The sequence below is a fragment of the Caretta caretta genome, chromosome 25 (genome assembly GCF_965140235.1).
Source record: "Caretta caretta isolate rCarCar2 chromosome 25, rCarCar1.hap1, whole genome shotgun sequence".
Classification (NCBI taxonomy): domain Eukaryota; kingdom Metazoa; phylum Chordata; order Testudines; family Cheloniidae; genus Caretta; species Caretta caretta.
Genome location: NC_134230.1, coordinates 8,575,976 through 8,646,240, shown reverse-complemented (window position 1 = coordinate 8,646,240; position 70,265 = coordinate 8,575,976). Strand labels below are relative to the sequence as shown.

Sequence of the window (70,265 nt, the reverse complement as noted above, 5' to 3'; positions counted from 1 at the left end):
ACATAGCCTGGAGCCGGTGTTGGGGCACTCACCTGACGCGGTGGAGGGATTTGAACGTGGGTCATTCTTAGCGGCAATTCATAGGACTGCAGAATGACCCTGACTGGTCACTGGGCCTGGCTGCCTGAGTGAGAATGACTCTATGGATGGGTGGCTCGGGCACTTGCCTCGGAGGGGGGAAGCCCCAGGCTGACGTCCCTGCTCCAGTGCCGGCTTAATTAGCTATAAACAGGGGCACAGCTTCACCAGGAAGTGCCCCGTAGCCCAGCCATTGGGGCTCACGCCTGCCTTTATAGGAGACCCATGTTCAAATGTCTTCTCCCTCTTGCAATGGTGTAACTTTTCCTGGAATAACCAATCGATCAAAATTTCTCCAGGCTTGGGTCTCGTCCGAACTGGAGCTAGAAAGCGGGTCCCCTTTTGATGGTGTCACGGCTGGAACTAGACAGTTGGGTGGTGCCTGAGAATTCCTAGGTGAATTCCCTCCCATCTGAGGAGTTCAGATTGCCAGTCCTGGCTGTTTGGGTTTGGACCTTTATTTCCACCTGGTAAAAGGCCCCATTCTATCGTGGGCAGGGGAGGCAGATGGGGCAGGAGAGGGAAGGAGAGAGAACGGGTCCAGATGTGCTTGAGAAGCACAGCGCACATTGATTAATGACCTTAAAGGGCAGGCAAGGAGCGTGCTTCGATCTGGCCTTTGGAAGGGTGACTCCGTGGGGAGGAGTGGGTCCTGTCGATACCTTGGAGGGTTTAGGAGTTGCAGCTCCTAGCTTGAGAGCTTTTCTTGCCTTTTAATGCTCCTCCCTAGCTAGTCTCCATCCTTTCTTGGTCCCTGCCATGCCTGTGAGGTTCCAACCAGCTGGGCTGGGCAAGCAGAGAGACATTTGCTGTGATGTTCCTTTCATGCATGGCTGTGCAGTGATTGCCTCACCAGGCATTTTCTTTCCAGGGCTCGGTTAATTACATCCCCGGGTTTCTTTGGTTAATTGCAGGGAGTAATTGCTTGGCAGAAGTTTCATCTCATTGGCCCAGGCCCAGGGTTGGCAGGACGACCTCAGAGGTTTTCCACAACATTATTGGTTCGTAAACTCGCCTGTCAGAATTGCTTGCCATTATTTCCCCCCTCAGGCTATTTAACAAAAAAGAGCAAGGGGGAGGAAAGGGGATAGCAAGTGATTTTGGTTTCCTCTGCATCCTACCCTGTGCTGCTCCCAAAGGCTAAGGAGTGGGGAGAATGGCTTGGATAGTGAGGAGAAATGGGGTGAGAGGAAAGGTCCGTACGGGGCTGCCTGTTCGTGGGTATCTGGCAACTTCCCACCATCTGGTGCCTGATCATCTTTTGCATTGACTTGTTTTTTTCCGTCACGGGATGCTGCCTATGGACTTGTGCAGCTACTGGGCTGCCATGTCTTCATTGCCGTTGGTCCCCAAGCAAGCTAGATGGGAGCTAGCTTGGGTACGTCTACACATGCTGCGCCTTCCGATTGCAGTGTAGACGTATCCTAAGTGATGTCGACTCCCAACAATCACGTGACTTCAGGAGCTGGGGCTTTAAGAAGAACACCAGAGATCATGAGCCCTATGGGTCTCCGCACCTCCTCTTCCCCTGAAGCCCCGCTCCCACCCCTCTTTTCCCCACCAAGACCCTGCCCCCTGTTTGCTCCTCTCCATCCTCTTGCCCCCCCCGCCGTTGCTCACCATTATAGCTGGTAAAAAGTGGGAGGGCCATGGCCCCCTGGCCGCCCTGTTCCGGGACCCCTAATTGTAGACCATGTGGCTCAGTGGGAGTAACTCATACATCCAAGGCTGTTAGAAACTTGTCCTCTTGCTAATCCCACCTTCTCTGCAACAATCACATGCTGCCAATTTTTGAACACCCAGATCCCAGAGCTGTGATGCTCCTGGTGAGTTAGGGAGCAGACCATTGTATGCGCTGATTCATTTGTTTTCCTATTGAACCCACAAGATTTCCACATCACGGCCATGACTCAGGCAGCCCCGCTGAGCAAATAAAGTGGCATGAAGCTGCACTTCCCTGGCTCTGTTTCTATTCCAATTCACAAGAAACCACTTGTGAATTTGCATAGATGTGCATGGATTTGCATAGAGACAGGCACAAAGGAGACCTTTTGCAAGTATGTGAAAGATTGTCTTGTAATTCAGGCATTCTCTTAGTTCAGGCGGTCACAGGAGCTGACTGCATGGGTGCTCTGAGGCTGGAGCACCCACGGGGAAAAAAATAGCAGATGCTCAGCACCCACCAACCACAGCTGATATGCTCCGCCAAACAGCTGATCAGGGGCGTCCCTGCCAAACAGCTGCTTGGCGGCTTGGGGAGGGGCTTGGGGGAGGGCAGAGAGCAGTGAGTGTCAGGCAGGTGGGGGCCTTGGGGAAGGGGCAGAGTGGGGGCAGGAAGAAGTGGAGCGAGAATGGGGCCTTGAGCTAGGGAATTGGAGTGAGGGCGGGGCCTCAGGGGAAAGGGGTGGAGCAGGGGCAGGAAGCGGTAGAGTGAGGCGGGGCCTTGGGGAAGGGGTGGGGCCTTGGAGCAGAGGGAGGGTGGAGCTAAAACTTAAGGGAAACTAAAACTAGGGAAAACTAAAAGTCCGACCTATGCAGGCAGTGTCTTCCATCCCAAGCACTGAAAAACCACGAGTCAGACCTACTCCCCCTCCTCCAAAATCGTGAGATCAGTTTAAAAGTCATGAGATTTTACAATTCGCGTGCAGGAGCTCTGGGATCAATACTTCCTGTCTGACCGTAGCATATCACCTCGCCTCTGTTTCCCCTCCCACCCTTTGTCTACATTGAGTGGAAGCTCTCTGGGGCATCATGTAAGCCTGGTCCGTCCACCATCTCTCTTTGATTTCACAGGCTGCTGTGGAGTGAGAGCGGGCTGGCTGTCTCGGCTCCTACACCTGAAAGCCACGAAGCACCCGGCTTGCCGGGCTGTCTCGGCAGGGTGACTGGGGATGTCTCGGCAGTTTCATTGTAGGGGGGTCTGTATAGTTCCTAAATCATTTGATTGATCATAAAGGGACCTGGGATGACACTTTCCCGTGGAAGAAGAGCTCTGTGGAGCTGGTAAGCTGGCCTCTCTCACCAACAGAAGTTGGTCCAATAAAAGATAATACCTCGCCCACCTTGACTTGCCCCCGGATACGTTTTGCTTTCCACCTGTCTATCCGACATCCATTACCAGCGTGTCTGAGCTCTGCACAGCCCATCTGTTTATCCACCCTCCCCTCCGGGAGGCTGGGCGGTGCTGTTACCCCCCCATGTGTAGAGAGCGGACTGAGGAGACAGACTGGGCCAGGTGACACAGGGGAGTTTGCGGCAGAGGAGGGAACTGAGCGCAGGTCTCCTCAGTCATAGGCCAGTGTAACCCCTGGACCATCCTCCCTTGTGGGTGGTGCTATGGTCTCTCCTGCCCCCCCCCCCCCCCCATACATGCAGCATTGCCAGACTCTCCCCAAGAACGGGATTCTGGCTCTTGCTGGAGCCTGTCTACCCAGGTGCCGGAAGCTCCAGCCTTTGCTGATTTTCAGACTGCCCCAGGGAAAACCCCTCTGGTTGGCTGCCGTCCCCACTTCCCAGCCCCCTCGGGAAGAACAGCCAATTGCAGCTGCTGTGGCAGGCAAGGCAGGGCTCCGCCCTCCCCAGAGGAGCTGAAAGATGTTTTTGTGTCGGGGAGAGGGAGCAGCCAATGTTGTTTTCAGAGGGAGGGCGGTGCACTGGGCAGCTCCGCCCCCTTCTCGCCCCTCCTGTCTGATGCTGCAGCACCAGGGCCTGGCGAGGGGGAGAGGAGATTCCCCTTTGGAACTGCTCCGCCCCCCAGGTCCCCCAGGTGCAGGAGGAGCATCGGTGCTGGGAGGCAGGGGGCAGAGGTGGGGCAGAGGGGTGTGTGTGAAGAATTGTTGCGAGGCTGGATGGATGCTGTTGATGTGGGGCTGGGGCAGATGTAAAAAGCTGGGCGGGGCCCCCAAAACTTATTTGGTTGGGGGTCCAGGGTTGATGTGGGAGCTGGTGCAGAAACTCAATTGATGGGGGGTGAGTGCAGCACCCAAAATTGTATTTCTCATTATCATTTGCCACCACTAATTGCAGTACACACACGGGGGAGTTTTTTTTCAAAAATCTGGGGACAACTGAAAAAAATACGAATTAAAAACATTCTCCCGATTTTCGGGCCAACCCCGGGATCTGTCAGGTCTGAGCCGGTATTTGGGAGCCTTTGGGCTTGGCAAAAATAAACTTGCAGCTTCTAAGGCTAGAAGGGACCACGGGGATGATCTAGTCTGACCTCCTGGCCAGCCTGGGCCATAGCCCTTCCCTGAATGACCTTCCTGCTTGCACCGAACACAGTGCCATGCATGGAGCTCCCCATAACATTCCATCCTCCTCTCTCCAGCCGCGCCTGAAAACTCCCCTGCCACAACCTGGCTGCCTTAACCGCTTTGCTGCAAAGCGCTCGGCAGTGGTTAAGGCAGCCGGTGAACAGTGAACAGGCGGATTGCGATTGTCTTGCTCTCACCTTGTGCTTCTCCCCAGCCCATCTGCTATATCCAATTGCTGTCTCTTGCCTATGCTTAGACCAGAAGCTCTTTGGGAGCAGGGAGAGTCATTCCGTGATTGTACAGCGCCTAGCCTGACCCCTGATTGCAGTGTCTTGATGCTCACTTAGATAAAGCCTGGGTGAGGCGGAGGGGCTAGATCCAAACAGTCGGGTGGCCTTTGGTTGCAGGGGGGTGCCTGGCTGTGGGGCAGGGGCTGGGTGGTGATGGTGCTCCAAAGGCGTGGCACTGAGCCATGGATCCCCTGTTACGCAGAGCATCCCGATGGGCCGGCAAGCTCATTGCCAGACCCCGTGGCTGCTGGCCTCAGGCAGCTGAACACAGCTGGGGAAAGTCTATTGTGTAAAGAAAAATCAACACCCATGTCCCAGCGGACGTTGGCTAGGGAGGGCGGGGGGTGGTTCTTACTGCATTTGTGGAGTGCCACCACAAACCCCCTGGCTCCCTCTGCTCTGGCAGGAGCTCCAGCCCTGGCCTGGAATGAAGGAGGTTTTGTTTGGGGGCAGGTGAGCCGTGCAGGTTCGACAGCTGCCTCTGCTTTTGTACAGATTCTGGGAGGAGCCCGACACGCCCCGCTCTCTGCCTCCCTCTGACTCGCCGTTGCATTGAAAAGCTCTGGGTGCCAGCGGGTATCTTTTCAGTTCTCCTCTTCCACCCAGTTCCAGGTAGCTTCAGAACACGGGAGGCAGAAGGGCTGCGACCCAGAACGGGACCCACAGAGACCCAGGATCCGGTAAGAGCTGTGGGCCCGGTTGCTAGAGAGTCGTTCGTGGCTCTGTTGTGATTTGCGTGTCTACTCGATGACATCCAGCAGCCGCCGAACAAGGCCTGTGGGGAATGGAGCGGGGAGGTAGGGGCTGGGCCACCTGGCTGGTTTTCTACTACTATAGCAATCGTCTCAATTGTGTTGGTAAGAGGGAATGTTTGGGGCCGTCTCTGCAGGAGCCTGGGGGATGTCACTCAGGGCGGGACACCCTGAAATCAGTGGAGTGAAATCAGAATTGCAGCTATGCCTGTGAGGCTGCAGGGGAAAGGGAAGGCAGCTACCGAAGAGCCAGAGACTGGCATTCACTGGGTGGTCATGTCAGCTTAGCCAGGGAGAGGGCAGAGAAGTCAAGGAACTCTGGTAAAGGACAGCTGTGTGAGAGGGTCTCACCATCTAATCCAGTGAATGAAGAGGTAACCATGAGCTGTCTATCATCAGACACATTATCTATCTATCTATCTATCTATCTATCTATCTATCTATCTATCTACACTCCTTTCTGTCTATCTGTCTATCTAATCATCACCCACTCTCCTCTGACTGTACATTCGCCATTACGCGTTCCTCTATATCTGTCTGTCCATCCATCTACACCATCTGCGATGAGGATCCTTGTGGTGGTATCAGAACACCTGAACTGACAAGTTTTCCGTCAAAATTTTCACTGACGGGTGGGGGGCTTTTAACAGCCACTGTCACCACCTGCCCCTGGCACAGGACAAATCGGGACGCATGAGAGGGTAGAGGCTGGCTGAACGGTCTGACCATCAGCTGTGAATCGCCCGGACTCCCTGGCTACTACGGGTTAAGATCGCTGTCGAGTTCAGTCGTCCTTTCCCATGATGCTGCAGATCAGCCAAGTTCCGTGACTTTTGTCTTTTGGACAAGGCCATAAAAACCCAGGTGCTCTCTGTTCCTTGTGGGTGTTAAAGAGCCCCTGGCACTTTTAATAAGAGTAGGTGTTTTGTCCTATTGCTTTGGCCTTCCCACCTGCAGTGCGACGCAGGCCGCTGTGCACCGCTTGTCTGCCGAGCTTGTGTTCAGGGTGCTTTAAATCCTATATCTGAGGTAGGAGTCACAGGGCATCCCTTCTGGAGCCGCAGTGCAGCTCACAGTAAAGGGTGAGCCATGTGGGGATAGGAGGGCTGGGTGAATGCCCTCCTCAGAGGTGTGGGTAGCGCAATACACTGGGACTCAGGAGAGCCGGCTTCCATTCCTAACTCTGCGACTAGCCTGCCGGGTGACCTTGGGCAAGTCACTTTGTGCCTCAGTTCCCCCATCTGTAAGATGGAGTGATGATACTGACGGCCTTTGTGAAGCCCTTTGAAGTCGACTGATGAGAAGCGCTAGATGAGAGTGACGTTTTATTCTTATTTGTATTTTCTGGTCCTGTTATTCTGATAATGTGCAGGAACTCTGGAAATAATGGGGCTGAATTGTAAGGGAAAGGGAGTTGAGGGGAAGTTGGGGGAGAACTGCAGCTCAGTGGGGGGCACTGTGATTGCATTCATTTATTCCGAGCAGGAGAATCCCAGGTGTCTCTCTGGTGCTCTGCGTCAGTCAAGCTAGCCGTAGCAGAGATCCTGCCTGCAGTCCATCAGGTACCTGCATCTGCAGTTCCTTCCTCACAGGAGGCCTTAGTCATGCGAGCAGGAGCAGTCACCCTGAAGTTAACATACCTCCTCCCCGGAGCACCAGATTGGACCCTAAGAGATCCCAGCTCTGATGCAGAGGGCTTGGCGGCTGCCTGGGGACAGCCTGCTGCCCTGTGTCCCTGCCCTGGTGCTGCTGCCAGGATTACACTGGTTCCATCTGTTTTAAGAGCTAAGCCCAGATCTGTGTTGTTGATGCACCAGGATGTCAGTGTGACCGGTTTTCTCAGAAGCTTGGTCCCTCGGGCTGTGCCATGCGGCACACAGGAAGGTTCTGCGGGCTCATTCTACATTCCTCATTCTACATGTGACCCCCATGCAGTGGGTTAAATGCCCCCTTACTGGGATCCCTGGACCGCAGGCCATAGCATTTGATGGAGAGCGGCCCGGGACTCCCTCACCCCTTTTGCAGCTGGCTGGGGAGGGCCAGAGCATGGGTGGAGCTTTGGCTGCTGAGACAAGACCTAAGGGTAAAACGCAATCTGTCCCAGGTACCGCATTGTGCAAGGTTCAGAGATGACGTGTTCAATTGAAAGGTTCTGGTGACAGGCCGTGGGGTCCAGGGCAGGGCTTATAAACACCTGGTGTCGCCTCTGCCTAGGTTCACTAGGCTGCACCGTCCTTGCTCTGGTCCCGGCCTTTCAGAGGGCAGGGGGCAAACCTAGCCCGAAATATGTGTGTCTGTGTTTGATACACTTGATAACATCAGAGGAGCCGTGCTATGCTTAGGCACCAGGGCCGTGTTTGCACCCACCATGAGCACCATTGAACGGAGTCCGATAAGAGACTGAAAAACTCACTGTCTTACTTCTGCCGTGAGCAGGGAAGGGGTAGGACGGGACCGGGGTTACAGCAATGAAATCCCATGGTTGCACCAGGCATCTATAAGGTTTGATTTAAAGTATATCAGTTTAAACTCCTTTGAGTCTACCTAGCCCTCATTACTGTAGTGCTGGCACATGTCACAGTCCCCACAACAATCCTGTGAGGCAGGGCAGTATTGCGCCCATTTTACAGATGGGAAACTGAGGCATACAGCTGGTGAAGTGACTTCCCCAAAGTCACAAAGAAAGTCAACGGCTAAACCAGGAACTGAACCCGGCTTTCCTAAATTGCCAGCTTGTGTCCTAACTGCCAGGCCACCCCTCCTATCTTTGGGGCAGGCACCACCTTTGTGCTAGGGCCTGTACATAAGCAGATCTTACTCAGGCCCTGACTGGCGTCTCTAGGCCCTGTTGCAATCCAATAAACAATAGCAATGAGAATACAACCTGCTGTTATTACTGACTGGCTTTGCGTGGGCAGCACAGAAGAAGGAAGTGAGTTGTAAGGCTGGATCTGAATGCTGAAGTGTCTTGGCAGGTCTCAGCTGGCTGGGCACTTTGTGCAGAAGAGGGGGCTGGTAAAGGAAAGGGGAGGGTTGTGGGGACAGGGCACCGAGGCTGGCGTCGCTGGTGGAGCAGGACATGCTGCGGTAGGAGACAAGGGATAAAATTTTTCAAAAGCACCCAAGTGACTTAGGAGCCTAAGTCCCAGAGTCACTTTTGCCATCAAAGGAAAGGGAGTGGGGTGTAGTGGGTAGAGAACTAGACTGGCATTCCGGAGACGTGGGTTTAATTTTGGCTCTGTCACTGGCCTGCTGAGTGACTTGGGCATGTCACTTCCCTCCCTCCCTTCCCTCAGTTTCCCCAGTTGTAGAATAGTGACAGTGATGCTCACCTCCTTTGTAAAGTACTTTGAGATCTACTGAGGAAAAGCTCCATATAAGAGCTAGTATTATTATAGTTCATTTAGATGCTTTGAAAATTTTACCGAGGTGGCTAATGCAGATAGTTGGGTCCCCTACCTATTCGTCATTGTCCTATGACCCCTTTGTGCCAGCTGGGATGATGCAAAGGGGCCACAGAGTAGGTGCAACCCCCTATTAAGGAACAGCCCCTGGCCCCACGAGCCTTGGTAGCCTCTGAATAGTGGGGTTCCAGCTTCCTCCCCTCTGTCCCTGCGCTGGTGTGAAGTGAATTCCCTCTCCCATCCCCTTTGTGGAGGGATGTGATCTGGCTTGGTAGATGGGCCACTAGACGGGGTTCAGGAGATGTGGGTTCTCTGCCATTGACTTCCTGGGTGAGGTTGGGTAAGCCTGCATTTTTCCTCCTGACTTTGGCCTGTCATGTCTGTGTTGTCTGTAAACTCTTTGTATATGTACAGCGCCTAGCACAATGGGGCCTTGGTCTTGGTTGGGGCCTCCGTGCACTGCTCTAAGGATAATGTTGGGTTCTCACACTTTCTACGACACTCCTGCAACAGGTGTTTGCCTGGTGAGATTTTCTTTCCTTCTGTTTATTTTTGACACATTCCTTTCTTCAAGTCTGCGGCATCTCTGTCCTCACTTCGTGAGCCGTTTGGATTTGCTGCTCATTGTTTGATTTTTCCGGCTGACAGGACTAGACTAGAGTATGTTTGAAATGTTCTGCTTGGTGCGATGCCAGGCGGCGAGTGTTGGCCTGGGCCCGTCTATGTCGTCTGTTGCCTTAGCTCTGGTTAGCAACGGGCTTCTTTGGAACTAGTGAGGTGGTATGTTAGCACACAGCTTCTCTGGTCACGTGGGGGGATCCTAGATCCCAGCCATGTGCATCTGTGCAAACACCAACTCTCCCTCCACGGGGGACAGCCTGGAACAAGTACAAAGCTTAACAGGAGAAGGACGTTTGTGTCTAACCCAGCACTCGGTCTGCTGCCCTCCGTCTTGTGCAAAGGAACGTAACATGCTCAGATTGAGGGCAATCTACATGCGCTGGGTGTCAACAGCCCCCAGTGCAACGCGCCTCTCTCCAGTGAGAACATTCGTTAGGAATGAGCGGCTTTATATCTGGGAGAGTGCGCTGGAGCAGATCAGTGTTATTTATACATTAGATCAGCGATTCTCAAATCGTTTTAATGGGGTCACCGGGGCTGGCATTAGACCTGCTGGGGCTCGGGGCTGAAGCCCAAGTCCCAGCCCCACCACCGGGGGCCGAAGCCAAACCCCAAAGGCTTCAGCCCTGGGTGGTGAGGCTCAGGTGACAGGCCCCCCTTGGGCTTTGCCCCCCTGCCCGGGGTGGTGGGGCTCAGGCATTGGCTTTATGCCATCCCGGGCAGGGGGCTTTGGCCAGGCTCAGGTTCGGTCCCCCTCCTGGGGTCATGTAGTAATTTTTGTTGTCAGAAGGGGGTCACCAGCATTGGATCCTAGAGACTCCAGTCAGGTTTGCAGTCCTATTGTGCTAGACACTGTACAAACACGTCGAGACAGAGGGTCCCTGCTCCAGAGAGCTGCTGTCAAACAGACAAAAGTTGGGGGTGGGTGGCGAGAAAGTGACTTGCTCACAACCATTCAGCAGATCAGTGGCAGACCTGGGAACAGAACACAGCTCTCCTGGTTTGAAGTCACATGCCCTAACCACTGGGTGACACTGCCTCCCCAGGTCAGATTGTGACAGATGGACCTTGTGCTGAAAATCCCCACACTTTCATCTTTTTTTTGGTCCCCTTCTCAACTGTCCTGAGAACATCCCCTCTAGATGTCGGACCAGGATTTTGGAACAGTCGAAGAAGAGATGGGCGCCCAGAGAATCCATCCCGGATGGATTTTACCGAGTCAGGACTTTGGCACTGAGACTATACAGTGAGACATTGTGGGGCAGTGAGTAGGGTACTGCCTCGGAGTCAGATGTCTGTTTCGATTGTAAGCTCTTTGGGGCAGGTTCTGTCTCTTACTCTGTATGTACAGTACTTAGCACAGTGGGAAACCATCTCAGTTGGGGCCTCTAGGTGTTACTGTCATATAAGTAACGCAGCGCAGGTCTGAGTGACAAAGCTCAGAGTGATGGTGCCTCGTTGCTGAGGCTCAGTGCCGTTGTTTCACACTTTTCCTCGCCTTTATTTCCTTCTTTCCCTGCATAGGTTCTGTTGTAACAAATCCATTAATTGCAGCCATTACGCTGTAGCTCACACACATGCTTGCTCTGTCGGGAGCCAAGGCTATCCGTCTAGCCAAGGTATTTCATTGCTCCCCCTTCCTCCATTACCATAGGAGCTGAGCATGTCGTAATTTGTAATGTTTTATCCCCATTGTACAGATAGGGAACTGGGGTACAGAGAGCCAAAGGGGCTGGCTCCAGGTCATGCAGGAAGTGTGTGGGAGAGCAGGGAACTGAACCTATGTGGGCACCTAATCATGGGCCATTCTTCCTTACACTGTCTCCAGATAAAAGTCCAGCTCAATGCTCTGTAGCAGCTTGTGGCAGCTGTTGGGTCTGGGGTTTTCAGTAGGGCTGTTGATTAATTGCAGTAAACTCACGCGATTAGCTCAAAAAATGAATCGCGATTAATTGCAGTTTTAATCGCACTGTTAAACAATAGAACCCCAATTGAAATGTATTAAATATTTTGGATGTTTTTCTATATTTTCATATACTTTGTATTCTGTGTTGTAATTGAAATCAAAGTGTATATTATTTTTGATTACAAATACTTGCACTGTAAAAATGATAAACAAAAGAAATAGTATTGTTCAATTCACCTCATACAAGTACTGAAGTGCAATCTCTTTATTCTGAAAGCACAACTTACAAATGTGGATTTTTTTGTTACATAACTGCATTCAAAAACAGAACAATGTAAAACTTCAGAGCCTTCAAGTCCACTCAGTCCTACTTCTTCTTCAGCCAATCACTCAGACAAACAAGTTTTTTTACATTTACAGGAGATAATGCTGCCCTCTTCTTATTTACAATGTCACCAGAAAGTGAGAACAGGTATCTGCATGGCACTTTTGTAGCTCGCATTGCAAGATATTTGTGTGCCAGATATGCTAAACATTCCTTTGCCCCTTCATGCTTTGGCGACCATTCCAGAGGACATGTTTCCATGCTGATGACGCTTGTTAAAAAAAGAACATGTTAATTAAATTTGTGACTGAACTCCTTGGGGAGAATGGTATGTCCCCGCTCCGTTTTCCCCACATTCTGCCTTATACTACAGCAGTCTCGGATGATGACCTAGCACATGTTGTTCATTTGAAGAACACTTCCACAGCAGATTTGACAAAACGCAAAGAAGGTACCAATGTGAGATTTCTAAAGATAGCTACAGCACGCAACCCAAGGTTTAAGAATCTGAAATGCAGTCCAAAATCTGAGAGGGACGAGGTGTGGAGCATGCTTTCAAAAGACTTAAAAGAGTACCACTCCAATGCGGAAACTACAGGACCCGAACCACCAAAAAAGAAAAATGACTCAGATAATGAAAATGAACGTGTCGGTCCGCACTGCTTTGGATTGTTATTGAGCAGAACCTGTCATCAGCATGGACGCATGTCCCCTGGAATGGTGGTTGAAGCATGAAGGGACACATGCATCTTTAGCGCATCTGGCACATAAATATCTTGCAACACCGGCTAAAATAGTGCCATGAGATGCCTGTTCTCAGTTTCAGGTAACATTGTAAACAAGAAGCAGGCAGCATTATCTCCTGCAAAACTTTTTTGTCTGAGCGATTGGCTGAACAAGAAGTAGGACTGAGTGGACTTGCAGGCTCTAAACTTTTACATTGTTTTATTTTTGAATGCAGTTATTTTTTTGTACATAATTCTACATTTGTAAGTTCAGCTTTCATGATAAAGAGATTGCACTACAGTACTTGTATTAGCTGAACTGAAAAATACTATTTCTTTTGGTTTTTTACAGTATAAATAATTGTAATAAAAATAAATATAAAGTGAGCACTGTACACTTTGTATTCTGTGTTGTAATTGAAATCAATACATTTGAAAATGTAGAAAACATCCAAAAATATTTAAATAAATAGTATTCTATTATTGTTTAACAGTGCGATTAATCACGCGATTAATTGCGATTAATTTTTTTAATCACTTGACAGCCCTAGTTTTCAGGTTACACTCGGATAGAAGCCATGAAGGGACAGATCATTACACATGCAATTGGGCTAGTATAGGCCAGTGACCTGTCTGGCCAGTGGTCAGAACCTGATGTTATGAGAGAAGGAAAAACATCTGGCTCTCATCATGACCGACATCTAGGTGAACGCCTGGTATTTATTTCAAATACAATTCAAATTGCACATAAGATTTGTCTGCAGATTGATTTTATGGCATAGGTATCGCCACCCCAGGGTGGTTTTTTGATAACAGAGGGGAAACCCTTTGAATGCAGATCTCCTGTGACCCACAGCAGCTGTCTGTGTCCACCAGCCTCAACACAGAATCCACTTTAGGTTCATTCCAACCTAGGTCAGCCCTGTGGGTCCTTCACCGTGAGCAGTGTTACAGATGGCACCTCATGGGGCTTTTTCAGCTCTACCCTCTGTGCTTCAGTGTCAGGTTCACATTACATCATGGGGACAAATTCAGAGTTGATTCTGTGGATTTTAAACAAAAATGACAAAGGTGGCCGGCCATGCTCAGAGTGCACAGCCCCATCCAAAGGCTAGAGAAATGGACATTGTCCAGCTCTCTGCTTCTTCCCACTCCGGCAAGAAGAGGATGATGGGCCTTTCAGCTAAAACTGATGCAGGAGGGAAAGCGAGCTGTAAGTGGAATAGCTAGAAGACGCTATGCGGATTTGAAAGGCAGCTGCTGTTTCTTCACATAGCCCTGGTGTTGGTGTGGTTTCCTTACTCTGTTATAAATCAAAACTTGACACACAGAAGTACTTTTTGAAGCTCTGCTGTTAGTAAAAGGGTAGGCGGCAAGTCCCTGCTAGAATCCTCAGTCACAAGCAATGGGCATCAGTGTGGAGAAAAGGTCGAAAAATCTCCGAACTGTTATTAGTGGGACAGCACCGGCTAGAGACCCCAAGGCACTGTAAATTGTAAGGGACAGTCCCTGTCCTGAAGAATGTACAATCTAAATAGCCAAGACAGAAGAGGATTACTATCCACCCTTTGCAGACACAATAAGGCAAAATGATTTAGGGGCAGTTCTAGGAATCGAACCTACCTCTCCAGAGTCCACCCAGTGCCTTAACCCCAGGATCAGCCTCCATTTTGGCCTGCATTACTGACACATGGGTGACGAGGCTTGAGAAATGTGAGCTGTTGATGAGAAATAATGACTAATCCATGATGTTTTCTGCAGAAAGATTCCCCTCCTGCAGCCACCCAGGGGTTAACGCAGATCGAACCAGGAAGCTCTCTGCACCAGGAAGCAGCGGTTCCTCCCCTAGTCTGGGGGAGGGTTGTGTAACTGATCCCCCCTGGGAGTGCTGGGGCTCACCTGTCCCTCTCGGTGTCTGGCCGCAGGCTAGGTATGCCATGCACGCTGAGAGTTCCCACAAAATGCTCTGGCTTCCTTTGCTAGGGCGGCTTGAAAATCAAAGGTGCATCTACCTTGGACACGGTTTCAGCAACTATCCACCCAACAGCTCCTAATCCGGCCCCTTAGGGGCAGCCCAGTACAGGGGTATAAGGGTGACAGCACCCTGTGGGTCTCTTCAGGCCTAATGCCAGGGGTACCCCCTGCAATCCACCCCTCTCCCAGAGGCAATACAACTGTAGCTTGCAGATCCCACTGGCCAGAGCTCAGGTCCTTTGTTCATGGTCTTGTCGAGGCATCCTCCTCCTGGTGCCCATGTAACTCCCCCGCCCCCCCGACCCATAGCTACTGGTGCCTCCTGGCTTCCCAAAGGCTGCTGCCCAGCCTGGCTTTTGGCTTTCTGGGCCCAGCGCCGAGGCTGCCCGCTACCTGGCCTCGCCCCCGCAGCTGGCTCCCACCTGGCTGGTCCCAGCCTGGCTCTCAACCTGGCCTGCCCCCCCTTCCCTTTCCTGGGGATTGTGGGATCCTGGTTCCTTTCCCTCCAGCTCCTTTGGGCAGGGGGCAAGTACCCAGCAATGAGCCAGCAGGTGCATGCCATGCGGGGAAACCGTGGGGACTTGCCATGAGTTTTTGCCCTTACTAAAAATGGCTGCAGGCCTCCCCATTGTTCTCAATGGATGGTGAAGCTCACAGGCTGCCCACCATCAAGATGGCCACCATCAGCCCCCTGGCAGGTGGCAGAGAGGCTGCCCTGACTGAAGATGGATGCCATTGCCTGCTGTTTGAAGCCAGGCTGCCCTCAACGAAGATGGCTGCTCCTCCTTCACCATGTGTGTCCCATGCAGGAGACAGGGTGGGGTCCGGCGAGCATGGAAAGGCGGATGTGTGTCTGTGGGGGGAAGTGGGGAGCAGGGGAAGCTGTCGGGGCAGAGCTGTGTGCTGGTAGAGCGGGGAAGTGGGGGCGGTGGGATATGGGGGCAGGGAGGGAGATTGGGGCAGTGGAATGGTGGGGTGTGCAGGGTGGGAGACGGGGGGGCAAATGAATACAGGGAGGCCCGTCCAGGGTCTGGGGAAGGGGGAGGCTGCAGAGGGAGGGGAATGTAGGGGAAAGGGAAGGAGACAGAAGGCTGAGAAATGTGGGGGAGAGAGAGGTGGGGTGGGGGAGGAGAGACTTGGAGATTATGGGGGGCAGGAAGCGAGGTGATTTGAGGAAGAAAGCGAAGGATGAGAGAAGGAGGGGACAGGGAGGGAGGATGTTGGAGACAGGAGCATGCTGGGGGCAGAGACTGCAGGAGATCTGGGGAGGGGGTCCGGAGACTAAGGGAAATGGAAATGTGGACAGAATTTGAAGGGTGGGGTGGGGAGGTTGGGGAGGAAGTAGGTTGATAGGGGAGGGCAATGGGCTGAGTAGGGGAGGGATCTAGAGGAGAGGCCTGATTTTTTGTGGGTTCCTTTAAGCCTGGATTTTCACCCTGAAATAGTCACATGCAAATTGTGGGTGGGCAGCTTCTCTCTACGGCGGGTTGCTCTCACAGCGATGTCTCACTGTTGCAGGAGCGGGGGCTTCCTGTGTGCCCCACTCTGTTCACTGTTGTTTTATCTTGTGTTCCTGCCTGTGTCCTATGCAGTTTCCACTCTGCGACACCGGCGTGTGGGGTTCTGTGTTTATCCATAGCAAAAATGATCCGTTTAGCAGCCGGCCCTGCAAGCCCTGGACTCTGAGGTCTTGTCTGCCCTAGAAAAACTAGTGGATGAATCACGCTCCCCTTGCCACCACTGGGGTTAGTTTTAGGGGTAGAAATGGGATAAGAACTCAGACGTTTTCGCTGCTGTTCTGAATGGGTTTCCTGAGGCGGTGGTAAAGATGTTTGAGCCCTGTCTACATTAATAGCTAAGTATGTGGGCCTCTGCACCACCCCCCTTGCTGCTGTAATATGGGTACTAATTTAATTTACTCTGAAACCTGTCAATTTTTGTAATGTAATCTATCATCATCAGGAGTAAAGACTTTGCTGGCCAAATTCTATTCTCAGTGACCCCTGTACAGCCTCATTGTGGTGTTGCTGACTCTTGTGAGTTTATTGAGAGTCTTGTAATTTTCTGAAAGCCCTGGCTCCTGGAGTCCTGGGAATAAATGAGAATCTTGGTTTTCCTTAAAAAAGAGAATGGTTTCTACAGAGAAAAACTTGGAAATGTGACCCAAGGGTAACCTAAAGCTAAGAAACCAAAATCTCACCATTTTTTAATGATAATCTCCTGATTTGGAGTGGGTGATACTGCCATTGCTGTCAATGGGTTTGCACAGGTGTAGCTGGTCAGAACTTTCAAAACAATCCTGTTAATGCCGCATAAGTTGGCACCATTGTTTGCCTGGATGGCATTGACAGATGCTGGCTCTGCTGATGACAGCTGCAGGGTCAACTGCGAATGAGCAGGCATTCATAAGCAGTCCGCTGCACAAAAGCTGGACCTGAGGAATCAGTGGGATGGGAAGTCTCCTTTCTGGAACCGTGCTTAGCAATAAGACCTGCCGATATAGCCCCGCCAGTTCACACCAGGCCTTACACTCCTAGAGAAAGGAGCTTCGTCTGTCCCAAAGAGCTGTGCCAGGCAGAGGGGGCAGCATGAAAAGAAGCAGAAATGGGAAAAGAAGTGGAAGCAGGAAGGCAAGAGGATTGGGAAGAGCATAGAGGGGAGATGGAGGAAGTTCACAGATTACAAGGCCAGAAGGGACCATTGAGCTGATTTAGTCTGACCTCCTGTGTAACATGGACTGGGGAACTTCCCAAAATAATCCCTAGAGCAGATCTTTTAGAAAAACATCCAGTCTTGATTTCAAAATTGTCAGTGATGGAGAATCCTCCACGACCCTTGGTGAATTGTTCCAGTGGTTAATTAGTCTCACTGTTAAAAATCTATGCCTTATTTCTGGTCTGATTTGTCAAGCTTCAACTTCCAGCTATTGGATTTCTGCTAGATTGAAGAGCCCATTATTTAATATTTGTTCCCCATGTAGGTACTTATAGACTGTGATCAAGTCCTCCATTAACCTTCTCTTTGTTAAACTAAATAGATTGAGCTCTTTGAGTCTGTCACTATAAGGCAGGTTTTCTATTCCTTTAATCATTCTTGTGGCTCTTCTCTGAACCCTCTCCAACATCCTTCTTGAATTGTGGGCATCAGAACTGGACACAGGATTACATCAGCGGTCGTACCAGTGCTAGATACAGCGGTAAAATCACCTCTTTGCTCCTATTTGAAGTTCCCTGATTATACATCCAAGAATTACATTAGCCCTTTTGGCCACAGTGTTGCACTGCGAGTTCATATTCAACTGATTATCTACCACGACCCCCAAATCTTTTTCAAAGTCTGTGCTTTCCAGGATAGAGTCCCCCTGTCAGTATGCCTTGCATTCTTTGTTCCTAGATACACCCATTACACTTAGTCATATTAAAATACATATTGTTGGCTTGTGCCCCGTTTACCAAGCAATCCAGATCACTCTGCATTGTGACCTGTCCTCTTCATTATTTACCACTTCCCCAATTTTTGTGTTATCTGCAAACTTTGTCAGTGAGGATTTTATGTTTTCTTCCAGGTCATTAATAAAAATGTTAAGTAGTATAGGGTCAGAACCAATCCCTGCAGGACCCCACTGGAAACACACCTGTTTAATTATGATTCCCTGTTTACAGTTACATTTTGAGACCTATCAGTAAGACAGATTTTAATCCATTTAATGTGTGCCATGTTAATTTTATATCTTTCTAATTTTTTAATCAAAAGACCATGAGATACTGGGTCAATTGCTTTACAGAAGTCTAAGTCAACAGTATTACCTTTATCATCCAAATTTGTAATTCCATTCAAAATATCAAGTTAATTTGACATGCTTTATTTTCCATAAACCCATGTTGACTGGCATTAATCATAGTACCCTCTTTTTATCCGGTATTAATCAAGTCCCATATTAGCCTCTCCATTATCTGGCCCAGGATCAATGTCAGAGTGACAGGCCAAAAATTACCTGGGACATCCCTTTTACCCTTTGTAAATATTGACACAACTTCAGTCATGTGGAACTTCTTTGGTGTTCTAAGACTTATTGAAAATCAACGTTAATGGTCCAGCAAGCTCCTCAGTCAGCTGTTTTAAAAACTGTTGGATGCAACTTATCCAGACCTACTGATTTAAAAATGTCTGACATCCTCTGGAGTTACTAGTGAAATGGAAAGAGTTTTATCATGTAATATATTCCCATATTCATTGAACACATCTGCTTTTTCTGCCTTTTTTTGGATAATTCTACCATTTCCATCTAATAATGGACCAATACCATTGTTAGGATTCTTTCTGTTCCGAATATACTTAAAAAGATCCTCCTTGTTGTCCTTAAGTCACTGGCCATAGACGTTTCCTTGTGTCCCTTTGCTTCTGTTTATCAGTTTTCTATAATTCCTAGCTTCTGTTTTATATTCATTATTATCTGCTTCCTATTTTTTCTACTTTTTTTTTTATATATTTTTTGTTCTTTATAGTGGCCTTCTCCTTCCCTCTAAATCAGGTTGTTTTTTGAACCAATAAAGCCTTCTTCCTCGATTGTGAGAAGTGAGAGCTGAGTCTCGAGAGGAGCTGGATTATGCAAGTGGTGGCTGGGTTGTAATTTTTATTTGTAATTACCTGGGTGATGAATGATATTTATGGCAGGCTGAGAGTTTTCTTGGAACCAAACTTGCTGTGTATTTTTTTCTGTGGAAATATTTCATGGATCATTTGAACTTTGTTCTTTCTCCCCTGCCCCCACTTTTTTTTGGTTTTTGACTCCGGTTTCTTTTCCCCAGCAGCAAGATTTGTGTTGTGCCCATTCTGGGGGCTGGTAATCCCGATGCATTTACACGCGCAGACACCCAGCTTCCATTTCAATGATGTGCCTCAAATTCTGCCAGCTGCAGGTGCTTAATTAGCTGTGCTGTTTGTTTGGGGTTTTTTGGCAGCAGCTGGGAACATCGGTATTTCTGAGCTGCTGAGCAATCCAAGCAGAAAATAATAACACAAAAATTATTCATTGGTACAATGGGGCTCAGAAATGCCATGTGCATCAGGGAGATGCTATATATTAGAACTTTCTCTGAGCACAAGAGGCCCCTTCTGAAGGGGCCAGTCATGTCCAAAGCAGGAACCACATGGCCCTCCTTATGCATTCCAGCTTGAGTCAGTGAGATGTACGATCAGATCCTCTCTAGGGTTAGTTTATTTCTGGAGAAACCCATTTTTTTTAAAAAAAGAAGTGCTGTCTTTGCAGGTGAGATTTTTGCCATAGCCAGTGTCAGGAGTGGGAGGGGCAGGAGCAATTCTCCCCCTCCTCAGGGGCTCCCAACTGGGGAAGGTGGGCACTGCCGCTGCACCAGCCTTAGCAGGGCAACATGCCTCCTGCCGCACCCACAGCTGACGCTGGGCCACTAGGAGGACCACTGGGACTCGGGTGCAGAAGCTGAGATCTGACAGCTGTAGGGATGAGGCAGGGCTGTATTGTATTCAAAGGGAATTCTTTATTGAGGCTGCTGGACACAGACAAGCCTTGTGGTTCTCTCTGGCTTTGAAGCGCCTAGCCAGTGCTGTCCAGTGTCACTGCACAGGGATCCCCTACACTGGGGTGTTAATTCACACCTTTAGGATTTTGGGGAATGCTTATTGTGGAGTAAAAGTGTCCTATTTTGGTAACAAAAGATATGACCTAAAACAGATTCACTTATTTGGTGCAAGTTTGTATGTACACCAGCCCTTGATCTGGACTCAGCAGCCATGCCCGAATTGGAGCTGCACTACAGAGAACTGATGTCCCCAAAGTTCAGGCGAGTTTGGATCTGGGGTTGTCAGATGTCGCCTTGCCTCAGGGGTGTTGTGAGTGTCTACCTAAAGTGTTTGGTGCTCATGTGTGTCGGGGCAAACAGCATCCAACTAAATTGCACTGTGTTGTAATCAGAGTGATGGGAAGAGGAAAAAAGGAAAAGAGAGAGAAAGAGACACTGCAGGGAAAGAAGAGAGAAAAATAAGGAAAAAAGGGAGGTGATCAAAGGGAAGGCATAAAAAATAATGACAGGGAAGACTTCTGTGTGGGATTATTACCTAATGAGGTAATTAACGCTTCACGCCTCGCTAGTTCCTTTCATCTAAAGATCACAAAGCATTTCACAAACAGTAATTAAACTAAACAACATACCTGTGCAGAAGGTCTTTGGATTACTGGGCATAAAGCCAATCTTGTAATTGACCAAGGCATTTGCTCTCTGGGCATGACAGACACTTGGTTGGGATTGCAGGAGGGGACAGAGTTTCTCCTACATGATGATGGTCCCGAACAATTTCTTGTAACCTCTTGAGGGGGGAAATATCAAGGAGTTGTTCTGAGCATCTGGGGCTGGACTAAGGTGGGGCTAGAAGATAATCCATGCTGATGCTGCTGTGTCAACTGTTAGTGCTGGCTTCATCTTAAATACAGGTTTGGTCACCTCATCCCAGAGAAAACCACATCAATGTTGGGCCGGATCCCGGAGCCCTTCTTTTGGCATTGGCCACTCTGATTTGAGTGGGAGTCCTGTCCCTGCAAAGTCTGAATAGCTGTAATGAATTCATGAGCTGCAAAGCTATGATTAACCACTGGAACGAACTCCCAAGGGCAGTGATGAACTCTGCATCTCTCAATGCCTTCAGATCCAGACTGGCTGCCTTTCTGGAAGAGATGTTTGCTCAGATCTAAATTATTGGGCTCAATGCAGGGGTAACTGGGTGGAATTTTAGGATATCCCAAGGATGTGACTTGGAGCACTGAAAGTCAACTTCTTCCAGAATAATCTGCTCATGCACTTGGGGAATCATTGCTAGATTTTGCTCTAAACATACAGGCCTTTACTACTTAGGCTAAACTAGACTTCCTGTAATTGATGCTACTTGCAGGACCTGTGCTTGTATCCGAGAGTGCTAAAGGAGTTGGTGGATGTGATTGCAGAGCCTTTGGCCATTATCTTTGAAAACTCATGGCGATCGGGGGAGGTCCCGGACAACTGGAAAAAGGCTAATGTACTGCCCATCTTTAAAAAAGGGAAGAAGGAGGATCCTGGGAACTACAGGCCAGTCAGCCCCACCTCAGTCCCTAGAAAAATCATGGAGCAGGTCCTCAAGGAATCAATTCTGAAGCACTTAGAGGAGAGGAAAGTGATCAGGAACAGTCAGCATGGATTCACCAAGGGCAAGTTAGGCCTAAGTAATCTAATTGCCTTCTATGACGAGATAACTGGCTCTGTGGATGACGGAAAGCAGTGGATGTGTTATTCCTTGACTTTAGCAAAGCTTTTGACATGGTCTCCCACAGTATTCTTGCCAGCAAGTTAAAGAAGTATGGGCTGGATGAATGGACAATAAGGTGGATAGAAAGCTGGCTAGATTGTCGGGCTCAGCAGGTAGTGATCAATGGCTCCATGTCTAGTTGGCAGCCGGTATCAAGTGGAGTGCCCCAAGGGTCGGTCCTCGGGCCAGTTTTGTTCAATAACTTCATTAATGATCTGGAGGATGGTGTGGATTGCACCCTTAGCAAGTTTGCAGATGACACTAAACTGGGAGGAGAGGTAGATACGCTGGAGGGTAGGGATAGGATACAGAGGGCCCTAGACAAATGAGAGGATTGGGCCAAAAGTAATCTGATGAGGTTCAACAAAGACAAATGCAGAGTCCTGCACTTAGGACGGAAGAATCCCATGCACCGCGACAGACTAGGGACCGAATGGCTAGGCAGCTGTTCTGCAGAAAAGGACCTAGGGTGACAGTGGACGAGAAGCTGGATATGAGTCAACAGTGTACCCTTGTTGCCAAGAAGGCCAATGGCATTTTGGGCTGTATAAGTAGGGGCATTGCCAGCAGATCGAGGGACGTGGTCGTTCCCCTCTATTCGACATTGGTGAGGCGTCATCTGGAGTACTGTGTCCAGTTTTGGGCCCCACACTACAAGAAGGTTGTGGAAAAATTGGAAAACGTCCAGCGGAGGGCAACAAAAATTATTAGGGGGCTGGAGCACATGACTTATGAGGAGAGGCTGAGGGAACTGGGATTGTTTAGTCTGCGGAAGAGAAGAATGAGGGGGGATTTGATAGCTGCTTTCAACTACCTGAAAGGGGGTTCCAAAGAGGATGGATCTAGACTGTTCTCAGTGGTGGCAGATGACAGAACGAGGAGTAATGGTTTCAAGTTGCAGTGGGGGAGGTCTAGGTTGGATATTAGGAAAAACTTTTTCTCTAGGAGGGTGGTGAAACACTGGAATGCGTTACCTAGGGAGGTGGTGGAATCTCCATCCATAGAGGGTTTTAAGGTCTGTCTTGACAAAGCCCTGGCTGGGATGATTTAGTTGTGGTTGGTCCTGCTTTGAGCATGGGATTGGACTAGATGACCTCGTGAGGTCCCTTCCAATCCTGATGTTCTATGATGACCCATTTGATTTCTGCAGGCCAGCTAGGTCACTCATTTACTCCTGCACAAGGCCAGTACATTGCTTCAGGACCTAAAGAGATATGCAGATATTTGATCCAGAGAAGAGATCATGAACTCTGGAGAAGTTGGGAAGTAGGCTTCGAGTCAGTTTGGAATGCTGCATCTAGGTGGCAAGGCTGTGAAAATGACTCGAGGCCTGAGTGAGAGAAATTAAAGCTGAGGAACTAGATTTAGTCCTGCCACAAGTAGTTTCAACCCAGCTGGACTGACATCAACTTAAGCCAGCAGAGAGTCTGGCACTGTGACTGTTTTGTGCAGAAAGGAGATTAATAGGAAATGTGATGGAAGAATGTAGTGTAACAAATGGGATTGCTGGCCCTCATTGCAATGAAAAGATACTGCCTTTAAAACAGATGGAAAGAAAATACTTTTTTATACAACACATAATCAACCTGCTGTGGAATAAAAACTGAGACAAGGAGTTAATTAAGGAGAATTGGACGTCAGTGTGAATAACGTGTATTTACATATGCTGGGGTAATAAAATCTAGCCAATATGAGGCTTCAGGGCAGAAGCTCATCACTGTCTGAGGTCAGGAGGAAATTACTCCACTGTGGAATCATAGAATCATAGAATATCAGGGTTGGAAGGGACCTCACAAGGTCATCTAGTCCAACCCCCTGCTCAAAGCAGGACCAACACCAACTAAATCATCCCAGCCAGGGCTTTGTCAAGCTTGACCTTAAAAATATCTAAGGAAGAAGATTTCACCACCTCCCTAGGTAACGCATTCCAGTGTTTCACCACCCTCCTAGTGAAAAAGTTTTTCCTAATATCCAACCTAGACCTCCCCCACTGCAACTTGAAACCATTACTCCTCGTTCTGTCATCTGCCACCACTGAGAACAGTCTAGATCCATCCTCTTTGGAACCCCCTTTCAGGTAGTTGAAAGCAGCTATCAAATCCCCCCTCATTCTTCTCTTCCGCAGACTAAGCAATCCCAGTTCCCTCAGCCTCTCCTCATAAGTTATGTGTTCTAGACCCCTAACCATTTTTGTTGCCCTCCCCTGGACTCTTTCCAATTTTTCCACCTCCTTCCACATGGTATTGCATTCTGGGGTATCAGCCCCAGAGAGCTTAAAGAACCAGGGCAGCACCGTTAAAGTGAAGGAGTACTTGTGGCACCTTAGAAACTAGCAAATTTATTTGAGCATAAGCTTTTGTTAGTCTCTAAGGTGCCACAAGTGTAGGATTCATACAAGGTTCATGCGCTTGGCAACATTCAGGGCACACCCGGAGTGTTGTATAGGAGCAGTGCACACACAGCTCTTCTCAAGGGCACGAACCTTGGAATCTCGCCCAGATGACATGAACCGTGGGAAGCCTCCCAGGACTGGGCTCAAGGCCCGAGAGCAAGGAATGCGGTAAATAAAAATTGATAAATCAAAATGTTAAACAAAGCCAGTGTATCCCTTTTATCTGTTGAAAAATGTAATGCACAAAAAAAAAAAAATAAAAGGTAAAAAGCTAACAGGCAAAAGCCCGTTAGCAGACCAGCTCGCTTGCTTGCTTAGAGCTCTGTGCTGTCTTGTCATTAAACCGCCACACACAAGTCCTCCTTTTCTTTTGGCAAATACAGACTAACACGGCTGCTCCTCTGAAACAGTTAAAGTGAGTTGCCATCCCACGAAAGGAAAAGAGCTGTAGAACGATAAAACCTTGCTATGCTTATTGTTCATTATTGTAAAGATGTTTGGTTCCTTTGCTTTCTAGATTCCGGCAGCATGACCAACCAGGAGTCACTCGAGAGCTACCTGAATGGAAGTAAGAAGCAGTTAGGTCAGTGCAAGATGGCATGGCTGGGTTGTTTGGCATTGGGAGAGCATGGATTGGGACAGGAGATGGGGCAGGCGAGTATGATGTGTAGGGATCCATAGAAAGTGGGAGAGTTAGGAACCTTGGCTAAGAACGTCCCAGCTCAGCTGTAGCTATACCCTGCTACTAAAAAAAGGTATTGTAGGATCTATTTAAATAATTTTGGCTGGGGGACTATTCATTCACCAAGGTTTTGGTTGTGCCATTAAATCACCACCTCTGCCCCAGGATTGTTCTTGTGGGTAAAGGACTGAGACAGACCCCTCCTGCCCCCTTGGAAAGCCTGGACTGCCCATCCCATGCCAGCTCTGTTCGGCTTGATTTTCCCCAGTGGACTCCAACCCCAATGTAAGTGGTGGTTTCCCTCAGTCGTCAGGCACCAGAAATCCAAGAGCCGAGCTTGCAACAGGCTCCGGAGCAGGAGTGAGTGGCAAGGGAAGGCTTCCGGTGTTCTCTGTAGCCCACAAAAGCTTATGCTCAAATAAATTTGTTAGTCTCTAAGGTGCCACAAGTACTCCTGTTCTTTCTGTCCCCTTGCAGTCTCTACACCGGGCTGGGCACAATGTAGTGCTTAGTGAGGAGCAAAGAGAAAACCGGGGTTGGAGCTGTGTCTGGCTGATATGGACTCTTGCTCTGCTCCAGTTGCCCCAAAGGCCACCTCTAATCAGGCCTGTGGGATCCCAATCCCAATGGGTCCCAAGGTCCTGCCTCCTTGGGGAAAGCCATTCATGCCAGCAGCAAGCAGTACCCGAAGCTCCTTGCGGGTCTTATGGTGCTGTCATCTGTCCTGGTTCTGCCTCGTTTCCCCACGGGCCAGAGACTGTTGCCCAGAGATTGGCTAATGGCTCAGCATTTGGCTGCTTTTCCAGATTTCACCTGGGAGGTGAAGGCCAACGACCGAGCCTATCACAAACAGTTCAAGAAGAGAGTCGCCTTCTGCCTGACAAGGAAGAAATATGAGGTGAGTCACCTTGCTTCAAGCCGGTGCTTATTTTTGGCCACTAGCGTCTCCGCTGATTTCCCAGCTGGCCGTGCAAGCCCCTTGGCTGTGGACAGGGCTTGAGCAGACAGGTCTCCAGAGCAGCTGACTGGAAGTGCTGCTTTCCTGAGTGTCTCATTCAACATGAGGAGGGGGGACTGGCCTGCCATACGATTGCTGCAGTGTTTGCCAGTCACGGTCCGGAGCAGCGTTTTGGGCCATTGAGATTTCTCCGAGAAGGGAGTTGTGGCTTTGTGTGCTTGAGGGAGCCACGTGACCTGTAGTGGCTGGTCCGTAGAGAGCATAAGGGACCGGGTAATGCTCCCTGCTAACGGAAGGCTCCCTTAGCTTGAGTGGTAGAAGCCGCTGGGGGGTTTTTTTGGAGCAAGTTTCTTGTCCTGCTTCTTCAGAGGTGTGTGAGTTTTGTGCGGTGACTGGGTAGGATCTGTTACCGTGGGACCTGGCAGCAGAGGTAAAACCAAAAAGCCTGCATGTGAGAGAGGGGATAAGAAAGGGTAGGATGGGGTGTGTAACCCACTGACTGTGTTACATGCTCCCCTCTGTGCCTGATCCACTGAGGATGCGAGTCTGTGGCTAGACCTGGCTCTTTCGCTCAAGCTAGAGCACCTTGTTTTTAGCTCTGGAGGTGCCTGTTTCGACCCCTAGTGTCAGCCACAATGCCAGCTGGCTGAACCCACCCAGAATAAGACTGGGAGATGAGCTGATAGGCCCAGATGCTCAAAGGTATTTAGGCTCCTGACTTCCATTGATTTCAAAGGGAGTTAGGCACCTAAACACATGTGAGGAACTGGACCATGAAGAGTAAGAGCCAGATTCCCAGTTGCCCTGCACCTTGAGCAGTCATTCACTGGCTGCAAAGCGGGGGTTGGATGCTTCCACTCTGACTTGGTAGTGCTTTGTACTGGCGTAAAAGATGACGCAGGGTCGCAGAGCCCGAGGTGGAGGAGTGGGTGTGGGGGGAAGGAACTCTGCTTCCACCATATCCCCCCATCCCTTGGTCTAGATCCCTGGCACTTTCTAGGCCCAGCAGCCCCACTGCAGAGTGAATCCAGAATTTAGCCTGGGAAGAAGGGGATGCCTCGCTGGGATATCCTGTGCCCCATGAGATCCCAGTGGCTGGCAGAAAGCCCAGCTCTGCCCCAGCCCAGCTCTTGCTGTGTCCTGAGAACGCCCAGCCATGGCAGTCTTTAAAATGCTCCTTCCAGGATAACGCCATCAGGACAGCCAAATACAACGTCCTGACCTTCTTGCCACTCAACCTCTATGAGCAGTTTCATCGTCTGGCCAACCTCTACTTCCTCTTCGTCATCCTCTTGCAGGTGAGATCTCGCGGGAGGTCGGGGGGAGATTGCTGGGCCTGCCAAGCCAGTGCCCCAAGATGGGCACAGAGGGGAGAGAGAGGCTGTCTAAAGAAGGAGCTGTGTCTAGTACTTGGAGCTGGGGACTGCGAGTTAGGACTTCTGGGTTCCAACCCCAACTTTGCTACAGGATCGCCGCGTGATCTGGGGCAAGTCCTTTCACCTCTCTCGGCCTCCGTCTGGGCTAGAGCAGTCTCCCTCTCTCTCCGTTTTATGGGGATTTTGGATTAGCCATTGGGTAATGTTTCATTAGCAGCTTTCATGCAAGGACCACAAAATACTCTCCACTCCTCACGCTGCCCCCATGAAGGATATTAGCTGCAGAGACTGTGACAAAGCGTCTTGCCCAAGGTCACACAGTGAGCTGCTGGGCACAGAGCCCAGGACTCCTAGCTTCCAGTCCTTTAATCACCAAGGATGGGATTTTCAAAAGTTCCTATGCGAGTTAGGAGCCAAATCCCTTGAAAGTCATTAGATCAAAGCTTCTTTGCTTTGGCCTTGTCTACTGTACCAGATTTTAAACCAGTTCAGCTAAACTGGCGCAAAAGGCCATGCGGATGCTCTTAGGGATTGGCCACATGGGAACCAAAATAACCATATGGGTTTTCATTCATCCCCTTAGTTATTTTAGCGTCCGTCTGTGTGGGGCTCTCTCATTTCACTACAGGAGTGTTCCATTTTGAAATAACTGGTTTAATTGACCTAAAGCTAGGAGAAGAGACCGTTATTTCGGTTGTTTAGGCAAGCTCTTATTTTGGTTTAACCCAGCTTTGGTTTAACGTCTTGATGGGGGGATATTGACCAGAATAGCTTATTCTGCAGCAGCTATTCTGCAGTAGCTGTTCTAGCTATTGTGGAATATTTTGTTCTGCAATAGCTATTCTGATCAATTTCCCCATGTCACCGTGCCTGGAGTGGCTCACAAGCGTGAGGGCCAACCTCCGGGCAGACTGTCAAAAAGCAGGGCCGGCACCCCAGACCTGTCGTATGTTCTATAATTAGATTTCACCAACCCCGCGCCAAATGTGAACTCCTAAAGTCCTACAATATTCTTATAATGGAGTCGCAGATAGTCCCCGTAGACGCTTCAGTCTATCTTGCCATCCAGGCAGGCTGGACTAAGTGATAAATGGTCACTTACACCAACAATTACAAAATAATCAGGTAACACCCAGTCCCAAGAGACCAACACTCAGCCAGGGTGATTTGTATCCCAGATCTTACACCAAAGACAATCCTATAGTAAACTAACTAAAGGTTTATTAGCTACGAAAAAGAAATGAGAGTTAATGAGAGATTAAAGCAGGTAAAATATATATGTACAGGTGAGTCACACTCTATAATTGCAAAATCTAGCCGTGGCGTAGTGTTCTGCCAGTTTCCCAAAAGTCTTTCAGGGCTACCCAGAATAACTCAGGGGATCTCTGCCTCCTTGTTCAGTTTTCTGCCCTGTTAGAATCCAGACAGACAAGAGATGAAGAATTGGGTCCATATTTATAGCTTCTCACAGAAACCGAGCTGTCAGGACAGCCCCCACGTGGGTTCTTTCTTCATGGCAGGAAAAGAGGAATGCACTTGGAGACTTTGATCTTTGATCTGATACATAACGACCACTTGCTTTCAATGCGCAGGAATTAACACTCTCCTATTCAAGTTCTTCATTTGCATTACACAAGGCTCCTCTCAGTTTGATGAGTTCCTTAGTTACTGGGGTATATACAATGCAGAAGCTTGCTATTACATTATAACAGGGTACAGATAAAGGAAAACAATGCCTGCAACATCCCACCAGTTCTTCATGCAGTTTAAACACTAAACACATTTTTGTACATTTCACATTTACTTTGAACTTTACTAACATGCAGATGAACTGGCCTGGCTTGCAGGTGTGAGTTTGTCAGTTCTCAGCTGATGCCTAGGCACCAGAGCTGGCACTTGCCACTTACCAGCATCACACTCCATGTAGACAAGTCCTTAGTTTGTTTTAGTTTCAATTGATTAGGAAGATCTTTAAGATAAACTGAAATAAGCTGCTCTTAAACCAATAGTCTGGTCCCAGGTGGAACCAGGAAATTCAGATGCTCCCATAGAAAGAATGGGGAAGTTACCCCAACTCTTCCAACACTCAGAAAGGGTCAGTGCTTCAGGGTGGGGGGTGAAGCTGTGTCTGGTCCCCTACCCGCCCCTAGCAATGTGATGTTCCTCTTCTCTCTTGCCTCCCATTTCAGACCGTTCCTGAAATCTCCACCCTGCCCTGGTTCACCCTGCTGCTGCCCCTGAGCTCCCTCCTTCTCCTCAGAGGCCTACGGGACCTGATTGATGACATTGTGAGTTTGCCATCAGTTTACAGGGCTGGAAATCCATGAAGGGGCCCAGTGCATGGTGTGGCTTGCCGGAGAGCCCAGGACTGAGCTGAAAAGTCTGGAAGAAGCTTGGCGCTCCCTGCATCTTTAAGCCTCATAACCCTACGTGTATCCACAATGCCTTCATTGAGACAAGGGGCTGTGACTATCTACCATCCTCCCTTTGGAGCGGGGATGAGTAACTGGCCCCTTCCCCTGTTCTGGCCTCTCCATGATTGACCCACTCCCCTCCCCTGCTCTTTGGGGTCCCAGCCAATGGACATGCTCCCTCTTAGATCCACAGACATATTGACCGCCCCCCTACTCCCCACATTCAGACCCACTGGGCATGCCTTGTGTCATGCTGCATGGACGGGCTCATGACTGTGAGTGCCTATATCTGGGCAGACACCCCTATAAGTAGCTGTTACTCACCCAGAACCAAATGTGAACTCCTGGATCACTATCATGGTCTTACCATGGAGTCACAGACAGTCCCTTTAGACCAGTGGTTCTCAACCTATTTACTTACTTGGGTCGCAGGTTGAGAACCACAGCATACCCCCGCTGAACCCCACCCCTACAGACCCCTATGCTCAGCACCCAAGCCCCCGCCCAGAGACCCCTCCACAGAGTGGGGCAGGAGCGGATCCTGCTGCGGGGCTGGGCATCTGGGCAGCCCCGGACTCTGCAGGGCTGCGAGGCAGCACAGCCCCAACAGCCCGGATCCCACCCTGTGGGGCAGGGCAGTCCCGGAAGCCCGGACCCTGACACACTAAAGGCAGGGCAGCCTGGCAGCCTCAACCCTGCTGCCCCGGGCTGGGCAGCAGGGCAGCTGGGATTCTGCATGCGGGCCCTGCGGCCTTTAGCACACAGCTGGGCCGCAGCTGTGTGTTAATTGGGCCACATACGGGCCGCGGGTTGAGAACCGCTGCTTTAGACTCTCCAGCCTATCTGGCAAACTGGACTTTATAAATGATGATAAATGGTCACTTACACAAAAAAAATCACAAAATATTCAGGTTGCTTCCAATCCCAAGAGACCCGTCACTGACCCCAGATCAGTTGGTACCCTTGATCTCACACCAAAGACAATGGCTGTAGCCAGTCCTGTAATAAACTATCTAAAGGTTTATTAACTAGGAAAGAGAAATAAGAGAGTTGTTTCCAGGCTAAAGCAAGCAGATATAGATACCAATTGAGTTGCAATAAATCCTAAGAGTGACAGAACTGTAGTGATCTGTCACTTCAAAGTGTCTTTCAGGGTGGACCCAGGGGTAACCCCTGGGGATTTCTGGCTTCAGTTTGGTGTCTTTGGCCCTGTCAGAGTTCAAACAACAAAGAGATGGAAAATGTTCATGTATCTTTGTTTTATTTCCTTCGTTCAGCCTCCAAGTCCGTAGGACAAGTTTCCTTGGATGTAGTGTTTCCAAGGGGCGATAGACCCATTCACCAAATCTTCGTATTTTGATGTTCCTTGATGGATCATCTGATTTTGATAGTTCTTCTGGCCACCAGGGTAGAGGTGGAGGTAAACACTCTTCCCATCCGGGTTCACAAGTTTAGAGCAAACATTTTCAAAGTTATAAAGCAAAACTTACATTTTTCCTGGAATACGGACATTTCAAATAAGATTAATGCATGCAGCAACTTACAAACATGCAATTGAGTTGTAACACGAGTAAATACATTCTTATAGGATTCGCAAAAAGAAAAGGAGTACTTGTGGCACCTTAGAGACTAACCAATTTATTTGAGCATGAGCTTTCGTGAGCTACAGCTCACTTCATCGGATGCATAGCTGCAGTTTCCACGGTATGCATCGGATGAAGTGAGCTGTAGCTCACGAAAGCTCATGCTCAAATAAATTGGTTAGTCTCTAAGGTGCCACAAGTACTCCTTTTCTTTTTGCGAATACAGACTGACACGGCTGCTACTCTGAAACCTGTCTTATAGGATTAATACCTATTTTGAGCAACACTACCACATAAGTGAACTGGTCAGGCCTCCAACAACGAATTAGTCAGTTCTTAGCTAATGCCTGCAGCCTGGGCAAGAGCTGGCATCTGGCCTGCCAGTATCACGGCTGTGAAGGGCAGATCTCCTCACTCTGGGGCTGGAACTCCCGGACAGAGCCCGGTGCTAACAGGGATGTTCTCTTGCAGCCCTGGTGAACAGGGAAGCCCGACATGGCCTGTCCCTGTCTTTTCTCCTATTTTTGCAGGCCCGACACCGGAGCGACTGGATGATCAACAGCAGACCCTGCGAAATCTTGGTGGGGAAAAGGTTAGGGGCCTTGAGAAATGTCCAGCTGCGAGCTAGAGGATAAAACTCACTCTCTACAGTCGTTTTCTCCTCCAACATGTGTTCAAAGAAGCAGGGGGAGGGGTGGTGGCAGCTCAGTGGCATTGTCTGAGCCCTAGGGTTCTCCCAATTTAGCAGCTGTACTCAGAGAAGAGATTGTGATGTGTCGTCACCCCCAGGCTCCCCCACACAGACACACTTTGCCACAACCTGGGGCAGGCCTCATTTGCTCCATGCTTGGGATTAACACATCCCAGTCCCAGCTGGGATGGGGATCCAGGTGGCCCTGGCTCCATGGGATACCTCCTCCTGTCCTAAGGGAGTTTCCTTTCCTAGGAAGGGCATCCAGCGAGTTTCTGCCACTTCTGACTAACAGGGCTCCTAAAGTGGGGCCCTACAGAGTGACATCCCAGCTTGAGGTTGCTCTTATCAGGAGGCAGAAGGGTGCAGAAGGGACTGAAATGGGCCTCTAAGCCCAGCTCCCCAACAGCCCAAAGGCGCTGCCCTCGTTGGCTGCTTGGCGGCATGCCTGCTAGGCACTGGTGGGTCCCATGCCAGTTTCCCATGCCATGAAACCACCCGCCCAGCTGGCCTCCCCACTGGCAGGCTCAGCGGAGCGGCCAAGGATTGGATGGGCCACAGAGACTGAAGTCTCCTCTCGTCCTGGAGGTCAGGGTTGAGGCGCAGAGGCTGGGGGAGGGTGGGAGTGAAACTTACCTTGCTGCTGGTCCCCGCCCCATGGAGAGAGGCCACCAGGGCTGTCAGCTCAGCGCGTCTCAGCGGGGCTGGGCCCTCCCTCAGTGGCTCATTCTTCTCTTGCAGCTTTAGCTGGAAGAAATGGCGGGACATCTGTGTCGGTGACGTCGTCTGCCTCCGCAAGGACAGCTTCGTCCCGGTGCGTGAGGCCCCGCATGCTGGGCCAGGCCCCTCACTCCGAGGCCGTAATGCTGGGGAGTGGGGACGAGGGGGGCCTCATCAGGAAAGTCTCTCTGAGGCCTTTTCTCTTTCACTTGCTTTTAAAGGCTGACCTGCTCTTGCTGTCCAGCTCAGAGCCCAGCAGCCTGTGCTACGTGGAGACAGCGGATATTGATGGGTAAGCAGAGGGAGAGACTGTTGGGAGACCACAGTCACCGGCTGGGGCTCAGAGACACCATAGCCAAAGGTCTGAGGCCTCCATATTTGGGAGTCCAGCTGGAGACACCTTGGCCAGGGTTTCAGAGGTGCTGGGTGCCTGAAACTCCGGGTAAAGCTCCTGGTAGCTGCGGGTGCTCAGCACCCTCAAAAATCAGGCCCTGAGGGATTCTGAAATGGGACACCCAAAATTCAAAACCTGGGGTGTGTTGCATCTCCAAAGCAGCGGACTACAAGTTTCATCAGCCTCCTCTGTATACCCCCTTTTTCCTGGCTAAGCAGGGACCATATTTCCTACCGGCCCCATTCGCTTTGCACTTCCCATTCCCCTGACTGGGTGAGAGGAATGGTCCTGAACCAGGCTGGGCTCGGTTTGGGGAGCAGGAGCCACACGGCAGAAGGGGGCTGGAGAGAAGCCCAGGAACCATGTGCACAGCCACAGAGTCAGCATGGATTTGTCAAGAACAAACCATGTCAAACCAACCTGATAGCTTTCTTTGACAGGGCAACAAGCCTTGTGGATGGGGGGAAGTGGTAGATGTGGTATATCTTGACTTTAGTAAGGCTTTTGATCCTGTCGGGCATGACCTTCTCATAAACAAACTAGGGAAATGCAACCTAGATGGAGCTACTATAAGGTGGGTGCAAAACTGGTTGGAAAACTGTTCCCAGAGAGTAGTTATCAGTGGTTCACAGTCATGCTAGAAGGACATAACGAGTATGGTCCCGCAGGGATCGGTTCTGGTCCGTTTCTGTTCAGTATCTTCATCAATGATTTAGATAATGGCATAGAGAGTACACTTATAAAATTTGTGGACAATACCAAAGCTGGGAGGGGTTGCAAGTGCTTTGGAGGATAGGATTAAAATTCAAAATGATCTGGACAAACAGGAGAAATGGTCTGAAGTAAAATACGATGAAATTCAATAAGGACAAATGCAAAGTTCTCCACTTAGGAAGAAACAATCAGTTGCACACATACAAAATGGGAAATGACTGCCTAGGAAGGAGAACTGCGGAAAGGGATCTGGGGGGTCATAGTGGATCACAAGCTAAATATGAGTCAACAGTGTAACGCTGTTGCAAAAAAAGCGAACATCATTCTGGGATGTATCAGCGGGAGTGTTGTAAGCAAGACACGAGAAGTAATTCTTCCGCTCTACTCTGCGCTGATTAGGCCTCAACTGGAGTATTGTGTCCAGTTCTGGGCACCACATTTCAGGAAAGATGTGGACAAATTGGAGAAAGGCCAGAGAAGAGCAACAAAAATGATGAAAGGTCTAGAAAACATGACCTATGACGGAAGATTGAAAAAATTGGGTTTGTTTAGTCTGGAGAAGAGAAGACTGAGAGGGGACATAACAGTTGTCAAGTACATAAAAGGTTGTTACAAGGAGGAGGGAGAAAAATTGTTCTCGTTAACCTCTGAGGATAGGACAAGAAGCAATGGGGCTTAAATTGCAGCAAGGGACATTTAGGTTGGACATTAGGAAAAACTTCCTAACGGTCAGGGTGGTGAAGCACTGGAATAAATTGCCTAGGGAGGTTGTGGAATCTCTGCCATTGGGGATTTTTAAGAGCAGGTTGGACAAACACCTGTCAGGGATGGTCTAGATAATACTGAGTCCTGCCATGAGTGCAGGGGACTGGACTAGGAGACCTCTCGAGGTCCCTTCCAGTTCTATGATTCTATGTGGAACCGGACTTGACTGCCGGATGTGACTGCCAGATGCAGGCCTGTCTGGGACTTAATGTGGGAGCAGCAATGGCTGGGCAGGGAGCCAGGGTGGAGGGGCCCCAGTGAGAGGCACTAACTGAGCCTGGCTTGGAAACCTGCCAATGCCCGTTTGCAGGAATAGAGACTGGACTGGAGTGGTGCCCTGGGCACTAGGGCTGACCAGCCCTGACCCTCGATGGGACTGCCCGGGGCCCGAACAGGACCCGCTGTCGCTCAGTGTGACTGTAACTGTGTAAGTTTCTGTACCAAGGGTATCTGCAACCTTCCCCGTCCTGCCAGCCCCAGTGACAACCTGCCCTTTAGCCCTGTGTCTGGGACCCATTGGGGCTAGCGCCCACAAGGCCTCACTGCTGAAGCACCTGCAGGCCTTGCCTCTGAGATGCATGCACTTGGCATGCTCCTAGGACCTAGGCTTTTGGGGTACAGAGTAACCCCAATAATTACAGGAGCCAAAAGAGGATGATTTGGTGGTTAAGGCACTGGCCTGGGAGTCTGCAGAGCTGGGTGAAATCTCCCACTCTGCCCAGACTCCCTGCCTGATCTTGGGCAAATCACGTCATCTCACTGGGCCTCAGTTCCCCATCTATAAAATGGGGATAATGTATTTAGAGTGTAAGTTCTTCAGAGCAGGGGCTGTCTCTTACTCCGTGTATAAGCTACACCCAGCACAATGGGGCCCTGATCTCAACTGGGGCTTCTAGGTGCTACTGTAATGCACATAAATCGTAATAATTAATAATACCCCTCTCACCCCACACTTCTCCTACCCTTGGGCACAATAGGGCATTGGTTCTCAATCAGGGGTACACATACCCCTGGGGGTACGCAGAGCTCTTCCAGGGGGTACATCAACTCATCTAGAGATTTGCCTAGTTTTACAACAGGCTACATGAAAACCACTAACAAAGTCAGTACAAAGTAAAACTTCATACAGGCAATGGCTTGTTTACACTGCTCTATATACTGTACAGTGGAATGTAAGGACAATATTTATATTCCAGTTGATTTATTTTATAATTATAAGGGAGAAATGAGAAAGTGAGCGATGTCTCAGTCCTAGTCGCCGTGACACTTTTGTATGTTTATGTCTGATTTTTTAAGCAAGTCGTTTTTAAGTGAGGTGAAACTTGGGGGTACAGTAGTCTGGAAAGATCGAGACCCACTGCCCTAGGGGAGTGACCAGCACCACCCTGCTTTGTGGCTTTTCCTTCAGATTGTTTTCAGACCTGTTCTTGTTTGCAGGGAAACCAACCTAAAGTTCAGACAGGCCCTTCTGGCCACGCACCAGGAGCTGGTGAGCGAGGCGAGCATGGCTGCCTTTGATGGTGAGTGTTTTGTTCGCCTCGCTGGCTCCAATATAAACCCGGAGCAACAGGGATATTTATTTAATTACCCTGCCAAAATGAAACACTCCAAGGCACGTGAGTCTTCCCTGGTGCAGAGGGCAAAAGCCCAGACATGTGACTGATGCAGAGCCCCCTTGGGAGGCTGGTGTTAGTGCTCTTGGCCCATTGTATAGCAGAGGAAAGTGCTGCAGGGGGCCAGATTCACACCTCTTTGTGCCAGGGATGGGGGCTGGTGGAACAAGGCAGTATCATTAGTTGGCTTCAGTGGATTCCAGCATGGGAGGCTGCAATGGGTAAAGATTGCATCCCTAGGCTGTGTTTGCCACCACCCCTCTCTGGGCTCCCCCAGGTGGCCTGCAGGCCCCTTCCCAGCAAAGTTGCTTTCAGAGGCTGCCGTGAAGGGACCAAATAGATTCCAGGCCAGATAGATGGAAGGGGAGGTTGTGGCCACCTTCAGCATTCTGCCCCTAGGACCACTCTGCCAGGGCCTTAGCCCTGGGGTGAATTTACACCAGTGTAATTGAGATCAGAATCTGACTGATCTATTGTATATTGGGATAAAAACAACCAACCCTTGCCCCTCCCTCCATTCCCCTTCCTCCCCTCAGGACTTAGGTCTGTGTTCTCAAGGATTGTCCTCAGCCGTGTCTCCTGCTCCCTGCTCTCCATTCTTGCCCATGCTTCCACCAAGCAGCTATCAGTGGCTTGAGGGTCAGGACTCCCTGGGTTCTATTCCCAGCTGCCCCACTTTCTGGGCTGGACACAGGGCTGCTCATTCGATCGTGCTGGGCCTCACTTTGCCCAGCTATGCAATGCGCAGGGTGATGCTGAACTACCCCAAAGCTGGGCTCTGAGGATGAAGGGGTTAACGTTCAACCATAAAGCCCTCCTTCATTGCTCCCCAGGGAGGTCACTGGGCTAGCTCATCCCATGTCCATCCCCCAACCCACCATCCCTTGGCATATCTCTCTCAGGTCACAGTGGCCTCCTGCGATTCCCTGACGAACCCTGGGCAAGCCCCGTCTCTCCCTGGTCTGCGTTTCTTCCACAGAAGCTGTGTCAGCTTCCCCGATGAGGCAGGAGGGGCGGAAGGGGGTGAAGGATGGGAGGAGGGACCCCCTCTCTGCAGTCTCTCCCCAGAAAGCCAAGGGGTGATTCAGACCCTCCTTGCTGTTGGCATCCCAGGGAAAGTGACCTGCGAGGAGCCCAACAGCCGCATGCACAGCTTCATCGGCACGCTGGAGTGGAGGGGGGAGAAGTACTCACTGGACAGTGAGAAGATCTTGCTGCGAGGCTGCAGGATACGCAACACCGAGACCTGCTACGGCCTCGTTATCTACGCGGGTGAGTGCCAGCGGCTGCCAGGAGGAGGCAGGGCCGAAAAGACGCAGGGACACAAGGGGCCAGATCCCCAACTGGGGTAAATCAGCTGTAGCACCATTGAAATCAATTCAGCACAGTTCCCTCGAAGTTAATGGGAGCTCTGCTGATTTATGCCGGAGGAGGCTCTGGCCTGGTGGGCCAAACGGACACGTGGGGCTGCTGCCGGCGAGCAGGGTGACGGTGTCATGCCCCTCAGCCAGCCTTCACCTGTCTTAACCCATCCCGGCTGAAGCTGCTCCGTGTACCTGAGTACGGAGACTGGCCCAGTGGGAAGCAGGCCGCCACCCAAAGGGCAGGGCAAGCTGCTCACTGGATGGGCGCGGCAGGAGGCCTGGTTCTCTTCCACGTGCATTAGGTGTAACTGGCCAGGTGCACTATGGTGTTGGGGGATGGGTTGCCTCCCTGTGAAGCCTCAAGAATAGACCACTGCTGGAGGGAGGAGAGGGGATGCTGGACTTGAAACAACGATCAGCCCCAGGTACAGCACAGCCTCTGTGTTTAACCCATCAGTAAAACGTCACTCCTTTTCACACGGTGTCAGCACCGATCGCAGCCCAGTTCACAGATCACCCCATGTATGACGTCCACACATGCCTAGGAGTTGCCAGACCATTGCACAATGTAGGTATTCCTTCCTGATGCCTAGCTTATGTTTGTAAAAAGAGTAACTGCAGGTGCTGTTCTGACTCATTTGAGCAGCATTGTTGGTCATGCAAACAAACACCTGCAGATTCATTGCTTAGATTCACATTCTCAGGCTCCCTTCAGATTTTCCCTTACAGTGAAGGACTTAGGAAACTCAATCTGTTTGTCATGGAGAAGGTTAAGAGGTGACTTGATCCTGGTCTATAGGTACCTACAAGAGAAGATGTCTGACAGTAGAGGGCTGCTTTTGTGTAGCAGACAAAGGCATGACCAGATCCAGTGGCTGGTAGCTGGTGTGAAATCAATTCAGGCTAGAAATAAGGCACATTTTGAGTGTAATTTACCATTGGGACTGCTGACCATGGGATGCAATGGCGTCTCCATGACAGAGTCTTTAAAGCAAGATTGGGCGTCTTTCCAAAAATATGCTGGAGCTCAACCACAAGATATGGGCTTGGTGCAGAAATTACAGATGGGCATTCTATAGCCTGTGTTATGAAGGCGATCAGACTAGAGGACAGAACGGTCCCTCTGGCCTGACTCTGTGAAGATTCTTCAGCCTTTTGGAGAGCTCATTAAACCCCTACCATAAGGGCAGAGGACGAGGCGACACCTGGTCTTGTTAATGCTCCTGCCACTGTCCCCGGATGTCAAAAATTCCCAAGGTGGGATTTGAGGGCTCCATGTGTTACGAATTACACCTGGTAGGACACGCATACAACTGCTGCGAATTATACCTGATAGGACACGCACACCAGTGCTACGAATTATACCTGATAGGACACGCACAGTTTGAATCTAGGCCGAGGCACAGAAACAAAGTCCACAACTGCAGAGTTCCCAAAAGACACTAAGTTTATTACGCTCGAGCGTGGTGCCCCCCTGCTAGCCAGGGGGGGACCCTGAATACAGATTATACAAAGGTTATATACTTTTTAGCAAAGCATGTTGGCCTCGTGCATTGGAAACCTTAGCCAATAAACAAACCCTTGTCTTATCTACCACCTATCCCTGCTTGGTGCATTCCTCGTGCTATACCAGTATGTTAATTACACAGCATGGTCCTAAAGTCATGCATCAGTAACTTTTATTATCAGAATGGGAGGCCTCACATCAAGGCCAAGAGACAGGGAGTTAGAGACTGACAAAAACCAGATATTGGGAGTCAAGGCAGGCTGGAGACAAGGAGGAGGATTTTCACAGGGATTCAGTATCTAAGGATCACTCCTCCTGGTGTATGATGTGCTGGCATTTAAACAATGGTGGGCCCCAAACCAAAATGGAGTCACATGTGCTAACTTTTCCTTAACACATGTGGCCTGAGGTTTCCAACTCTGTAGCTCTTCGCTAATTTTGGGGTGAGAACAGTTCTGATCAGTGGCAGGTGTCTACTGCTGGCAACATCAGCCAGCAAGCGATTTCTGTTTATCTAAGCAATACCATTGGCATGGATATACTAGAAATGCTGTCGATTCCTTGGGCCAGATTCTCATTTACATTAAGGCCCCTTTGCACCATTCTGACAGGAATGAAGGAATAAATTACATGTATGCTCTTGGCAAGTTGCCTCTGCAGCCCTTGAATTGCAAAATTGGCCATCCCTGTGCAAGTGACACTCCTAGAGTTCCCTGCCCCTGGAGCTCTCGAAGGGCTACACATAATTATACCCTGTTTATAGATGGGGAAACCAAGGCACAAAGGTGAATTGAATTGCTCAAGATCACAAAGTAGGTTGGAGGCAGAGCTGGGAATGGAACCTAGGAGGCCCCTGGTCTAACCACTAGACCACGCTGTGGGATGGTGGAACAGGCTTCCTTGGAATGAGTTCCTATCACAGTGTGATGACACCAACATCATGGGGCATGAGAGACATTTCTCCCCAGTCTGGAGAGCAAAGTGGGTGTGATGCAGCCAGCATGATTCTCCAGCAGCTAAACAATTGCCAGGGTCAGGTGTTTTTCTGTTTTCCTTTTTAAAATGTGTCTTATCCAGGATTGGATTCCAAAATTATGAAAAACTGTGGGAAGATCAAGATGAAGAAAACCAAGCTGGACCGCTTGATGGACAGACTGGTGATCGTAGTAAGTGCATCTCTTCCACCAGAAATGGGCTGGCCAGCTGAGCTCTCACTGCCTGACCTCTCACTCCACAGAGGTGTAGCTCTGTCTCTGGTTCAGCATGGAGTGGAAGGCAGTTGTGGGACTGGTGTTGAGAGCGTTTTATCGGTGGGGGTGTGTGCAGGCCCCGCCTCCGCAGCTCCCATTGGCTGCAGTTACTGTCCAATGGGAGCTGCGGAGTCGGCGTTCGGGGCGGGGGCAGCGCGCAGAGACACCCCCTCCCTGGGGCCATAGGGCTGTTCCGGCCACTTCTAGGAGTGGCGCAAAGCGAGGCTGGGCAGGAAGCCGCCTTAGCCAGGGGAGGTGCAGGGGCGGCAGGTGGGGCCGGGGGAGAGACCCGGCCCCGAACATTGTGGAGCCAGGCCCCCGGACCCTGAAAATTCCTGGAGCATGGGCACCCCGGGCCCATATAACTCGCTGCCCCTGAGTGCAGCTGGGACACTTGCGTTGCTTTTCATTCTCAGCAGCGGTCAAAGTGGCACTTTCCCCATGGCCCCTCCCCTCCCAACTTGTCCTGGTGGGCTCTGCCCACCCACTCTGACAAAGAGACCAGCCCCTTTCCCCAGCACTGCAGTTTAAATTAAATAAGAAGACCAGGTCTTAAGCAAGTATAAATCGACCTTGCTCCATTGAAGTCAAAGGGGCCAGATTCTCAGGGGGTGGAAATTGACCGTAGCTTCCCTGTAGAGCTGTGCCCGTGTACCCCAGCTGAGGATCTGGCTTGGAGAACGTAGTGTCATGTTCCATTGGCCCTTAGTGTAGAGCCACTAAAAGGTCCTCTGGCTGTAGATTCTAATTTAAACACTAATTCTTGTCCTGCTGTCTTGAAGAACTGTGGCCACATATGTTTGCAGAGGAATCAGCAGGCAGATGGGTGAACGTGGCTGTAGGACCATGGTGCTGATGATGCTGTGTTGATAGCTACAAATGAGCTGTAGCAGTGGCTTGCTAAGCTCCTGCTTTCAGGTGTTTGTAATTTTCCAACCAAATGACCCATCACGCCTATTTACCTCAACCCTAGAAACAGCAACTATTCCTCGTGGATATCTGGTGAGATACCAGCTACCCCTGGGGCCTTGTATTGTGTTTATCTCTGAGATAACATGGTCCACGGTTATTTATAGTACCATCTCGGGTGTTCAGCACCATTGTACATCAGAAACGGGAACGAATTAGGTTTTGCCACACAGAGAGTGAGGAATTGACTTGTCCCCAAGGTTTCGGGGGGGACGGGACAAAACCCAGTTCCCCAGAGTCATCTCCCTAGCCACAAGACCATCCTGTCTGCCCTGAAGTCTCTATTTAAAGGCAGCACTCTCAGTTACCCGTTCTAGCTACGATGCCTTGTTGGCTCCGTCCTTCCATCCTCTGTCGGTGGCTCCCACATGATGCTCTGTGGCCCTTTGGGGGGGAGGTCTGTGGATGGTCATGTGGCACCGGCTCCTCCTCCTGCTTTCCAGGTGCATTGAGAGAAACGAAAGGTGCATTAAGTACGTTCCTAATGGTGCTTTGCCACTGGCTGCACCTGCTGCGGGAATGTTATGTGACTATGGATGGGCAGGGGTGGGTCTAAGCCATAGCAATTGGGAAGGGAGGGGCCCATGAGATGTATCTGTATTATTATTATTGACTCTGTTATGTGTAATTATTATTACGTTATTATTAATTTTATTCCGGTGGCACCGAGGAGCCCACTCATGAACCAGAGCCCCAGTGTGCTAGGCGCTGTACAGACAGAGGACAAAATGACAGTCACTTCCCCAAAGAGCTTCCCATCTAAGTATAATATGCTCCCCCAGGGCAAAGCTGGAGAACTCAGGCTCTATGTCGAAGGTCTTGTTCACATGGGAACATTTTACCAGTTATCCAGATCTAGTTATACTGGTATAAACCTCCGATGCGTGGACACTCTTATTCCGGTATAAGAGTGGCTCTTTTCGGTTTAGTTTTAAACCCCTTCCCAAGTGACATACAGTAACCTGAAAAAAGGCCCAGAATAAGAGTGTCCACACAAAGGTTATACCAGCATTCATGGTTTCATCCAACTTCTAGTCTGAGCTCCCTGCATAGTTAATTTTCACCCAGAAACCCCTGCACTGAGCCCAAAGACTTTAGTTAGACTAAAGCATTTCAGTCCTCAGGAGCGAGAACAGGAGAGACCAAGGTGCCACCCATGCCCAAGGCCCTGCAATGGCAGGGAATTGATTAGGTGACAGATGCCCAGATGATCCCAAAAGGGGATCCACACTGCTGGCTGCAGAAGAAGGTGAAAAAACCCCAGGCTCGCCACCTGGGGGGAAATTCCATCCTGACATCGAATCTGGCCATGTATGACCAGGGCATGTGAGCAAGACACACCAGCCGAGGATCTAGTGGTTTAAATTCACACCAAAGAAGGGCCTGTCTGCACCCGTGTAACTACCCTGCTTCACACCAGTGTAGCCCATTGTCTACCCGGGGAGAGCATCAGTTTAGCTACACTGCTACTAAAATGGCTAATGCAGACAGGCCCTCACTCCTGCCTCTCTGGAAGCCTGGGTGGCGCTGCTTGGCCCATGAACCCGCTTGGAGAAAAGCCTGGTGGAATCCTGCACAGTGCCTTGAGAGGTGGATTTCTTCCCCTGCCCCCAGATCTTCGTGATGCTGGTCATTACGTCATTATGTCTCGCCTTTGCCGCCGGATTCTGGGCCGTGAAGTTCGACACGCAGCACAGCTACCTCTCCGCTCTGTACGTCGGCACAAGCCCTGCCACGCAGGCCTTTTTCACCTTCTGGGGCTTCATGATCCTTCTGAGCATCATCATACCGATGTCCATGTACATAACGTAAGATCCTCAGAGTGGATTCTGTGCTGCTTATAAATAGTCGCTGTCTTTTACTTCTCCCTTTTGTCCTCCTGGGCCAGCCTGCCATTCGGTGCAGCGGGGAACATCGGTGCCTCTGGGACTGGGAGTCAGCATGTCAGGGGTCTGTTTTTTACTCTGCCTTGACCTCGAGCAAGTCACTTCTGTTTGCTTATCCGTGGAAGGGGGGGTAATATTGACCTAGGTCAGAGGACGGGCTGTGATGCTCAAATTCATTAATGTTAGTAAAGTGCTTTGGGATCCTCAGATGAAAGTCACTAGAGAAGCGCCCAGGAGGCTGTATGGTCTGGAGTTATGGCTAGGCTGGTGGCGATAGCTTGATGATGAAGGTAATATTTGGTCACTAAATGTCAGCGTGGTGATTCTGATGAGGACACAACTGTGAGCCTAAATACAGATAATGTGCTGCACTGTGGATGTGCAAAGCACTTTACAGAAATTAGATACTGAATCCTCCCCTGTCACAGTGAGGTCAGTGTTCTTAACCTCACTTTACAGAGTGGGGAAACTGAGGCACACAGGAGAGAAGTGACTTTCCTGAGGCACCAAGTCAGGATTAGCACTCCTGGCTCCCACTCCTTTGCCTGGGCCTCCCTCGGTAATCATTAGTACGGTAACTGGATGTTAGATTGAAGGGTGAGGAGGATCGAATGGGATAGCTGGTTAGGGCTAGGGATAGGAGAGAGTAGACTCTCCCTCCCCCTCTAAACCTGACCTGAGCTTTCGCTGAGTCTGGAGGAGTTTAACATTCTCCTCTGCCCATTACTTTGCACATTCACTCCCCGGGGAAGTAGGAGCGATGAAGATCTTTGGGACATCTCTGTTTCCATCCTGACCAGAGACAGGAATGATTTGAAATCTCTTGCTCACCCAGTGACTTGAGATTCTCAGCCCAGCTAGGAAGACACCAGAGGTCTGATACGTCAGAAGCAGCTTCCAAACTTTTTGGTCCTTACCTGAACCTTCAGACATTTGAGGTTTGTCATCAAGGGCCAGATTTTCAAAGGTGCTCAGTGACAGATGTTCTCAGCACCTTCCATTAGGGGCAGATTTTCAAAAGAGCTTAGCCCCCAACCTGCTCCCAACCCAGAATGCCGAGCCATGAAATTCTGACCTTGAGTGATCTGCACTGTTTTGGATTTTAGCAGGCTCCGAGCTCTAAGACAAAGAGAAAGGGCGGGGGGTGTCAGATTCCCAAATGCCCCTAGCTCTGTGGCTAAAATAACTATCATGCCTGTTGTGTCTCTTTCCCCTGGGTCTCCTAGGTTTGAATTCATCTACATGGTGAACAGCTGTTTTATTGACTGGGACCTGGAGATGTACTACCCTGCGAAGGACACTCCAGCAAAAGCCAGGAGCACCAGCCTCAATGACCAGCTTGGCCAGATTGAGTACATCTTTTCGGACAAGACGGGCACCTTAACGCAGAACATTATGACCTTCAAGAAATGTTGCATCAACGGGATCACCTATGGTACCTCTGAGTGGAAGCAGGTTTCTATAGGTTCTTGGGGGAGGCTGACCTTGAATAGTTGTGGGGTGCACTGCAGGACACCTGGGTTCTATTTCTTGTTCTGCTACAGACCCGCTGTGCAACCCATAGCAAGTAATTTAATCCAGTTCATTAATTTTAGCAAGGTGCATTGAGGTCCTCAAGTAGCAGGTGCTGTAGAAATTCAGCATGCAGTTATGTCAGATGTCGTTGGGCAGCTGGTTTGCTGGGGCTGCTGCTTTTCATGCTGGTCAGTATTGTCCCATTATTTGCTCGTGATCTTCCTAACTGCGTGGTGCATCTGTGGCTTAGGGTGACCATACGTTCCGTGTTGGCCGGGACAGACCCTTTTTAAAGCCCTGTCTTGGCTGTCCCGACTTTTTTGGCAACAGTGGGCATTTTTCCTGTTTGCTCTTGCCAACTACGGGACAAAGGCACATTTGTCAAAAAAGCAGGGTGCGGAGGAACGTGCAGGGGGAGGGAGCGGCGATGCCAGCCCCTCGTGGTGGGGAGGCAGGGCTCGGGCGAGCAGCAATGCCCGCCCTGCATGGGGAAAGGAAGGTCAAGGCTTGGGCCAGCCCCACACGGGCTGGGGAATGTCTGTCAGCATACAGTCGCTAGAGAGGGCCCAAGCCCCGAAGCTCTGCCTAGGATCCACCTCAGCACCTCCCTCAGAGAGAGGGGAGCAGGGGTGCGTTTCAGATTTGAACTTCCTGTCAGACCCATCAGCAACTGGCTGCTCTCCGTTCTGGCACAGCAGCCTTTGGCTGGCCTAGTGACACTCGATGAACTGAGGCATGACGTGTGACCTGATTAGGGCAGGCTGCGGGGAAGGTGGCAGGCAAAGGTGCTCATTGAAAAAGAAGGTAGGCCCACTGGGAGCTGAATAGAGCTGGAAACATATCTTATTTCCCACAAAACATTTTGAGAGGAAATGAATTTTTTCACAGAATTTGGGGAGGGAGGGGGTCATTGAGATCCTGCAAACCCTGTGTTTTTCAGTTCTGGTTTTCGAAAACTCAACAGTTTTTGGGTTTCAGGTTTTTGACGAACTCCCCTCCCCCGGAAATTTCAACAGAAACAGAAATTTCTGCAATTTGCTTGAAAAGGCCTTTTTGGTCAATGTTGTGTCCCTCCCAGCTGGAGTGCTGAGGGGAGTTTAGCACAGAAATGATTGCTTTTTGTAAATTCCTTCCAGCCACCTGCAGCTCTCCTGTGACACTCCAGAATGCATTCATGTGCCTTCCCCTGCTTTACTTCAAGAGCTCTTCTGAAATGTGGCCTGAAAAGGAGGGAAAGAAAAAGGGGTTGTTCTTTTATGATGAAGAAGCCCCCCCCCATTTTCTTTTTTAAAGTTATTTTTATGCTTTTTTTTACCCTTAGAAATATCAGGATTGTCAGGTCTTGTCTCCCCTTGTATTGCTGGATGACTAGTTGGAAGTCTCTCATGGTTTTGGGAGCTTTCTCTGGCTCCACTCTTAATTGATGAGACTTGCAGGGCAGGGAGTATTGAATCTTTAGCATAGAGAGCTTTTCTCCTGACTGCATATAGTGCATTTGTGTTAAAGGTTCGTTGACAAAAACAGACAGGGGGAAAGCCCCAAGTTTCCCAGGGAAAGTAGGTCAGGTGAGATCTGAATTTCTCATGCTAAAAATATGCAAAAAACCCAAACCCAACAAAAAACTTCAACCAACCAACCAAAAACGCCCCTTATTTTTGACCCAATTAAAAAAATCCAAGCGAATAACAGGACAAAGTCCACAGATTTTTCCTTTTTCAAGTCACCTTGAAACTCTACAGCTAGTGGGTGGAGCTTAGGGATTGGCTGTTCTTTGGATCCTTCAGCCGGGTATTCGGGAAGGAGATTAAGGAGGAGCTTGGCAGTGAGAAGCCAGAAGAGATCAAGACTCCCACAAGGCAGTGATGAAGGTGGGAGAACTGGGAGGGCAGGTGGCCAGTGCTGGAGAAGATTGTTCTCTAATGAATTAAGGAAAGATTTGCAAAAATGCCTAGTGATTTTTGGGCACGCAACTTGAGATGCCTAAAAGGGCCTGATTTCCAGAGGGTGGACGCAGTTCGTTTTTTGACAGTCAGGTCAAGGTGTCGTCAGCTGGGTCCCCAAAATCACAGGTCACGTTTGACCATCTCGGCCTGAGCACCCGCTAAGAAGCGTTCGGTGCAGACTCTTTATTAACTGTTTTTTTTTTTTCCAACAGGATCTGCAAATGGTGAAAACAAAGCTTCGGTGCGTAACTATCCGATGTGTAGTTTTAGCAGTTATATGTGCAGAGCCGAGAATCCTCTGCACAGCAGAGCCGTACACTCCTTATTGTGCTAGCTGTTCCTTTGCCCAGTGTTTCACACAGTAACAGCGAGCCATTGTCCACTTCCAGGGAACGGGAGGAAACTGGGCCTGTCAATCTCAGGGGTTATCTCTGAGGATGCTCCTAGCCCAGAGGTGGGCAAACTACGGCCTGCGGGCGACGTCCGGCCCGCAGGACCCTCCTGCCCGGCCCCTGAGCTCCTGGCCCTGGAGGCTCATCCCCCCTCCCGCAGCCTCAGCTCACTGCGCTGCCGGCGCAATGCTCTGGGCTGCGGGGCTGCAAGCTCTTGCCGGGAAGTGCAGCTGCAGAGCCGCGGCCTGACCCAGTGCTCTGTGCTGCACGGTGGCGTGGCTGGCTCCGGCTGGGTGGCATGGCTGCCTGTACCGGTGCCATGCTGCCAGCCACTAGTGCTCCAGGCAGCGTGATAAGGGGGCAGGAAGCAGGGGGGTTGGCCAGAGGGGTGGTGGTCAGGGGTGTGGATAGGGGTCGTGGCGGTCAGATGATGGGGAACAGGGAGGTTGAATGGGGGCAGGTGTCCTGGAGGGGCAGTCAAGAAGGAGAGGGGGGTTGGATGGGGCAGTAGGGGGCAGTCAGGGGCAGGGTTTCTGGGGGTGGTCAGGGAGAAGGGGTGATTGGATGGGGCAGGGGTCCCTGGGGGGCAGTCAGGAATGAGAGGAGGGGGTGGCAGGGGGCAGTCAGGGGACAGGGAGGGGGGATGGGGCAGGGGTTCCGGGGGGGGGCATCAGGGGACAAGGAACAGGGGGGGTTGGATGGGGCAGGAGTCCCAGGGGGCTGTCAGGGGGTGAGAAGCGGGGGGGTTGGATAGAGGGCGGGGGCCGGGCCACATCTGGCTGTTTGGGGAGGCACAGCCTCCCCTAACTGGTATTCCACAAAATTTCAGAAACCCGATGTGGCCCTCAGGCCAGAAAGTTTGTCCGCCCCTGTCCTAGCCCCACATTGGCCAGCACAGGAAATAACTGTCTCCACACACCTGGTTCATCACGTGGGCTGATGGTGGTTTTGGACTGGTCAGTAGTCCTGGGGTGCAGAGAGGGCTTGGAAACGCATAGCCGGTTTGGGGCCTGATTCCCCATCCCCCTGCACCTGGTACAGTCATTTACACCTGTGAAAATGCCCCTCAAATTGTACCAGCTCAGAATGGCAGCGTTTTACACCCATTCTGCGCAGGGGTGAATGATGACACCAGGTGCAAAGCAATGGAGAATGGGGCCCATTGCTGTAAATATCTTCTAATCACAATGTTGTGCTAACCAGCATCACACTTCACAGTAAGGTTCCATTTATTAATGGTTATAAAGGGTTAATAAACAATGCATAGGTGTCATAGGCATGTTACATGTAACAAGCATGAGTAGTATGGATTATAAAATGGTTATAAACCACAGTTACAAGTTATTGATCAGTTGGGCTCTAGAACGCTTGATTAGTCGGTTATTAAAACCATCTCTTAATCATGTATTAATGCGTTATAAACAGGTCCTTAATATAAAGGGTGAGATACTGGCCTGTTTCGCCCATTAGAGGGGAAATGGATGGTAGGAGACAGGTTGCTAAGGGAGATGGAACCAGTTTAGGGTCCATCTGCACTTGGAGCCGGGGGGGGGGTGTGATTTCCTGCTCAAAGAGAGGTACCTGCATTTGCTCTGATTGAGCCAAGGTGCTGAAACCAGAGTACGGACTCGTTTGCCCCAAGTACGTACCCGTCTGAGACTTCAGGCTCGTGCTCAGCGTGGCTAACCCGTCCCGCTGCTGGAGCTGCCGAAGCTACGCTCCAGTTTTAGGACCTTAGTGCAATCCGGTCTAGCGCAGGTGTTTTCTGCTCGGGCTGGGTATCCCAGCCCCAGCTCTTAGTGTAGACAGGCTCTTCCATTTTTCCTTCTGGAGAAAGGTGCTCCCTGCAGTGCTGAGCCGGGTTTGCCTGGCTGTTTGATTTTGCTCCTTGCTCCTATGAATGTCTTGGCCCGCCCCTCTTGCAGAAAGCCAGTATGAGCTGGAACCCCTACGTGGACAGGACGGCTGAGTTTCACGACCCCTCACTCCTGGAGGCCGTCCTGCAGAACGACGATCCGGTGATGAGGGAGTTCCTGAGGCTGTTGGCCCTCTGCCACACCGTCATGGTGGAGGAGAAAGACAGTGAGTTGGGTCTTAAAATGACGCCCTGCTGGCCAGGGAGCACCGCAGAATTCTGACGGGGCCCCAGGCTCTGACCAGGCCTGTCCGTCTGCCCAGACTCAGCCGCTTTCAGCAACCGTGTCCGAAGCCAGAGGCCGGTGCATTTAAAGATGAGCCTGGACTGCGGTCGAGGAGATAATACGTTGGGGCAGGAGCTCGCGTGGCCTTTTGCCCATGTGCAGGATGAGGGGCGGGGGCGGGGAGACAGTCAGCACTGGTGTGAGTGAGTGGCGAGTTCTGATTTGTGCTTGTTTCACACACATCACGCCCCCCATTTTGCACAGATCTAAAGGAAGACCCAGTGTATCCCCTGGATCTTCACCTTAGGCCCATTCCCCCTGTGCACCAGAGCTCTGTGTGGGGTGGGAAGGGGTCATGGGGGGCATGGCTCCAGGTCCAACAGCGCCTGGCCCAGCTGAGGGCTTAGTGCCTCCTTTGGGATAAGAGATTCCTCAGGGCAGATCAGAGGGGGAATGCTGCCGCAAAGTGGGGGAGGAACGGTGGGAGCCCTCCCCTTGCCTGGGTGGTGGGTGGGCTTTGCCCAGGTTCCTCTGATCGCGGCAGTCACTCATCACCCCCCCCACCAAATACGGAATTGATGCCAAGCCTAGCGAAAGGGGAAACCACCAGAGCATTCTCACCCTGGTTGGATTTGATTAGAGCTGGTACTTTCTGTGCACTGTTCCCAAACACACACCGTTCAGCAAGAGCGTGCAAAGGCAGGGGCCAGAGGCTTAGAGGGCAGGTGATTCGCCTCGGCTTGCGAAACGGGGCTCTGCTCTGGACTGAGGTTCCTGCTGCTTGGAAGAAAACAACCAACTCTTTTTCTAGCAACAGTCAAGAAAACCCAAACCTTTTCCCCCAAAGCATCACAGCATGGCAGTGTGAAACGGGGTAGTCTGATCTTGGGGTGCAAGGCACATTAACACTTGGGCGTGGCTCTTGGGCAGGTCACATCTATGCTGGGGGGTGGCACTGGGACAGGTCACATCTATTCTGGGGGGTGGCACTGGGTCAGGTCACATCTACATTGAGGGGGTGCTGGAGCAGGTCACGTCAATGCTGGGGGTGGTGCTGAGGCAGGTCACATCTACACTAGGGGGTGGCACTGGTCCAGGTCATGTCAATACTAGCGGGTTGCACCAGCATCAATGTAGCCGCTCCAGTGGCCCAAAGCCTTACGTAGCCTGGGCCAAGGGCCTGTGGGGGCGCTCCTCCGAGCAGCAGGAGCAGCGAGCTTTGACCAGGAAGCAGCACAGTGCCCGGCATGTGCCACACTGCATTTCTGCCCACCTGAAGCAGGGGATTAGCTCCACACCGGGGTGTTCATTTAGAAGTAACGAGCCGGGGAACAAAGGCATCGGGGGGCAAATCCTCTGACTTCTGGGGAACCATCATGGCGTGAGGCCAAGTGAATCCCTGCAACCCTGAGCAGAACTTGCTTTACTCGGGGGGGTGGAGGGGGGAGGCAACCAAATGGTGCCATCCAGGAGCCAGGGGAATGAACAGGCCAGACACAGCCGTTCGCATGGAGCTTTGAAGCCACTGTAGCCCTGGCTGAAGATTGACCATGGCCCTGTAGGCAAAGCCAGTCTCCTTCTGAGTGCTGACTCAGCTCAAGCCTAATGGGAAGAGCCTTGTCTGTCTCTCACTCTCTTCCTTTAGCAGGCGAGCTGGTTTACCAGGCAGCTTCGCCGGACGAAGAGGCCCTGGTGATGGCAGCCAGGAACCTTGGGTATGTCTTCCTCTCCCGGACACAGGACACCATCACCCTCAGCGAGCTGGGCACAGAGCGGACGTACAGCTTGCTGGCCATGCTGGACTTCAACAGCGTCCGCAAGAGGATGTCCATCCTGGGTGAGCCGGTCGGCTGGAGGCTAGGTACTTGCTGGTCACTGCAGATTGCTGCGGGCCCAGCTGCTGGAGGGCAGCATCGCTCCCACCTGTGAAGACCCCCGAATGGGAGTGGCACTTTTCAGCGGTCACCCTAGGGGGTGCGGTGGGGCAAAAGGCGCCAGGCCACCGAGAACCAGCCCTGAGAGTCTCCCTTCGCTTTGCTGGTCGCCTCTGGTGCCTTTATGCAAACCTGGCCTTTAAGGGTGCGGGGGTCTGTGAGCTGCCACTTCAAGGGCCGAGATAGCCAGAAAGGGGCTGCCCCATTGGAGGAGACTGATCGGAGCAAAGAGGGGTCCCTGGGACCCATTTCCCCCCTGCCCCGCCAGCGACAATCAGGAGTAACTCGGGTGATGTCGTTGCGTTGCCAGTGGAGGAAACAATCTTAGGGCGGCGCCATCTGCTCGCTGCCATGTCTCCCCAACCCCCATGGTGTTGCCCTCCGCCCCCAGGTTCCTCGGCAGCCGGGGAGGGGCCGCAGGGCAGGGGGAGACGCAGAGTGCTCCGTGGTTAAGCAGGCTCATTCCCCGCAGTGAGAGACCCCGAGGGGAAGATCCGGCTCTACACGAAGGGGGCGGACGTGGTGATCCTAGAGAGGCTGCATGAAGATGGGCCTACCAGGGCTTTCACCCAGCTGGCACTGGATGTGAGTGCGGGACCAGCCCTAGAAGGGGTGGGCTTACGGCTGCTAGTGCTCTCTCTTTTTCCCTGCGGCCCGGGTGTGATCTCACTCTCGCTGTCTCCCTAGCTCCATGTGATTTGATTCAGCCTAATGTCTCAACCGCGCATGGTATGAGGGCCCCAAAGCTGCCAGTGCGATCGAGGCCTAGAAGCCTCTGCCAGTTTGCTCCTGCTTCCCCAGAGCTGGATCCTGGCTCCCCCGGTGCGTCCACGTCCAGGGGTGACAGGTGCAGTTACCCTGGAACTCTGACAGCAGCATCACCAATTCTTGTGACTTTATGGCAGCTCTCGTGGTATTTGGTGTTTTCCCGGCTCCTGGAGTCATGTGATTAGCGGAGACACTCAGAGGCGGATTAAGCTTTTGTCGGGCCCTGGGCCAGAGCAAGTGGGGGCCCCTCCCCAACTCTTCTGCCTGCAGTCCCCCCTCCCCACGCTTGTGCTGGGGAAATGGGGTCGGGGTGTGGGGGCTTGTCCCATCCCCGTGCCCGGCACTCCTGCCGGGAGTGGGGTCTGCACGTGGGGCCTTCCCTGGCTCCGCCTGGCTGGCACTCCTGCTAGGGAGCAGGGTCGGGGCACAGGGGCTTCCCCTGGTCCCTGGCAAGAGCGCCAGGTGGGTGGAGCAGGGCAAGTCCCTGTGTGCTGACCTCGCTTCCTGGCAGGAGTGCCAGGCGGAGCGGGTCGGGGCATGGGGGTGCCCATATTTCCGGGCCCCCACAAGTGGCTAGGGCCCCTGGTCATGGGCCCTGTTGGCCCAGTGGCTAGTCTGCCACTGGAGAAGCTCCGTTTTCATTTAAAAAAGAAGAAGTTTTTCTAGTCTTCCTGGTTGCGGATAAAAGCTTGAAAACGGGGCCCTGAAGGCTCAGACCCAGAAGGCACATGAAAGAGAACCCCAGAGTTACTGGTTAAAAAAATCTCATGACTTTGGAGCCACGCTCGTGATTTTCCGGGGCCTGACTCAGGCCGTTCGGACGCCGGTGGGGTCAGAAGGGTCCTTCAGCATGGACCTCTGGAGCATCCTGTTGTACAGTAACTCCTCACTTAACATTGTAGTTTTGTTCCTGAAAAATGCAACTGTAACCCTTCTGCCCGTCAGAGTTGGCAGCAACAAGGGCTGGGTTCAGTATCTAGGGCTTCCATTCCAATAACACAATGCAAAACCGGCTCGAGCCCCCACCCAGTGACCTGGGACAAATATATACCACCTCCGCTGGGTGCCTCCAAGAGGCAACACTTCCCCTCTGGCAAGCACAGAGTCTGAGTGTAGCAAAAAGCCTTTTAATAACAGAGATAAACAAAGTGGCATTATGTTGGGGAAACACCACGAACAGGATTAATAACACAACCCATGAGCAAAAACCCACCCCAAGCAAATTGGGGCGTGTCCTTTCCCTTGGGTTCTTGAGTCCAGCAACCCCAAATCACCCAAAGTCCCAAGGCCCAGAAGTCTCTGTCCCTGGTCAGGGCAGCCCCAGAGTTCGAAAGTTTATCTGCAGAGTTTTACCTCCCAACCGGGTGGAGATGGGGGGGGGAAGAAGAGGTAAGGGGGCACCTTCTATCTGAAGCTGACTGCCCCACAGGGCTTCGCTCCGCTCCGTCAGCCAGTCCACAAACTGCTCCGCTCAGCGTTCCATAAGCAGCTCCCACCGTCCCATGAACTGCTCCACTAGCCGGACCATGAACGGCTCCGCTCCGCTCCCCACAAGCAGCTCCTACTATCCCATGAACTGCTCCACCAGCCGGTCCACAAGCTGCTCCAGCCCTCCCACAAACTGCTCCACAATATATAGTCAGGCTCCCCCACTACTTAACACAACACTCAGTGATTTCAGCTCTTAGTCGGTTTTTAGCTCTTTTGTGATTTCAGCTTGTAGGAGGGGAGCCTTAGTGCTGGTGCACCATTAGCCCAAAGTGAACTCAGCTCAGCAGCCTGTAACTAGACTCCTAATGGAATCAACATTAGCTCTGATATTCTACAGTGGAGAGAGGAAGAAGTGCAATTAGCATGTAAAGCCCTCCGGGGGGGGACGACTATGCCATCACGTATAAATACCTATCCCCAACCTCTCTCCATTCACACAGTTTTGGAACCCATGACCCTTGCCTAGCGAGTGCTACTTAGTTGATGGCGAGTCCCTCCATCATAACAAAAGGCCCAGTACAGTTCCAAGCACAGTTCCCATAATCAGGGTAATAACAATTTATTCTTCCTGCCCCAATAACAGAGATGCTGGGGATCCCACAGCAGCCAAAGTGACCATTTGGGCAGCTATGGCCTCATTCTAGGCGGGGTGGGTGTGCCTATGCAAATGAGATCAGCCCCTGAAGTTCTTTTCCACAACTTGCCACACCTCACCACCAGATGTCAGGGTGGAGCTCATCCTGACTCTGCTTACACAACTTTAAGTGAAAAGATGTTAAACGAATCCAGTTTTCCCATAAGATTTAATGTAAATGCATGGGGTTAGGTTCCAAGGAAATTTTGGGGGGCCAGACAAAAGGCATTATAGACTATACTGTGCTGTACTGTGGTTGGGAAGTGCCCCGGCTTACCTCACGCAGGCACAGCCCGCTTCAGACAAGGACACTAGGAAGCACCTTCGCAGCAGCAGTGGCAGCTTACCTGGAGAAGAACAGGGGCTGACTTTGCAGGGGATGCTCCAGACCCGCCTCTTTCCGTCGCCACTCCACTCCAGGCCCACCTCTTCCCACCCCCACTCCACCTCCTCTCCGGAGCACGCCGCATCCTCACTCCCTCCCGCCCCCAGAAAGTCCTAAGCGCCACCAAACAGCTGTTTCCAAGGAAATTTTGGGGGGCCAGACAAAAGGCATTATAGACTATACTGTGCTGTACTGTGGTTGGGAAGTGCCCCGGCTTACCTCACGCAGGCACAGCCCGCTTCAGACAAGGACACTAGGAAGCACCTTCGCAGCAGCAGTGGCAGCTTACCTGGAGAAGAACAGGGGCTGACTTTGCAGGGGATGCTCCAGACCCGCCTCTTTCCGTCGCCACTCCACTCCAGGCCCACCTCTTCCCACCCCCACTCCACCTCCTCTCCGGAGCACGCCGCATCCTCACTCCCTCCCGCCCCCAGAAAGTCCTAAGCGCCACCAAACAGCTGTTTGGCGGCGCTTAGGACTTTCTGGGTGGGAGGGGGAGGAGCGGAGACGGGGCGCTTCCCTGCTCCTCTCCGTCCCTCCCAGCACTTCGCGCTTAGGACTTTCTGGGAGGGGGAAAGAGCGGGAGCAGTGGAGATGCAGCGCTGGGAAGCTGGGGGAAGCGCTGGGAGGGAGGGGGAGGAAGCGGAGAAGAGGAACTTGTGCAGTGCTCCCTTGTAAAGTCGCTGCTCTTCCACAAAATCTTACAAGCAGTGGACAGAGCAGGCAGCCAAACGACATTATAAGGGAGCATTGCACAACTCTAAACGAGCATGTTCCCTAATTGACGTAACTTTGAAACAACGTGAAGCGGGAGGACGCTAAGTGAGGAGTTACTGTACCTGAGCAGCCTCCTAGAGGTCTCAGCGCTGCAGCTGGCAGTGGTGATGTGGTGGCAGCCATGTGACGGCCACCGTCGCCTCGTTAACGCTGATCTAGCTGCAGTGTAACTGACCTGCCTGCTGTATTCCCGTCTGTCCCCTCTGCAGAGCTTCGCAGAGGAGACCCTGAGGACCTTGTGCCTGGCCAGCAAGGAGGTGAAGGAGGAGGACTACATTGAGTGGAGCAAGAAGCACCATGAGGCCAGTGTCTTGCTGCAGAATCGTGCCCAAGAGCTGGATAAGGTGTACGAGGAGATGGAGCAGGATCTCCAGGTAGGATCAGGCTCTCTGAGGGCCGAGAACTCAGTGGGGGCCTGGTAGGGGAGGGAGGAGGCAGGATCCAGGGCTGGCTTGGCATGGCTGTTGCAGAGTCTTACCCCAGGTGTGACTCCACGGGTCTTGATGGTGCCACAGTTTGCCAGCGTAGGGCTTAGGGAGAAAGGCCTCCCCTGCTTGATGCTGACCTGCAGGGCCTACCTGGAGGAGGGAGAGGGACGCTTGGTCTCCATGGCCCTCTGCCCACAGCAAGGTCAGTCGTCATGGCTGTTTTTTGTGATGTTGGGCATCTGCCCCCTGGAGACTGGGCTGAGAATCCACCAACTCATTTCATGTAGGGGCCACCGAACAGCCATCAGCTGGGAATGGCTTTTGGTCAGTCCCCACCTGGGCTGGAGTCTGCAGGACGCGGCAAGGAGAATTGTGATGGAGAGATCATTTCTGGGTGGGTGGGTAGACCAGGGAGCAAGCCCCACCCCTGGATCCTGGTCCCCTTCCCATCCTGCTCCACCTCACTCCATCCTGCGTGCACAGATCATTAAACCCTCCTGCGGTCCTCCTTCTCCAGCTCCTCGGAGCCACAGCCATTGAGGATAAGTTGCAAGATGGGGTCCCCGAGACCATCCAGCTGCTAAAAAAGGGGAACATTAAAGTGTGGGTGCTGACTGGAGATAAACAAGGTACGAGCCACATGGAACCTCAAAGCTGGACTAGAACCCCCTGTTCTTGCCTGGGGCAGGATCCTCCCCCACAAGGGCCCCCACTTCCCTGAATTTCTTCTGCATTGCTGGTCTCTTTCTGGGACAGTAACATGTAGCACTTTCCATGGGTACAGAGGGGGAAACTGAGGCAGAGGGAGCAACCTGCCTAAGGTCACTCAGCAAGAGCAGGACTAGAACCTATGTCTCCTGCTGCCCATGCAAGTGGCAGCTGCTCAGCCATGCTGGGAGTGGCATAGCAAGTGCTAGGAGTATGAGTGGGGACAGCGCTGGGATATTCCCCTGCTGCCGGGGGGCCCCTGTTGTAGCCGCAGCTTGGTGACTTGTGCGTTTCAGAGACAGCGGTGAACATTGGCTTCGCCTGCCGGCTGCTCTCGGACGACATGCAGATCCTGGAGGAGAAGGAGATCTGGTGAGTGGGTTCCCGGCCCCTCCCAAGGCCTGTCTCGTGGAGCGGCAGGCGGGAGATGAAGCGCTCACTGGGTGATAGGAGCCACACTCAGAGCCATGGTAGAGCATCTCCAGCCTCTGTCTTGTTATTGCAGCCCTGGGCTCCTCCCAGCCCCCCCGGCCCCCCCAAGCTTTGCCAGTTCCCCTCAGTCCTGACCCCGGCTAGCCCCCTGCTAGCCCAGCCCTGGGCTCCCTGCCAACTCCAGAGCTTGACAATATCCCTCAGCACCCTGCTAGCCCAGCACTGGGGTCCCCCCCACCCCACTCCACAGCTCTGCTAATGCCCCTCACTCCCCCCCCGCAGCCCTCTGCTATCCCAGCACTGGGGTCCCCCCCACTCCACAGCTCTGCGATGCCCCTCACTCCCCCCCCATAGCCCTCTGCTATCCCAGCACTGGGGTCCCCCCCACCCCACTCCACAGCTCTGCTAATGCCCCTCACTCCCCCCCCATAGCTCTCTGCTATCCCAGCACTGGGGTCCCCCCCACTCCACAGCTCTGCGATGCCCCTCACTCCCCCCCCCCATAGCCGTCTGCTATCCCAGCACTGGGGTCCCCCCTACTCCACAGCTCTGCTAATGCCCCTCACTCCCCCCCCCCAGCCCTCTGCTATCCCAGCACTGGGGTCCCCCCCACTCCACAGCTCTGCGATGCCCCTCACTCTCAACCTGCAGCCCCCCTGGAGACTAAAGCCCACTATTCTCCTGCAGAACGTGAGCAGGAAAAGCAGCCACAGGGCTCCTACCCCATGAGCCCACATAACGCCCAGCCACCCCTTCCCCAGGGGCTAGGAGTTACGTCTGCATGGCCTGTTCGGGGCGGGGCTGCGTGCCAGGCAGGGGGCTGATTCTGGAGAAGGGGGCATCGTGCCGACTAGGAACTGCAGCCATCGCCTGCCTTCCCACGGGGGAGCACTTCAGACGCGGACGTCCGCCCTGGAGCGGGAAGGTGAATTCCCCGCTCGGGGAGATGGACCCCGGCTGGCTCCGATGGCGCCCTTGTGCGAAGCAGAGAGGTGTCGCTGGAGTGGTGGGAGGGGCTCGCCAGCCAAGTACAATCCCCTCCCTGGGTAATACTTGGGGTGGCTGAGCTCACCTGCAGCTCAGACCACCCTGGCTGCCAGGTTACAGTCACAGCTAGTGTGGGTGTAGACGTGGAAGGTTCAGCAGCCTATGCCCAGAGCTGCCCAGCCTCCCCTGGGTGGCCTCCTGGCTCGCCTTGGCTTTGACCCCACGTTCCATCCCCTCCCTGCCCCTTTCTTGCACAGTGAGATGCTGGAAGCCTGTTGGGTGAGCACCAACAACCTGGGCAGCAGTGGGGAAGCCCTGTGCAGGTTCCAGCAGCACTCGGGGGGCTTGCACCAGGGGAAGATGGCCTTAGTCGTCACCGGAGACTTCCTGGTAGGTGATGCTTCGCCGCTCCCTCCCCTTTGCTGTGCAGAGCCAGATGGACCGTAGTTATCTCACTGGAGTCCGGCAGGGAGGAAAGCAGGGGGTAAAAACAGCCTAAGCGAAGCCTGGGGGAGATCGAACCCAGGAACCCAACCCCAAGTGCCCTGCGTGGATTCTGGGGTGGGGCCCATGGCGAACGCAAGGTTATTGCTTAATTTATGCAAATCCTCCCCGTCCAGAATGATCCCAGGATCACCCCACCTGCCACTGGAATGCAGCTCCCTCTGGGGCGCAGCACTGCAGCTGTTTAGCAATGCACAGCAATGCCAGCCAACAGTTTAGGGCTGGAAGTGAAGATGGGTCTGGCCCCACCGGGCCCTGCAGCGGGAATGGAAGGAAGCCGAATGTAGTTATGTTTACCAAACATTTATATGACGGTAGCACCAAGCGGTTCCAATCAGGCTCAGCATTGTGCTGGTGATGCTCCGAACACACAAGAAGGCGTGGCTCCTGGCCCTGCCCTGAAGAGTTCACGCTTTAAGAAGAGCAGAGGGGTGGGGATGAGGAAGAGGGAGGCCAATCTAACTCATGCTTATAGACACTAGCAATTAAAAAAACTAGATAAATAAAGGTTTCAGAGTAGCAGCCGTGTTAGTCTGTATCCGCAAAAAGAAAAGGAGTACTTGTGGCACCTTAGAGACTAACCAATTTCACAAAAGCTTATGCTCAGATAAATTGGTTAGTCTCTAAGGTGTCACAAGTCCTCCTTTTCTTTTTGTAAATAAATAACGTAAGTGTCCAGCAGCCCCTCCAACCACCGGTCCCTGGCAGATTTTTCCTCGGCAGCAGGGGAGAGGGGGTCTTGAAGAGACATTTAAAGGAGATGCTGGCAGTGGCTTGTGGATTGGACACTTTGTGCTTCCTATCGTGCCTCCAGTCTGAGGGTCTCAAAATGCTTGGTGAATGAGGAGGAGAATTTGCAAAGTGCCCAAGGGGTTTAGAAGCACAGATCCCATTGTACATTGGTGGGCCTCACGTTGCTAAATTACGGGGTCACTTTGGAAAATCTAGCCCTTCTGCTTTATGGTGGACAATTCTTACCCTGTTTTAGAGGAGGAAACTGAGGCACGGAAGTGACTCTCCGGAGGTTGCGGAAAGACTTGGTGTCGCAGCTGAGAATAGAACCCAGGAGTCCTAACTCTCGGTCCTTAGCCTCATAACCTCATAATCATCCTCCCCCGTCCCCACCAGCCAAGTGGGGTTTGGCTCGGGCACAGGGCTAGCACCCCTTGCCCCTGGGGCGCCGCTGGTCTGAGGCCATCTCATGTGTCTCTGCTCTGTCCTCAGGAGAAAGTCCTGGGCACTGCGGAGAAGGTGAAGAGGAAGGAAGGTTTCTGGGCGCGGCTGGTTTGCTGCAAGGCTCAGACCCAGCCAGTGGCAGACAGCTTGGTTGAGAAGGCTTTTGTAGACCTGGCCACCTGCTGCCAGGCCGTGATCTGCTGCAGGGTCACCCCCAAGCAGAAAGCCCTCGTAGTGCAGCTCGTGAAGAGGCACCGGAGTGCTATCACCTTGGCCATCGGGGACGGAGCCAACGACGTGAACATGATCAAGAGTGAGGCCTCAAGCTGGCGGGTCGGGGATTGTGTGAGCTCAGGGAGCCCTGCATGCTCAGCACAGATACCTCCTCCATGCAGGCTCCTACCTTCTCCGGCTCCCTGGATAGCAACCCCTCCCACAAGTCATCAGCCGGACTTCACCCTGTAGCCTTCTGCAGCCCAGCACAGGTCATGGTCACTCGAGTTAGAGGGGTGACTCTGTCAGATGGTAACAGTCGTGAGCTGTTCTCCTCTAGTGGCCAAGCCACTTTGCCAGTATGTTACAGCCACAGGCTGAATCCGTGGCCCTCCAGGTGGCCCTGGGGTTCCCCTTTTGTTGCTGATCGGTCCTGAGCTCACCCGCAGGGGCTAGGTCTCAGGGCAGACGCAGGTCAGTCGAAGCAGTCTAACCCAACCCCGCAGGACCTGGGCTGATTTCCCCACCTGGGGACATGTGTATAGTGTTTACCCTGAGGCCCTTCAGCCCTGCCTCTCTCTCTTTCTTCCTCTCCAGCGGCTGACATTGGGGTTGGAATTAGCGGGCAGGAGGGGATGCAGGCTGTCCAGTGCAGCGACTATGCCCTGGCCCAGTTCCGCTACCTGCAGCGGCTGCTGCTCGTGCATGGCCGCTGGTCCTACCTGCGCATCTGCAAGTTCCTCCGCTACTTCTTCTACAAGACCTTCGCCGGCATGATGGTGCAGATCTGGTTTGCTTTCTACAGCGGCTTCACGGCCCAGGTCAGGCTGCAGTCCTGGCTGTGCTGGGAGGGTGTGGTCACGTCATGCACCCTCTCTCCCCCTCCTACCCTTTGCCACCCTAGCCAGCCCTTTCCCTCTCCTCACAGGAGGATGGGCTGTCATGCCATGGCTGAGGCTGGCATCACTAGCACCTGCGAGGGGGTGGACGCGTATCCTTTGTCTCTGTCCTAGTAATGTGCCCCTTTCTGCGCTGCCCAGCTTTGCTGTAACAGGGCACTTGGCTTTGTTGCTTTACTACTCTGCTGCCGGTATGGAAAGGTGACCCGGGACAGTTTCTGGAGTGGGCTAAATGTTAGACCTGGAAGGCAGCTGACTGAGCATCCAGCAAAGGTACCCACGGGCAACATCTCAGCAGTGAAAAATCCCCTCGGGGTGAAAGCCTCCCTGAATCCATTCCAGGTGGGCACAGAAATCCAGGCCAGGTTGTGCCCAGGGTTCCATGTGGCCCTGGAGTTTCTACAGCATTCAGCATCTGCTACAGAATTGTCCACTAGGAATCTCTGCTTCCACTGGAAAACAATAAGGCCGAAGTTTACAAAAATGACTCCTGATCTTTGGGTGCCCAGGTTGGGATGCTGCAGAGGGTTCTGATTTTCAGCAAGGGCTGGGCACCCGCCCTCTGGAAATCAGGCCCCTTTGAGGGGTCTCAGGTTGGGCTCCCAAAACCACTAGTCCCTTTAAAAACCTTGAGCTAAATTTCTAGCTCTTATGGTCATGAAGAAAACCTCCCAAACATGAACAAAGGGCCCGTTGATGCAGTGAGGCCCGCAGGGAGTCTGAAACAATAGCTCTGAGAAGTGAGAGCTGCCCCATTCAGCTCAACGGGTGTGTTGTCTCTGAAACCTAGTGATGACCATTTATGTACCAACATTCTTAATCCTGATCCAGCTAAAGTGCTAATCCCACAAAGCCAAACGACGTCTCACGCCTTCCCAGAGGCCAAACCCGCCGCCTCCCCCACTGACAACTTCTACCAACCACTTCTGCCTTTGAGTCCAGCATGCTGCGGCAAATTGAAAATTAAACATTTAGGACCAGGATAAAGGAAATGGAGACCAGTCTCAGATCATACAACCCTGGGGCCTCTGGCTGCACTGTCTCGTCAATTTCATAGTTAATCCTTCATTTTTTAAATGTGTCAGAAGCTAGTGCACAACCTCCATTCTGCTACAGATTTGCAGGCACTTTGGGTTTGATCCAGAGTCCACTGGGACTTGGTGCTGATTGCAGTGAACACTGGATCAGACTCTTTTAGATCCCTCTGGCTGTGGGGCCCATGAGACTCCTCTTACGTCCCTCTTGTCTGGGTTTGTGCTGATTGCTTTCTCCCATCTCTCCCCCTTTAGCCTTTGTATGAGGGCTGGTTCCTTGCACTCTACAATGTGTTCTACACTGCCTACCCCGTGCTCTCCATGGGACTGATGGAACAGGTAACGTTTTCCATCTTGCTGCATGCTGCCAGGGACAGCCCTGCAGCCGGGCTGTGGGGTGGGGGTCCTTGGTTCATTCCACCCATTCTTTGGATCGAATACGTGTGTTTGCCATTGCATAGCGCAGATTGTGAGCAGGATGCTCAGCTGCGGTAAATCAGTGTCTCTGGCGCTGACTTCAGTGGGTCTGCATTGTGTGGGGATCTGCCTGCCCACACTTGACTGTGTTCAATCCCATTAAATACCCCTGCAGTTTTGCACATTATGCATGCTAGCCCTCTGCCCTGCCTATCCAGCCACAATGGCCTCTGCGTGTGTATCCCAGAGAGGCCAGCTCAGCTCCCAGCAGCAGTGCACTCTGGGATTGGCATCGTAAGATATCCCGGGAACACCAGGGGAATCATGGGATCAAGATCCCATAATCCCTCCTTTCCTGGGCATCGGCTGTAGTTCCCCAGTGTGTATCTCACAGGAAGGTGCAGGGGTGACCCTCGCTGTCTCTGGTTTAAATAGCAAACGCTGGTTGCAATGTTACTCGTGTTTTAGACGTTTACACTTCTTTCCACCACGGATGGATTAGTCCCTGCTAAAGGTGACCTGCAAAGGACATGGCTGATGCTGGCTTAGTGCCCTTACCTGGCTTACAAACAAAGACTGAAATGTTTTTGATTTTTTTCCCTAATTTTTTTCCTGCTTGTTTTTACGTTCTGATAGTACCCGGTTCACAGTGACGCCCATGGCGCCAGGCCTACATGCAGAAGGGGCCCCACCCCCCTGCTCCACCCTGAGGCCCCATCCTCTCTTGGCCTCTTCCCCCGAGGCCCCGCCCACGCTCTGCCCCAAGGCCCTGCCCCCTCATGGCCTCTTCCCCCTTCCCACCCCTCTGTTCCTCTCTGTCCCTCCCCCCTTTGCGAGCGGCAGGCGGGACCTTGGGGGAAGAGGCCGAGCAGGGAAGGGGCCTCTGGGCAGGCAGAGTGGGAGGGTGGGGCCACCGGCCGGACGCTGGGGGATTAATCCGGCGCTATATTCCGATGTCAGGTCTTGCCTCCCCTGTTTTTCCTGAGAAGCTCTGCAGCTGCCTGAGAAGCTAGCCGGGCACGACAGGGCAAGAGCCGAGGAAACGGACCCTGGGTGATTAGGGAAGGGAATTGCGGTCAGAAGGAGGGATTTCCAGAAGCCCTCAGTGCCATCCTAAATCCATGCTCACTGACATCAATGGGAGTCTGAAAATCGCACCTGGACTGAGTAACACGCTTTGCTTTTGGTTGATACTCTCTTTAACTCAAACACCTAACCAGCTGTTGGGAGGAAAGCGCTCTATGGTAAAGATTCAGCACCTCCTGCACCTTCAGTTAAGGGCCAAGAAAACTCCTCATCCCCATTTCTTGGTCTTCCTATGAGACTGCCAGAAAAAGCAGAAATTTCCTAAAGTGAACAGCCAGGCAGAAACCCCCCACCTTGTTTTGAAAAGCACCTTTCAAGTCTCCTGACTGGCAATCTTAGAGAAGCAAAGCAGGGCACAAACTCAGATCTTTCCCTTTGCGGGTCACTTTTGAGGAGGACACAGTCAACCTGGTTATGGACCCTCCAAGGAGGGGTCAGCTCTTTGCAGCGTCGCTGGCTCGGTCTTTCCATCTTTCTTTCCTCCAAGATGCTCCATGGGACTTAGAATCTCAGAAAGGTCGTGCTGGAAGGGACCTTGAGAGGTCATCTAGTCCACCCCACTGTGCTGAGGCAGGGCCCAGTCTACCTTCAGGCCTGGCTGTGTCCCTCTTAAGTGTCCTTGATCAGATTGTGCATGGTACTTCCATGCCTCTGAACCTCTCCCCACTAGGAAATGGTAGCAAGGGCGCACGCCACCCCGTTTGTGAGCGGGGGCTGCGCTCCATCTCCCCTGTGCCTCTCAGCCTGCTTCTCCTCCATCTGCTGGGGTCTGGGATCTAGGCCTCAGCATTCTGAGCTCCTAGCTGTGTATGAAGGCCACACACAGAGACTGCACATGTGTCCCTGGTGCTGCAGTACCGCAAACTCTCATGCCCTCCCTCCGGCACATGTGGGTGGATGGCTGGCTCCCCCACCGGCCCCTCCTTTATATCTCCTCCCCCCTCTACCAAGCTCATGTGGGTGGGCTCCTCCTCACCCCAGGCTCATCACGTGTGCGTGTAACGTGGCTGGGAGGGTGACCTCATTAATGTGGGTGGCATCTGCATGTCAGAGACCCCCATCTCCCTTTCTTCTGGCTGCTCGGCAGGACGTGAGCGCGGAGAAGAGCCTGAAATTCCCCGAACTCTACAAAGTGGGCCAGAGAGACGAGCTCTTCAACTACCGGGTCTTCTGCGTGACCCTCCTTCATGGCACCGTCACCTCCTTGGGGAGCTTCTTCATTGCCCTGTGGGCCTTCGAAGACAGGGTCGGCAGCAGGGTTGTCGGCGATTACCAGTCCTTCGCCATAACAGTGGCCACCTCGGCCTTCCTGTCTGTCCTTGCTGAGGTGAGCCACGGGCTCCCCTTCCCCATCTCAGAGCAAGGAGCCGGGGGGGGGGGCACCCTCCAGGACAAATGTAGCAGGGCAGAAGCGGATAAACTGCGCCTCATTTGGAGCAGCATCTCAGCAGATGTAGGACCTTGAGCAGCACCATGTGGGCTACTGTTGAGGTTGTTGGCCTAAAAAGCACCCCAAGTTTCCAGGCCTTGACACACGGGGACCAAACGGGTGTCGTCCCACCAGAGTCAAGGGCTGAAGCTGGCCTGGTCGGTTCTAACCATCTGTGGCTGGACGGGTTCCCTGGAGACAGCCACTGGCCACGTGGGGGGAGGCGCAGCAGTCTGAAGGGAGATTGGCTCGGCTTGGCATGAGCCATCACGGGGGGCTGGCGTGAGTTGGGGAAGGGGCTGGCTCTGGCGAGGAAGAAGAGGCTGTTTTGCAGCCAGGAGGCGCCGGGTTAGGAAGCTGCTTTGTACAGCTGTTTGGAACCCAGAATTCTGGGCAAACGGTTCATTCTGGATCGGAGTGAAACACCAGCATTTCCCCTGGAATGAAAATCCGGAGAACATTTCTAGTCAGGGCCAGCGAAACGTTTCGTTCCAGTAACAGTCCAACGCTTGGGGTTGAGAAGTACAGACGTGTCATTTCCACGTTACTGGTTATTGCTCGTTTCAACTCTAGTATATTAAATATAGGAACTTAGGGAGGGACTGTCTGTGGATTGATTCCAGGCCATGCTGTTGCAGGAAGCCCAGCAAATAACCCCATTCACAAACATCTCCAGCTCCGGATGTTTGCCCCCTCTGCTCCTCTTAAAAGGCGGTTCCAGAACCTCCCTCTGACGGCTGGAAACCTTCTCATTTCCAGCCTCAGTGCATCCGAGTCCATAGACACGTCTAATGTTAAATGTAACACTAGCACTGAACTTTTAATGTACTCTAAAAGTAAAACTGAAGTGAGGAAGTTGAACCGTTGTGACCGTGGCAAAGGGAGATGTTTCAGCGTTATTGAAATGAAACGAGAAAGTCAAAACGATCCCATTAGTCTTTTCCCGTAGAAAGTGTCACTGAAATGACCGCGTCCCCGTGGGACGTTTTGATTTTGGTGAAACGGCGTTCCCTCGTGGGCTCCTCTGTCGAAAACATTTTCAACCCCTTTGAGCCTCCCAGACTAGGAGATCATCATAGAATATCAGGATTGGAAGGGACCTCAGGGGGGTCATCTAGTCCAACCCCCTGCTCAAAGCAGGACCAATCCCCAATTTTTGCCCCAAATCCCTAAATGGCCCCGTCAAGGATTGAACTCACAACCCTGGGTTTAGCAGGCCAATGCTCAAACCACTGAGCTCTCCCTCCCCACATAAGATGAGCCAGATGAGCCCGTGTTCCGTTAGGGGAAGTGCTGGAGATCTCCCCTGTTGGTTACACCCCTGCCAGGGGGTGACACCAACACTTCCCAGCCATTGCTAGCCCTGGCCGCACTCTGCTAGCACCAGACAAGCCCCCCTGGCAAGCTCTGTGTTCTTAGGGAACAGCTACACTGGCCCTGGGGGTGTAATTTCCAACGGCGGGAGCTCTGATTGAGCAAGTGCAGCAGGCGGTGCTGCGGGTGGCAGGAAGGGGTGACCGCCCCAGGACGAACCCCGCTGAGATGCTTGGCGTGTCCTCGGGGCGGCTTTCCCCTCCTGCTACCCCTGCGGCTGCCCCAGCGTTTTTATGCACGAGGTCACTCCAGGCTGCCCCGGGCATGTCTGCCTGAGCTGCATCTCTGATGTAGACCCGCCCTCAGCCTTTTCCAGAGTGGGTCTAATCGGCGCGGAGGGAGGTTTTCCAAAGGGCGAATTGGATTTGGGTGCCCCCTTGCATTGACCGTTAGAGCCCATCCCTGCTACCACCAACCGGACTGGCCCACTTGGCAGCAGTGACTTTCCTCAGCGCTCAGCCATGGCCTAACTGCTCCCCTGGCAATCAGCAGGAGAGTTAACGGGCCAAGAATTAGGCCAGGGCCGAGCGCAGGGGCCAGTCCCACCTGCTGTGTCAAAGGCCTGGGAGAACTCTCCTAGGTTGAAGGCTACGCGAGCAGCTCTGGGGAGTGGAGGCTGCCGGTTCCTGGACTCAATCCGAGAGCTGGCTGCAGAGTCTAAAGGGTTAACGGGCTGCCAGTTCTGCTTCTTCCTGGACAGATCATCATGGACATTAAGTTCTGGACCATTCTGTCCTTCCTGACTGTCGCAGGCAGCCTGCTGTTCTTCTGCCTCTTCTCCTTCCTCACTCAAAATTTCATGGTCTTCAGAGAAGCCCCTACCATCTTCCGCTTTCCAGGTAAGGGCACCCCCAGGGACCCCATGGTGGAGGGACTCGCATCTGGGGTCGCTCCCTCTCCCCACTCCCACCCCATTTATCCTGAGCCCTCCTCTCTCGCCCCCTGCTCAGCGGTGTCAGAAGCAGGAAGTCGGGCCCAGGCTTCCCTCCACATCCTGGGGGTGTCGTGAGTGTTTGGAGATGCCAGTCCTCTCTCCCCGGCGGATCTGAGTCATGATCCCATTGGCCTTGGGCAGAGCCCTAAATCCATGACCGATCCATTCCTGCTGTATCCCTGCCTCCGCATGGTCCGGTGGGCTGTGCTGGGAGAGCGGCGTACTGATGCCGTGTGAGCTGGGATGGTGCATTGGACGCTGCAGTTGCCTCAGGGTGCGGTCTCAGACCCTCTATCCCTGCCAACCCAGAGATAGGTAGAGTCATTATGGTCTTTCCCATCTCCTGTGCGACTCACTCTGGCCTGCGTCCTATTGACAGATGCCTCCCAGAACGCCCTGACCGATCCGTATGTCCTGTCCGTCATCCTGCTGTGTGTGGTGGTGAACACTGTCCCCTCCCTCACCGTCCGCTTGCTCCGCGTTATCACAGGCACCAGCGCCATTCAGCATGTAAGTGTGGCTCTGGGCGATGGGGTGGGAGACAAGCATCTTTGAAGGCCCTTCCCTCGCAATCCAGGCCCTAGGCTATTCTTGAAGGGTCCATTGCCACGTTGAGCAGGCACGTCTGTAGCCTGGGTGTGGCTGGATTTATTAAAGGGATTGGCCGTTGCCGTACGTGCTGGGGTAAGGACAATCCGCTCTCATGCTTCAGGGCACCAGATGATCACCTTGGTGGTCAGGAAGAAATGAGCCAACCCACCACGGGCACGGCAAGATACATTGATACAGGCTCCCCTGAAGTGTCAGGTACTGGCCATGATTGGAGCCCTGATGCTGGGCTGGAGTCTGAGCTCGTTCGACATGTCCTACGGCATCTATGAAAGGGCCCTTTGGTTTTCTGTATTGCCAGTGTGATGCCATCCCATCCTTGGCAACAAGATCCTGTATGTTCATTGGAGTTGAAATCTCCTGGCCTTTTCTCATTGCATTGTGGTGGGAATGGCCAAGCATTACCCGTTCACCCCCATTGTGCCTGGGGGAGCAGGAATATACATTGCCAGCACCCCCTGCTTTCCCCTCCTAGTTGGGGGTAGGTCTGATGGCTCCCCACTGGCCTAGCAGCAAAGCCAGCTGAATCGATGTCCCCCTCAGGCTCCGGGTTGAGCAGCGCTAGCGGGAGGCTGCCTTCCCCTGGTTCTGCTCGCTGGCTGGGTGGGAGGGAGCCAGCCTGCACTGCAGGGGACCTGCTCTGTCCAGGTGACAGATGGGAACGTGAGAGCTGAAGACACTTGTCCCAGGCCAGACAGAGAGGCTGGGGCAGACCCCAGATCTCTCAGGCTGGTGCCTTCACCCCTGGGCCAAGCTGCCTCTCTCAGCCCGAGTGTTCTCTCCCTTTGGTGGTGGTGACGTTTCTCTCCTTGGCCCCCCTGCAGAAGATTCGCTTCAGGGACACACGGGTGGCGGAGAGCACCGTGGAGCTGAAGTCGCACTTCCGCAGGGGCTCCTTGCAGCGGCGCTCCAGCTATGCCTTCTCCCACAAGGAGGGCTACGCCGACCTCATTACCAGGGGCGCCAGCCTGCGGGTGAAGGACTCCAGGATCCGAGGCCCGGTGAATGGCAGCAGCTACCAGAGCATCCTGCTGCCCACCAGGGAGGGCGCCACCCCCAGCGTAGCTTCAGGCCCCAGTGTTTTCCTAAAGGAACACAATTAAAGAGACTTTAAGTTTCACGCTGCTTTTGGACTTAGGAGACTGCTTCCCAGCTGGGTCTGGAGGCTGTGGACCATGAGTGCTAGCCAGGCACTGAACTAGCTGCATGGCTCCTTTAAGGGTAATTTTTTCTATTTTTTGACTGCCAGAGAAGTACTCCTTTGCCAGCCTTTCTGAAGAGCAACAGTGACACCTGGTGGCCACTAGTGTTATTTGCAGGCATGAATTGTCTGTGGGATCCTCATTGGTGTTCCAGGTTATGGTTAATCCGTCATGCCAGCTGCTGTGTCAGGGAGGAATAAGGGAAGGAAGATTAGCTACACTGATGTATCAGGCAAGGACTATTCATGCTCTGACCAACTCAGTCTTTCATACACTGTGCTCAGACTCTCTTAACTTGGCAGGAGTACACAGAGCGGAAGGATGGTGGTCTCTTTCTGCCCCAAATCTCTCACCTCTCGAGCTCACTAAAACAACCTCTGTGTTGTAAGGAACTCGCTAGTGCTTGTGTGCTCAGCGGCCCTCTCCTGGATGGACTCAGAATTGCTCCAACTATGGGTCATAGGCCCTATACTGTTAACAGGGATTCTTATTGACCTTAAAAGACCAAGGCCTGTGGCTTTGGAGCAGGAGGATATGGATCTTGTATCTGCTACAGCTGTGAATGTGCAGACAGCCAGTGCGTGCAGCAGAGTAAGTGTGTGTGCGGGGGGTGTCTGGCCCCAGCTTCTTATGGTATATTCCGTGTTCTGAATTAATAAAGTACCCAGTACAACGGGCGCGGTGGATCTGGCTATTTAATGCCATATGGGTCCTCTTGAAGGACTGTCTGGGGAAAAGGCCACTGCTATTCTGTGGTGCAGTAAAACCCTGGTGGGTCACGGAGAATAAAATACCTGGAGAAGCCCAGGTGGCGGTGCCCAGAACAGCCAGAGAAATACCGGTGGGGCACAGGAGACCCAGCCCACCGGTGCACCAGGTCTGGCAGAGGCAGAAAAAAATGGAGGAAGCTGGAGGTGAAACCGCTTGCAGGTTTATGACTCCCCTCTCCTCTGTTTGCATCCCTCCCCCATACACCCCTTGGTACCGGGATTGGTAGCAGGCTAGAGCCAGGACCCTTTAAAGATGCTGTCAGGGGTATTGTTTCTGGACCCAAAGGCCCGGGTGCTGCTGCTCACCAACCGAAGGATTAGAACATTTCCATGTTCTGAGTCTGACTCAAGGCCTGGATCTGGCACAAGGCCTGTCTGGGTGTCATTGAGACGTCATGTGGGGTGGATCCTTTCGCAGCATCGGGGCCTGATCTGACATTTCCCTGCTGAGGTGTGAAGCGGATGAGACTCCATTGTGCTCTTCTGCAGCTGCATCAGCTCCTCCGGGCTGATGGAGGAGCAAAGTCCTCAAACCTGGGCTGCTCTTCAGCCTCTCTCGTAAGACCAGGACAAGCAGGTGTCCCACGGAACTGGAAGGCAGCAGATTCAAAAACCATCAACAGTCTGGTGCACAACAGGTGTTTAACCTTTGGAACTCCCCACCCCTGGCTCTCAGTGAGACAAGAAGCCTAGCAGGATAGGTGAGAACACTGATTAAGTAGATGAACCTTCCTGCTACCAGGCACAAACTACTAACTACAAACTACTACCAACTACTAACTGGTGGGGTGAGGAAGAAACTTCCCACAGGGGAGGATTATTTCATAATTGCCCATTAGAGTTGCTCTGTACTGTCCTCTGTGCCATGATCTTGAATTACTTGGCCCCCGGGTCCGATCCGATTTAGCATCTCCCACAGGCCTGACCCTGCACTCCTGGCAGTCAATGGGAGCCGCAGCAGGCCCTGAGTTGCTCGATGCCCGTTAGCACCCTTGGGAGCGAAGGGTGTAACTGTGAACCTCATGGGGCTGGGCCCTTTGTAATTGTGTTGAGCAGACTGGACTGGACTCATATGCACTCATCCCCCGTCCCCCATCTGTATTCATGTTCCAGCAATATGGCTGCAGTCGTTATGGGGGTGCACTCAGCCTGCACTGGACAGG

At 52.2% G+C, this 70,265-nt stretch overlaps 1 protein-coding gene across 1 annotated transcript; it reads left to right on the top strand.

Moving 5' to 3' along the window:
- The first annotated feature begins 24,340 nt into the window (after positions 1-24,340).
- ATP8B3 (ATPase phospholipid transporting 8B3) lies at positions 24,341-69,098 on the top strand. The gene is made up of 28 exons (XM_075123195.1): positions 24,341-24,449; positions 24,552-24,617; positions 25,523-25,614; positions 26,859-26,972; positions 29,240-29,338; positions 31,578-31,639; positions 32,480-32,552; positions 32,680-32,750; positions 35,769-35,851; positions 37,058-37,216; positions 39,893-39,981; positions 42,649-42,842; positions 44,147-44,355; positions 46,591-46,619; positions 48,696-48,861; positions 50,557-50,748; positions 51,318-51,430; positions 55,110-55,274; positions 55,846-55,957; positions 56,333-56,408; positions 57,713-57,845; positions 59,184-59,448; positions 59,946-60,169; positions 61,537-61,620; positions 63,872-64,111; positions 66,288-66,426; positions 66,901-67,031; positions 67,955-69,098. Exons 2-28 carry the CDS (start codon positions 24,563-24,565, stop codon positions 68,231-68,233), a joined length of 3,648 nt encoding a protein of 1,215 aa, XP_074979296.1. The 5' UTR covers positions 24,341-24,449; positions 24,552-24,562; the 3' UTR covers positions 68,234-69,098.
- Positions 69,099-70,265: the final 1,167 nt, after the last annotated feature.

What these genes read in the sequence shown, in the direction of transcription:
- ATP8B3 (XM_075123195.1), top strand. Translation starts at nt 24,563, where the DNA reads ATGACCAACCAGGAGTCACTCGAGAGCTACCTGAATGGAAGTAAGAAG. An exon ending in TCCTGTCTGTCCTTGCTGAG is followed by an intron (nt 64,112 to 66,287) that starts GTGAGCCACGGG and finishes CTTCCTGGACAG; the next exon opens with ATCATCATGGACATTAAGTT. An exon ending in TACCATCTTCCGCTTTCCAG is followed by an intron (nt 66,427 to 66,900) that starts GTAAGGGCACCC and finishes TCCTATTGACAG; the next exon opens with ATGCCTCCCAGAACGCCCTG.